The 72,089-nt window shown below is 46.2% G+C and overlaps 1 protein-coding gene across 2 annotated transcripts; it reads right to left on the reverse strand.

Annotated features, from left to right (window-relative positions):
* Nucleotides 1-11,605: 11,605 nt before the first annotated feature.
* LOC147239312 (uncharacterized) lies at nucleotides 11,606-49,685 on the reverse strand. Of its 2 annotated transcripts, none has more exons than XM_086195073.1 (22): nucleotides 49,314-49,685; nucleotides 47,759-47,915; nucleotides 47,069-47,176; nucleotides 46,929-46,977; nucleotides 46,175-46,415; nucleotides 45,445-45,601; nucleotides 45,146-45,253; nucleotides 44,932-44,980; nucleotides 40,543-40,783; nucleotides 35,060-35,216; nucleotides 34,763-34,870; nucleotides 34,615-34,663; nucleotides 32,876-32,932; nucleotides 32,369-32,779; nucleotides 29,161-29,398; nucleotides 28,257-28,413; nucleotides 20,080-20,187; nucleotides 17,223-17,268; nucleotides 14,134-14,374; nucleotides 13,403-13,559; nucleotides 13,086-13,201; nucleotides 11,606-11,698 (listed from the first exon to the last, which is right to left on the reverse strand). In XM_086195073.1, exons 1-21 carry the CDS (start codon nucleotides 49,610-49,612, stop codon nucleotides 13,112-13,114), a joined length of 3,228 nt encoding a protein of 1,075 aa, XP_086051199.1. In that variant the 5' UTR covers nucleotides 49,613-49,685; the 3' UTR covers nucleotides 11,606-11,698; nucleotides 13,086-13,111. The 2 variants fall into 2 exon arrangements, with proteins under 2 accessions (XP_086051199.1, XP_086051198.1); XM_086195072.1 differs by having other exon boundaries at nucleotides 29,161-29,401; nucleotides 49,314-49,684.
* Between the last annotated feature and the right edge of the window lie 22,404 nt (nucleotides 49,686-72,089).

The following is a 72,089-nucleotide window of genomic DNA, read 5'->3' on the forward strand; positions in this document are numbered from 1 at the left end:
GTGTGTGTAGTGGAGAGAGAGAGAGCGTGAATGTGTGTGTGTGTGTGTGTGTGTGAGAGAGAGAGAGAGAGAGAGAGAGAGAGAGAGAGAGAGAGAGAGAGAGAGAGTTGATGCTTGGATCCATTCGTTACGTTTGGATTTTGGTTCCATTTGTGTTCACACGACAAACAGACTGAACCAAACTAACTAGCTGCATGCAAAGTTGCAATAAACTCAAAGAAATCTGAGAGTTGCACTGCTGCAACACAGCAAGATGTAATCAAGTCAAGTCAGGTTTATTAGTGTGTCTCCAAACCCCAACCAAAGTTCTGTCCTGACTCTGTCCAAGTAGAGCAGGTCCAGCACCTCCCTCCTTCAATGAACCTCCACCCAACAATTCTCCATCAGCAAGCACATCCTGCAACAGCAGCCACCAGAACCTTCCTTTACCAGCAGGAAGGTGGAGCAGATCCAGGATCAGTGGGGACGGAGAGAGAGCAGGAGAGCAGGACAGAGACAAAGACAGAAAATGGAGGAAGACAGAGAGACAGAAGGAAAGAGAGGGACAGAGAGACAGAAGGAGAGAGAGAAAGGAGGAGAGACTGATGGACAGAGACAAAGACAGAGAATGGAGGAAGACAGAGAGACAGAAGGAAAGAGAGGGACAGAGATGAAGAGAGAGAGAAAGGAGGAGAGACTGATGGACAGAGACAAAGACAGAGAATGGAGGAAGACAGAGAGACAGAAGGAAAGAGAGGGACAGAGATGAAGAGAGAGAGAAAGGAGGAGAGACTGATGGACAGAGATGAAGAGAGAGAGAAAGGAGGAGAGACTGATGGACAGAGACAAAGACAGAGAATGGAGGAAGACAGAGAGACAGAAGGAAAGAGAGGGACAGAGATAAAGAGAGAGAGAAAGGAGGAGAGACTGATGGACAGAGACAAAGACAGAGAATGGAGGAAGACAGAGAGACAGAAGGAAAGAGAGGGACAGAGATGAAGGGAGAGAGAAAGGGAAGAGACTGATGGACAGAGACAAAGACAGAATGGAGTAAGACAGAGAGACAGAAGGAAAGAGAGGGACAGAGATAAAGAGGGAGAGAAAGGAGGAGAGACTGATGGATAGAGACCAAGAGAGAATGGAGGAAGACAGAGAGACAGAAGGAGAGAGAGGGACAGACATAAAGAGAGAGAAAGGAGGAGAGACTGATGGACAGACGGGGACGTGAGCAGGTGGAGCTACAGGTGGCAGCTGGAGCCTCTTCAGGTCTGGAGCCTCCTCCAGCAGCACCAGGATCTGGGATGAGGGGAGAAGAAGAGGAGTTAGTAACACGTATGAGGACAGGAGGAGGAGAGAGAAGCCCAGTGCATCATGGGAGGTCCCCAGCAGTCTGAGCCTATAGCAGCAGATCTAAGGGCCAGCCTAAGCAGTCCTGACTATAAGCCTGATCAACAAGGAAGGTCTTAAGTCTGCGCTTAAACCTAGAGAGGGGGTCTGGGTCCTGGACTGAAACTGGGAGACGGTTCCACAGGAGGGGAGCCTGATAGCTGAAGGCTCTGGCTCCATTCTACTGGTAGAACTCTAGGAACCAACAGGAACCCTGCATCCTGGGAGTGAAGGGCTCTAGCTGGATCATAGGGGACTAGGAGCTCTATCAGGGATGAAGGAGCCTGATTGTTGAGGACTTTGATGGTAGAAGAAGAATTTTAAATTATGTTCTGAATCTGACAGGGAGCCATGCAGAGAAGCAGTCCAGGAGAGACCTGGTCTCTGCTACCAGTTCTAGTCAACACGCGGCAGCAGCGTTCTGGACCAGCTGGAGAGTCTTCAGGGATTTATTAGTCCAGCCTAGTAGGAGGGAGGTGCAGTAATCCAGCCTGGAAGTGACAAAAGCAGGGACTAGTTTTTCTGCATCTTCTTGAGCCAGAATGTGTCTGATCTTAGCGATGTTACGTAGATGGAAGAAGGCGTCCTGGAGATTTTTTCTCAAAAATCATCAGTCAGGCAGCTGGACTCTCCTCTTGTAAGTGAAGACCCTTCTCTTCTCATCCAAGAAGCTTCTTCAGTTCTAAATTTCTGGTGGGAGGTGTCAGGTATACATCCACCCAGGGGGTTAGTGGCAAAAACAAGTGGTTGTAAGGACAGAACAGTGGGCTCGTTAAGTGGTCATGTGAGTCGTTGGCCTCAGTTTTGGGTTGTTACCCCTCCCAGCCCTCTGGGGGGGGGGGGGGGGGGGTCATTCGGGTCACCTGAGTGAAGGCGTGAATGCTGGCTGCACCTCCTGGGAGGATCTAAGGACGGCCCTGTAGATGGGTGATATGTCCACTTCATTTTTGAGAATGACGATGACCTCGATGACTGACAATATACACAAATACGTCCTGGAGATTTGTTTAATGTGGGAATTAAAGGATCCTGGTCAAAGAGAACTCCCAGGTTCCTAATGGCAGTGCTGGGGGCCAAGGGTCAGCTGAGTAACCATAAGCGTGGTGACGAGGTTTGATACCTCCTGGAGATTTGGACCAACAACCACATTTGTCAGCGGCTGGAGAATCCACACAGAAGGCTGAGGGAACTGGGCTGAACAACGCTGCTCAGGTCCTTCAGTGACATTTTAGGGCCCAAACCCGTAGTGCTGAGTACAGACGCGTCGTTGTAGATTCAAGGGTCACATCTCCTGCAGACTGGTGACTAGTGATCACATGACCAACGGCCCCTCATCCCTCTCCTGTATTAATCCACACTGATCCAGGACTGAGACTTTCTTTGTTTTCCTCTGCAACTACTGCTTAACAGTGCAAAATTATATGTTGTGTAATAATAATAATAATAACAACAATAACAACAATAATACTACTAGTACTACTGCTGCTACGACTACTACTACTACGAGTAATGATTATTATTCTTTGTTCTGAAGTTATGATTTCATGTCCAGATGAGGAAATATTCCAGGGCATCATCATCCTGGTGATAAACGAAGAGTTTTTCTTCCAAGTGAAGAACCTAATAGATATGAGAGTGAAGGGAGCAATAAGATCATAAATATAAAATCAGTTCAGTGAGACGCTCAGTGAAACCAGCTCCATGCTTGACAACAACTTCTTTCACTAAAATTTGTTTTTCTCAGCTTTGTCTGAAATGAGTTTCTGATGAACTTTCTTATGACATGAAACTCGCGACTTCAATCATTGTAAAAAATATTCTGGAAGCCTCAAAGAGTGAAAATGTTGAAAAATGTTGGTGGTGAAAGAATTAAAACAGTAATTAATCTTTCATCAATTATTAACATAAGAGGACACATCCAGGTGTCTGTCTTTCTTTGGCAGGCGCCATATAAGAAATATGACGAGGAATGAAACCCAGAGACAGAAACACCAGGTTCCATTTCATGGTCTACTGGAGCAGACTCCTACTTGTTATTGAGGACCGTCCTCCTGGTCCTGACTCTGGATTCTGATCTGAATCCTCAGAGTTTCTATCAGTTTAGTTCTAAATCAGATCAAGTTATGATTGTAGGTGACTTCAGTATTCATGAGGCTGTTGAGAACCACAGTCTGGTGCTGCATTTCTCTCTCTTCTAGACTCAACTGGTGTCCATCAGTCTGTCCATGAACCCCCTCACTGTCACAACCACACCTCCACCTCCTCCTAACACGTGGAACTGAAGCTGAACATCTGGTTGTGTTTCCACAGAACGCTTTTATCAGACCACCAATCAATCACTTTGGAATTTGGACTGATCAACGACACTCCACTCAGGAAAACTGTGGTTTCCAGATGTTTGTCTGATCAGGCCACACCTGGATTTAAGGAAGTGGTTCCATTGGTGCTAAATTCAGTGTCATGTCCCACTGTAACAGAGGACGCTGTTGTCTACTTTAGTCCCAGTGGTGTGAAAAATGCAACCCGCGTCGTCTCAGGTTTCCTGCGACCTTCCTGTCGCATCCTGATTTTGTCACTGTGCTGCCTGTCAGGCTGTCTTTGGGCTGTGAGAGCTGCTGAGTCTTGTCTCAATAAAGTTTGGGCCTCTGCCTTGAGGTCAGTCTCCTGTTGATGTCCCCAGACGCCACTCCACTCCTTTTGTTCTCACAGTTCCATGTGGATGATCTCAGGTGAGTTAATCTCTGCTTGGGAACTCCCACCAACCGGGAACCCTGACGTGAAGTGAGCAGGCGCCACCGTGTAATAAACAACTTGTACCGCCATCTTGACATCTTTTCATCGATCTTAGGGTGTGTTTCCACTGGATCGCTTTGGCTCGGTGCGGCTCAGTACGGGTGCGTTCCCACCAGCACTGGTACCACGTCAGCATGGGTGGACTCACCAGCCGAGAGACACACACACACATGCACGCACATGCAAACATACACACACGGACCTACACACACACACACACACACACACACACACACACACACACACACACGAACACGCAAACACACACACACGAACCTACACACACACGCAAACATACACACACAAACCTACACACACACACGAACCTACACACAGACATGCACACACAAACATACACACATGAACCTACACACACATACGCAAACATACACACATGAACCTACACACAGACACACACAGAGACACAAAAACACATAGATGCACAAACACACACAAACATACACAGAAACACAAACACACAAACATACACAGAAACACACACACACACACACAGACACTTGTCCACTCTCATCTAGTAAATGAGGTTTGTTGGTGGGACGGCGTATGGGTTAGGGTTGCCCCCCATCAAGAAGGTTGTGGGTGGAGCCCCGGCTGCAGCACGGGGTCTTTCTGGGTGAGTCTCCATGTTCTCCCTGTTCCTGCTGGGTTCTCTCTGGTACTCCAGCTTCCTCCACAGTCCAAAGACATCAAGAGGGGACGAGGCTGATTGATACTCTAAATTGACCGTAGGCGTGGCTGGGAGAGCCAATGGTTGTCTGTCTCTATGTGTTGGCCCTGCCATGGACTGGTGACCTGTCCAGGGGGAAGGCTGCTGGGATAGGCTCAACCTCCACCACCCTCAACAGGAGAATAGGGAGAAGATGGAGGGATGGATGATGGAGGGAGGGAGAGAGGGATGATGGATGGTGAAACGGCAGGTAGACCCCCCCACAGGACCCCTTTCTTTCTGCTCTGCTGAGCAGAGACCATGAGCTCATCTCACCATAGATGAATGAATACCTCACATCACTCACTCACTCACTCACTCATTCACTCATTTGTGGTATATGGATGTTTCCATACAGGTGCTGGCCTTCTGTAGTCCTCTGACTGCCTGGAGCTCTGTTGGAACGTGTGTGTGTGTTTGTGTGTGTGTGTGTGGGGGGGTCAATAAGGTTGTGTGGGGGTGTACTCACATGTCAACTCTGGGACCTGCTCCTTCCAGTTGCCAGCGACTTTGAATCCATGGCCCTGACAAAGGTATGATTCCTGCTGCAAGTGATGTGGATCTGTGGCCTGTCCCATTTTGCTTTCATAGCAACATTCAGTTGGATGGGATCAGTTATGTATGGGTTAGGGTTGGGGTGAAGTGTTGGGGTTGGGGTTCATAGAATTTTAATGACCTTATGGTGCACTGGCCTACTGAGCTGCAATGGGAGTGGGTGGGGGAAAAAAGATTTGGGGAGCATGGAGAGCGTGCCTGGGGAACTGAACCCTGGTCTATGGGTTGGCAGACCCGGATTCTAACCTCTAGACTGTGTAGTCTGACAACTAGTGAAGGAAGGAAGGGTGTGAAAATCATTGAAAAGACAAAATAAAAAACCAAAGAAAAAATAAAAATAAAAACCAGGAAAAAGGGAGGGAGGGAGGAAAAATTAAAAAAAACAGTTGGGTGGAACATTGCACTGTGGCAATGTCCAAGGGAGGGGGTTAGGGTTAGGAATGGGGGTTAGGAGGAGGAAAGAAATGAGGCTCTGCATCATAGGTGAGTGAGCCAGTGATGCAGAATCCGGGTTACTGTGGGTGATGTCCAATGGAGGTGGTCCTTATGGGTTTTAAACAGTTCCTGTGGTTAGGGTTTAGGGTTAGGGTTAGGGTTGGGTGTTTGGGTTAGGGTTAGGGTTGAAGGGTTGATGCCCTCTCCCACCTAAGTGGGAAGGGTTAGCACACCTGTGGTAGCTGCATTTCCCTAAGTGCATAAATCATGACGCTGTTTTGAAAGAGGACCCATTTGTCTGATGACAGCGGTCGGATGTTGTTGGAAAAGTCTGACCAGGTGCGTCTTCTCCCCGCTGGATTTTCTGGCGTGGGGTCAAACAGGCACCCCCTCCGTTGGTGTATTCTCCTTGTGGGTAAAACGGCTTTAAAAGCCCACTCTATCACCACGATAAGACACATTGCAATCTGTTAGCGTGCATATTAAGACACTTCTTCCCTGCCTTAACGCTGGAAGTTACAACAGGTGCGTTTATGGTGGAGTTAGTGCATGGAGACTGGAGTACTAGTATTTGCGCACACACACACACACACATAAACACACACACACACACACACACCGTCTACACTTAGAGGGCAGCGGTGCAGGTAACTGGCTGTGGTGGGTTGTTGCATCACAGCTAGGAGGTGTTGTTTGTTCAGCCCAGTGCACCAACAGCAGTTGCTAGGTGATTTATTTTATTTCTTTTTTCATACAACATGTTTACATTATTACCAGGACTCAAGTACTGTTCTGGTACCAGGGACATGGTCAGTCTAGTTCTGTGTTCCTCCCTCCTTCATCAGATTCATGTTTCCATTTTGTGACTAGTTAGTTCAGTAACTAGCTCTCAACAGGTAAATGATGCATTGCTAGCATACCTTTTATTTTGGTGAATCTGCATTTTGTTACATTGTTTTTGTTGCTTGCTAGCCTGGGCTTTAGTCAGAACACTAACTTTGAGTCACAAATGGTAACATCCCCAACCTCAGGACATGGATACACCTACCCCAGCGATGTTGTTTCTCATGACAAAGCCAACACTATCAATAGGAAAGCAGGAACTGACAGCTTCTGGGAAGACACCATAAACCAGGTTAGACTTCCCATGGGTGCGGTGAAGAGAAGCAGGTACCAAACTCATCCCCAACCCTCCTCAATCTGGTAGTGTCTACTCTCAGCCCAGTGATACCCGAACACTGCCATACTCACTGAAATGGTAGATACTACCAGAGTTGAAGGTAAGGATCCAGTTAACCCAGTCAAAAAGAAGATGAGTCGTCTATACTAAAATGTCAACTTCCTTATGCCAAGTAAATTCATAAGTCAAGTCAGGTCAGGTTTATTAGTGTGTCACCAAACCCCAACCAAAGTTCTCTCCTGACTCTGTCCAAGTAGAGCAGGTCCAGCACCTCCCTCCTTCAATGAACCTCCACCCAACAATTCTCCATCAGCAAGCACATCCTGCAACAGCAGCCACCAGAACCTTCCTTTACCAGCAGGAAGGTGGAGCAGATCCAGGATCAGTGGGGACGGAGAGAGAGCAGGAGAGCAGGACAGAGACAAAGACAGAGAATGGAGGAAGACAGCGAGACAGAAGGAGAGAGAGGGACAGTGATAAAGAGGGAGAGAAAGGAGGAGAGACTGATGGACAGAGACAAAGACAGAATGGAGGAAGACAGAGAGACAGAAGGAAAGAGAGGGACAGAGATAAAGAGGGAGAGAAAGGAGGAGAGACTGATGGACAGAGACAAAGACAGAGAATGGAGGAAGACAGAGAGACAGAAGGAGAGAGAGACAGAGATAAAGAGAGAGAGAAAGGAGGAGAGACTGATGGATAGAGACAAAGACAGAGAATGGAGGAAGACAGAGAGACAGAAGGAAAGAGAGGGACAGAGATAAAGAGGGAGAGAAAGGAGGAGAAACTGATGGACAGACGGGGACGTGAGCAGGTGGAGCTACGGGTGGCAGCTGGAGCCTCTTCAGGTCTGCAGCCTCCTCCAGCAGCACCAGGATCTGGGATGAGGGGAGCCTGAAGACTCTGGAGAAGAAGACGAAAAGCAGCAGAGCAGCAGTGCACCAGCAGGGGGAGCTGCTCACAACAGCGTTTACATTACAGACATAAAAAAAATCTTTCCTGTGTGTGTAGCTGCTGAGGGGTGTTGCTGTTCCAGCATCCTCCGGAGGAAGCACAGGCATCGAGGCTTCAGTTTCTACTCTAAGACTAAGAAATTAGGCTTGAATGCATCGTTGAGCCTCATAGATTTTCCTCATTGGCTCCCCTGCAGCTTGTGGAGAGGAAGACGCACCAGGCAGCTCCCTCTCCTCCTCCCTCTTTACAGTATCTCTTTTCTTCTTTCACTCCTGTGAGCTTCCGATTGATTAGGAAGGAGATGTAAACCCGTGCCATCTGGGATCACCTCGGGATGGACGGAGTTGTGGAGAAGCAGATGAAAAGGGAAGGAAGGCAGTGGAGGACAACATCTTTGCTGCCTCCTTAATCTATCATCAGAAACTTTTGTTTCATGTGTTTGGTATTTTAACAAATCTACGCCTGAAAAGTGACTGGTCCTCAACATTTGTTGAGTTATGGTTTCAGGATTAGAACATGGAGGCTTTGCCCTGTCTCGTGGATCTACTTTTAAAACATCTGTGGTACTACAGGTAATATGTAACTGCTTATGATCTTAGTCTTATCAACCGCAGCAATGTTGGAATTAGCATTGAAGAAGTCTAGTCCCAAGGATCTGGTTTAATCTCAGCATTACGTCGACAGCCATGATGACAGCAGCACTTTGAAGACTGCAGAGGTCAAATCAGAGGTCGTAATGAAACTGTCCAGCAGAGTTCACGTACCCACTGACTCTGGAAAGAAAACATTGTCGGCCTCTCTAACTCATTTCTCCACTGACAGGATGACCTCACCTGTGGCCCCAGGAGAAGAAGCCCTCACTCCGATGATCCCAATCATCCCAAGGTCACGGCCCTTTTTCACATCATTATCCCCCCTCTGTCATCCGGCGCTCTCCCCATCTCCCACAGGAAGTCCCAGCAGCTGCCAGTGAGTGATGGAGGCGGAGGGCCTGTCATTACGCTGCCACAGTAAACTTTGGTGAGGGTGTGACAGGCTCCAACACACTGAGGTTACCGCCGTGATCTGACTTGTCTAAGTGGAGAAAAGCTGGAGGTCCTCAGGGAACTGAGGGCAGCTGAAAGCTCAAAGTTTTTTCCAGTTGGCTGTCCAAGTTGAAGTGAATGTGTAAGGCAGCCCTGATGAAGGCGGTGCTGTAGTTAAAACAACTCACCTGTCAAAAATACATTACCTGATCCTTCTGGGGTCTGATGCAATGAGTCATTTTGATTTTTCTCGACAATTCTATAATTTCTGCGTCCAGAGACACGTCAGCATGGCAGCAGTGTGGCGAGCAAGACAGCCGCAAACAGGTGAGGGCTTATAAAGCAGGAGTGATCAAGCCAGAGACCTGCCGAAGAGCTGGGAACTCCAGGGTTCCAGTTCAGTCTCCTCAGTGGTCCACATCCCACCTGGCTCATCCATTCTCAGCCTTCAAAATTACAGTAATTCATAAGAAACCATCTGAGTCTCCCAGCCTGCTTCCACCATCACGAGGGCTGTGGTTCTCCATCTCCATCTCCATCTCTAGTTCCCATCAGCCTCCGGACTCACAACTGGCAGCCCGTCTCAGTATCACCATTCTTCAGCGAGGTCCACCGATAACCATCCTCCTCATACCTCCAGTTGGACTACGCACAAACTTCAAAACTGACTCAAAGAAAACGAGAGTTGCTTCTGCAGGCCAGTGTTACCGCTGCACTACAGGGTCACAAACCCTGCAGAGCAAGACTGGACTTCAACCTCTTCCCAGCAGCATCAGACGTGTCCTACATCCAGAGCATCTGGTCATTCAACTACAGCTTTAGGTGCGGCTTCTCCACCACTTGCTCTCATCCCAGTGGCCAAGCAGCACATTCACCCAGTCAACCACAAATGCTCCCACTTGCCATCCTAAAACTTCCATCCCTTGTCCTTCATCAGTTCTCACCAGTCTGTGCATCAAGTTTGCAATGAGAACTACAGTACATACCTCCGCAGCTCATCTTGCTCTCTGTTCAAGAACCGCCTGACTGGAGGGATTCTGGCTCTCAGGAATCAGAGTTCCTTTATGCTTTTTCCCTCCTGCTGCCAAGTATTAGATACTTGCCAGATTCCTCAGTCTGACCTGCAACAGTTTCTACCAATTCCACACCCATTTTGCCTCTGGAACTGCCATCCATCTTTGACAGTTTCAAGATAATAATGACTCAGCAGATATTGGCCTGTACTTCCCCATCCTAGCACTACTAGCACCAGGTTGCCGGTTTATTTTCTCATCTGTCCCGGCAGCCTTGCCTGCTTGTCACTGCCACCATGTTGGCACACGCATCCAGCAGCTGGTCACCCACCAGCCACCCAGACCGGTCCTACTGGGTGAGGCCTCACTGGTGACTCTGATGTGATTCGGGATGTTGACTCTACCACACGGCCAACCAAGTACCAATACGCTTCTCATTATCAAACCTGGTATAGCTGGGAAATGTTTGTGGTTGGTTTCCCAGTTCAGACAGAAACCTGCCCGAATCAATTCTCTCACCTCTCCCCCTGCACAATAGTGGCCTCAACACTTGAGGGGTCGCAGATCCCGACTACAACCATGAGTCGTTATGCTTCTCAAGCCTGCCTGGGACCAAAACTTAGAATACGTAGATGATGATGGCTCCAAGTCATTGTATGCACCAGCACCAGCTCATCTGTGTTGTAATCAGGAGCTCAATGCTCAGTTCTGAGTCTCTCATGATAAACGAGGGCCAATGCCTCTGGTCTACTGCTGTTCCTGTTTTGAACAGCAGTCCATTCTTTAGAGGAGTAAACCATCAAAAGCCTCCAGCTAACAAGGACCATCACAGCAACATGTGAACCATGGTTGTATACAATTTAAACACACACACAACTTGGTTTCCCATCCAGATGTTATGGGTGGATACACCGTCAGGTCTGGGCCCTTGGACTAGTTGCACTGTGGCCATGTGGAAGGAGGATCAGAGCATCAGTGCCGGATCTGCCAGACTGTGTGATGATACTTTCACCATTTGATGATACAAGTGCGTTTAAATGCATCAGCACTTTGAATAAATCACCACTATCTGTCTTTTATAGCAGCCCTTTCCTTTACTGCTGCTCTTCCTCTGTGTCTAAGTGTGTTTTAGTCTGAAACTGTGTCTGTTTCTGAATGTGGTCTACACCCGGATCTGTGGACAGTATTTGGCTTCCATGGAAGCTGGGCGTGTGCGGAACTGATGCTGATCATGATGATGATCTCATGATGCTCGTTACGATTCTACACAGCTACCTTCTATTGTATCTTGTATTTTATTTAAATGTGAGGCTGCCTAACACCATGATCTGACGGTCTGTGGTTTCTGTGTATGCAAGTGTCTATAATGGAAGGGACACCACAAGGTTCTGATCTCAACAGTGCCTGGAGGACTTCTGAATCTGAATGAAGAGACAAAATAATTGTTTGTTTTCAAGATTTATTACAATTTTCCCACCGTTAAATCAGTGGGGCAACACGGCGAGTAAAAAGATTTTCAGCATCATACAGATTTTCTTTCAGTTGCACGTTCAGTCAGATCTGGTGAAATCATTCATGTGGGGAGACAAGTGCATATTTCACCGTGATGGCAAACCATACACACACATGCGCTTTGCCTGTCGGCTGCTTGGAGCTGCAACACAAACAACACAAACAGATCAGTTGGCTACTCACCAAGACGCTACCCTTTAATCTCATAAGCAACATTTTATATGAATATTAATTACATCACTATTCATTTGACAACTGCTTACTTTTCTTGGTTTTTGTTCCTCAGTGTTTTTGACCAACCTAACCTTGTCAACATTTAACGTTTTGACAACAACTTTGTGTTGAGCAATTATGTGCGATATAAATACTGAATGTAACAAAGTTTCATTTGAAATGATTGCTGGTAAAGTCACCGAATTCTAACAATCACGTTGAAACCTTGTTGAAACGATGGTCACACATCTGTGTATGTGCATCCTCTCCGTCTCAGCTTGTGACTGTGGACACGAAGCTTTACGGAGGTGGATGTGAACTGGGGGCCAATTAAGCTCAGAGTGAGCACACACAGTTGGATATGATGTTTCTTGAACCCTCATCATTCAGTTATGAAGAGAATATTTTGATTATTAGGATACTTCATCTAGACAGCATGCCTGTTCTTTATTTTCACCAAGGCTGATCTCTGTAAGAGCCAAACTGCTGTTTGGAGATGTTCTATTTTCCACTGACAGCAAAAGTTTACTGAAGGAAAGATTTCAAAACTGCTTCAAAAATTAGATCCGGATATCAAATTTGGAGATTTTCTCCATGAAAAATACCATAAAATGAAAATGTCCTATTTTTTATAAACACATGAGAATTGACAGCAGCCGTTCACACTGACATTCCCTGCTCAGTTGCTGCTGGATGAAGACCCAGCTGGGTCAGAAGTGGAGGCCAGTCTGAAGATGCAGTCCAGCCAGTTTGGTGTTGGAGGAGAAAGTTTCATATGGACTCAAAAGAGTGATGGACCTCAACCCTGCTGCCAGCTGATGGAACTGACGTACAGCTGATTTGTTCAGGTTTGTTAAAATGACTACTGACCTACAAAAGTAAGAGGAAGTATCACTTATGACCAGACCTCTGTGACAAGTCTAGTTAATGTTCATGTGTGGGAACATGGCTTTCCTCAGAAAAAGAGGAAAAGACAATAAAGGTAGGACAGCCAGCAAGAGTACCCGGCAGTGCTGAACAGGCCCAGGCTTCTGGCGCGCGTCAGAGGAAGCAGCAGCTCTGACCTCACATTGGAGGTTCTGAATTAACAGAACTGTTGAATCCAGCTTGTGTGGGCCAGTACTTGGTGCTGGATGTTGTTTTTGTCTTACATGGGCCTCATGTCTTGATATTCAAGTTAATGCATATGGAAGTCAGAATATTTAATAGTTCTAGGATGAATTTATAATAAAAATAATATTATAAACAATTTTAGTTTAGAAAGCACACCTGTGGGCAAACCTTGCAATAATTGTCGTGTGAATGAAATGTTGTACCTGTCAAATTTGGTTGTTCCAGTTGTTCAAGCAAACAAAGTTTCAATCTGCGTGAAAAGTTGGAAGTCAGCTAGCTGGTAATACTTGGCCTTCTCCGCCTGTGTCAGGGATTTCCACTGTGGACACATGAACAACAGTGTTAGCTGACACACACAGCTGGTTTGTCCACATGGAAAGGTATGAAAACAACACATTTTCTGATGCATACACACAGATACACAGTGAGTAGATTGTCTACCAGTGCAGGAAACAGAAAATCCTGGAATAAAGCAATGTTTTACCAGGCTACGTAACAGAGAGAGAGTCCACACACTTACCCTCTGTCCCAGCACTGCGTTCACCTCAGCATTATTTCTGATGTTCAACTCAGCCATGACCTTTTGCCTGTGCTCCTTCACATACAGCATGAAGGCGTTAGGTGGTCTCTTAATGTAGGGCCGGTCTTCATCCTGCTGGTCTTCAGCCTTCCTCTCTCTACAGAGATACAGAGGGAACACGGGAGGGCTCATTACCACTGGAGGGGAGAGGTGTTTAGAAAGCAACAGAATCTGTAACAAGCTACGAGTATATTATACATCACCGTTGATACACTTCACCGTCTGCTGAGTTTTTGTTTGTTGCGCCCCAAAAAAGCTTGGTTACAACAACTTTTCTCAGGAATTGCAACTACCTTTGTGGGACTTTTCAGAGTTTTTCTGCAGTAAAATTGTAGTCGCTGGCAAAATTTGCAACTTAGTGCAAAAAAAATGCAATTTACATTCATCTGAAAATGATGATTGATGCAATGGCAGAACTGAAATTCACCGGAGGGACTGAGTTTGTATGAGTTGTACGTTAAAACAAGGCAAAGACAGCAATTCTGACTGGATTCTTCCAGAGCAGATAAATACACTAGAACCCCGAGTGAGACCGCTGCTGCAGGCTCAACAGACGCTGAGCATGATGACATTGTGAGCGTATTTGGGTTCGTCCATGTTTTGGACCACTGCTGCCGATCAAGCGTCAGCCACAAATGAAAGTACTTTTTGTCTGATGAAACCAATCTTACTTTGACGTGGAGGTGTTCGGCGGCAGAATAGCAGACGTGGACGGAGCTGCGACTTTATACACCACCTCTCCAGCTCCTTGGTGTTTTAACACTAAAGAAATGTCTGTGCCGACTTGAGCCCCCCGTGGCAGGTGATGGTGGTCACCCACAGACTGCTGTGACCTCACTGCTGTGTGATGCCTTTCACGCTCCATAAGCACACACATCCTCTTTGCCTGTTGGGGTGCTTCAGGTGTAGCTGCTGCAATACAACAACAAACACAGATCAGGGGGCGACTCACACTAACATGCTGCTGTAAACCTGCAAGTAACATCTCCTATCCCTCCATCAGCTCAAAAACTGTTCCTCCAATTGTTGTCAAACTTGGGTTGTGCATTGCTTGTGCCCAAAACAAGAGCAGTGTTATAATAACGTAATTCAGATGAGCAGTTCCCAGATTCTGGTGCCAGCTTTCTGAGTTTTTTCTGTCAGCACACACTGGCATTTGTTGGATTGGTGATAGAATCAGAATTCTGCAATGGTAGGGTGACTTAACTGACAATCGAGACACTGCACAAACTTTAATGCCGCCTGCCCTTATATGGTGATCAAAGCAGATTAGTCAGAGAGGTAGTCTGATGTTGCAAAACCCACTAACCCTAAAACAATGGGCACTGCACAAGATTTTATCCAAATTATGACTCTCATCATTATATGAATACTTAAAGAAGTGACTTCAGGGTCCACTGGTCAAGAGCATGTTAAAAGCCAGCCTGGAAGAACTGGAGGTTGCACTATCTGCCCAACCCTCCTTACCACAACCTAAGAGTATACAGAACCTTTTCAGGAAGGCTTACCATTATGAAGCCTCTAAAATTGGCAAACACCGTCTAAGTCACTCATTTTCAAACAAGGGAACCACACCAGCCCGATCTGTCCACTCCTTCTGTACTACCCCTGACTTTTGGGCATTGCTGGGGAGGTGTGTTATCCCTGAGATCTCCTCAACACACAGACGCTTCTGGCCTGGCAGTGTAACTGCAGAATTGTGTGACTACGTCAGTGAATTGCTACAGGTTGAGGTCAATGCCCTGTCCTCCTCCAGGCCTTGTCTCTCCTGGCACGAGGGGTAGATTATTCAGGTTCAGAAATTACTTGAAGTACTCCCTCCACCACCACCATTTACTTCCTCAGTTGAGGTAAACATTGCCATATTCTTGGTATACACAGCTTAGATGGTTCTCCTCTGAAATGTTACACTGTTTCAACGAATTACTGGTCCTGGCCCAAAGTCTTTCTCCAACACTTCTCAGAACTCTTCCCACACCCCTGCTTGGTCTCAGTCACAACTGAGGATGTCATCTTCTGGGATTGTCTATCCCTTGCAACTGCCTCCAGGGTCCCCCATGATAAGATATCCTAGAGGGCTTGCTTCTTCAGTTGGAATGCTTTCCTGACTACCAGTGTCCCCCAAAAGGTTTGAGGGTTACCACCCTTTAGGCGACAGCTGTGCTTCAGCAACAGACACTTCGAACAGTGACCTCTCTGGCTTTATGCAGGGATGCCAGAAAAGCTATGCAACCGTAAGGAATTTAAGGCCATCTAAAGAGCAGCTTCCACCAGATGTTCCCTGATTCCGAGCACTATACCCTTGAGGGCTTGATAGGTTTTGGGTTACTCCAGAGAAGAATACAGTCCAACCCTTATTCAGGAGTTTGGTTTCAGAGTGGAGGGTATGTGTGTGCATAACCCTCATTAGACATACACAGTAGTACTTTACCTCCCAGAGTGTGTTGAGTGTCTAACATAAACCTGAACTGAAGAAATGTGCCAGAAAGTCAAGTTGGCAAACCATATCCACCAGGACAGCACACCAAGGGACCAGTGGGTCCCATCTCCACCAGAACATCAGAGCACCCAGATGGAGTGATGTGACCATGTATTGCAGGGTGCCCCATGTTTTTGAGATTACCTTTTTCATTTTTCAACATCACAAGATTTGCCAGTCAAGAAATCCTCAGCCCTGTCTAGTGATGAGTTGCATTTAAAATGCTGTTACACAGCACAAATATTTTACATCTAAGAAAAGGGAGTGATTACCTGTTTAATCACATCTTTTGCACTGGGCGGAGGATGCTAATTTCTCATTATAAGGGGTGTAGACGCTGGTGGCAAAGCTCAGGCAGGTGGAGAGGTGCTCATCTGTCAAGGTGCTTCTAACCTTTGCCTTAATGGTTTTCATTTGGGATAAGGCAGATTCATCGGGGTAAGTGGAACCAAACAGGGTGACAGGCAAAAGGCACATCTCCTTAAGTTAGGATACTTCTCCTCTGAGAGCAGGCACCAGAATTCACCCTTAATGTCTGCAGATTTCCTGGATTTCATCTGAGCATCATTCTGAAGGGTGACAATTTCATTCTCAATGGCAGTAGTATCCAGGTGGAAAAGGACTCCCACTTCTGAGGCAAGGTCATTTACACCAGTGTCTGTGCCAAATGGCAAACACTTGTGTGTGGCAACTGGCTCCACTGATGCCAAATCTGCGAGATGTTTTTAAAAGTCAGATGCAATGCTCAATGTAATGGGCACTGTCAGGCTGAGCTGCATCTTTGCCCTGACCCTGAAGTTCTGCATGCATGCCTGCAAAGTAGCCCAGGTTCTGATGCTGCAGCTCGGTTGAAAGCAGCTGTGGCTGACAGTGTTGACACAGCTCTCAACACGCTCCAGCACTCAAGCCTAGACCTAAGTGGGCCAGAGGGTGTTCATGGTGGTTTGTGGTTCTGACTTCAGTGCAACCTTTGTTTTGTGTGTCTGGGGCATCACATTGGATGTAATAAGGCACTGGGAAACAGAATTGACAAACTGTATGGTGGAGGGCTTTGGCACTGAGGACGGGTTGAGTTAGCATTCAGTCCTAGATCGAAAGACCCAGGACTGACTGCTAACTCAACCCGTCCCCAGTGCCAAAGCCTATTGTTATTAGTTTTTTTAGCAAGTGGAAAAAGAGCTTACGTAAAACTACTGCATAACGAGATATAATGTTGGATATGATCCCTCGTGGTGACAAGTCATCCTCTTACATCACATTTGAATAAAAATGTTGTCTTACCTATCATAGACGCCCTGGTGGCAGCTGTTCTCTTCTTCTTTCTTCCCTGCTCAAAAACACATTCCATCTAATATTAGACTTGAGTCGGTATGAAAATTTCCAAACAAGTTTTATCGTAAGCCAAACCAGACCAGTATACCAGGATGTGACCACTAGATGTTGCACTCCAGTCTGCCAAAATGGCTCCTGACAGTAAGAGCTGACGCATGAGCTTCAAGAGCAGCACTACAAAAGGGAGGATGACTTAACTGATTGGCACAAAGTGTATTTATTTCGCACGACAACTTTTTAAATTAACTTTACTTCTTCTCAACAGTCCAAAAAAAATTTAAATGAATAAAACCTGCAGAACTCTTGTTTCCTCCTCAAAATATAAATTTAAAATAAATAGGATACAGAATACAACACCGTTAATTTTAGAAAATGTCAAAAAGGCTTCAGTTCATATGCAATGGCAGTATAAAAATAAATTTTGATGTCGTGCAACGACTTAAACAGCAAAATATCAAACAAAAAAAAATAGGCCTACAACGGTTTAAGAGCTTGAAAACGTAGCCTATGAGACCATCAAAACAGCTGCAGCAACCGACAATCATTGGTGCAACACAAGACATTACATCTAAAAAAAACCTGTAAATAGAAATAGAAAAAAACATAGTAGGGTCTTCGCCCATTGCGAGCTGAGTGCATGCAAAGATAAAAAGTAAATAAATGAATGCCATCATGCCTGCATGGCATGAAGGCTCGGAGTCAGTTTGTTAGGCTACAAATTTTTTGCCAGAAAAACCAGCTTGTTCACTTTTGCTGGCATCATAAGTGACTCAGATGTTGCCTGCGGTCCTTAACAGACCCCCTGAGGGAGTGCTAGTTGCGTAAGTACACATGTACTTGTGTACTGCATTTGCTAGCAATGGGAAGAAACACTCTTCTGTCCTCCTATATCTTAACAGGTTGGATTTTTTTTCAGTCTTTCCCTCCTGCGCGTTAATTACAAGTTCTGCTGCAATTTTCTCCTCTATCGTTTTGCAAATGACAGCTGTAGATTTAACATTGAGAAGGCTTCCCACAGTTTTCTTTTTTGCAGGTGGCTTTGGGGCCGCTTTACCCCCCCGCATTTTGATGCAGACTTCTGGGAAATGACTCTCACGACACCTTGGATCAATAAAAGTGGCCATGTGCATCAAACTTTTGACAGAGTTACTGCCATGTTTGTCCTCAGGTCCTGACACAATTCCAGCTTTTAAAAACTTGGTGAGGTCAGTAGCCTAAAGAACAGGGGTCTTGACCTTGCACCGTGTGTGTGTAAATCTCCTTGCGCACATCACCCCCACCCACTTCTGATCTTCTCTGCACTCTTTTCTGCAGTAGCAGCCCTGACCAGAGACTACAGCCTAAGCTTTAGACGAAATAATGCACAGGGTCCGGCTGTCATTCGTTTTCTTTCGTAGTCTAATCAAAATTATAAAGTGCTGATCATGCTACACATACTTCTTCTACCATCAAAGTCCTCAACAACCAGGCTCCTTCATCCCTGACAGAGCTCCTAGTCCCCTATGATCCAGCTAGAACCCTTCACTCCCAGGATGCAGGGTTCCTGCTGGTTCCTAGAGTTCTAACAGTAGAATGGAGCCAGAGCCTTCAGCTATCAGGTTCCCCTCCTGTGGAACCGTCTCCCAGTTTCAGTCCAGGACCCAGACCCCCTCTCTAGGTTTAAGAGCAGACTTAAGACCTTCCTTGTTGATCAGGCTTATAGTCAGGACTGCTTAGGCTGGCCCTTAGATCTGCTGCTATAGGCTCAGACTGCTGGGGACCTCCCATGATGCACTGGGCTTCTCTCTCCTCCTCCTGTCCTCATACGTGTTACTAACTCCTCTTCTTCTCCCCTCATCCCAGATCCTGGTGCTGCTGGAGGAGGCTCCAGACCTGAAGAGGCTCCAGCTGCCACCCGTAGCTCCACCTGCTCACGTCCCCATCTGTCCATCAGTCTCTCCTCCTTTCTCTCTCTTTATCTCTGTCCCTCTCTCTCCTTCTGTCTCTCTGTCTTCCTCCATTCTCTGTCTTTGTCTCTATCCATCAGTCTCTCCTCCTTTCTCTCTCTCTTTATCTCCGTCCCTCCCTGTCTACCTCCATTCTCTGTATTGTCTCTGTCCATCAGTCTCTCCTCCTTTCTCTCTTTATCTCTGTCCCTCTCTTTCCTTCTGTCTTCCTCCATTCTCTGTCTTTGTCTCTGTCCATCAGTCCCTCCTCCTTTCTCTCTCTCTTTATCTCTGTCCCTCTCTTTCCTTCTGTCTCTCTGTCTTCCTCCATTCTCTGTCTTTGTCTCTGTCCTGCTCTCCTGCTCTCTCTCCGTCCCCACTGATCCTGGATCTGCTCCACCTTCCTGCCTGGTAAAGGAAGGTTCTGGTGGCTGCTGTTGCAGGATGTGCTTGCTGATGGAGAATTGTTGGGTGGAGGTTCATTGAAGGAGGGAGGTGCTGGACCTGCTCTACTCGGACAGAGTCAGGAGAGAACTTTGGTTGGGGTTTGGAGACACACTAATAAACCTGACCTGACTTCACTTTTCTTATTGTTAATATAATAAGAGTAAGACTTTTGTGTGTTGATGGGGTGTTTAGTGTCAGTGCATGAGGCATGTTTTCAATTCACCAGGATCTTTCATAATTCGAAGAATGCCGGTTTACCTGTTTTGCATACAATTAAGCTGGTTGAAGCCCTCACACTGGATTGCACCAGTACAACCGAAGAGCGATCCAGATCTATCTGATATCAGCTGATTAAAGTGAAACTTGACTTTGTTTCACCAGCTGGAGTGTCATATCATGAAAGTGTGTGTAGAAAGTGAGCCTGTTGGACTCACATAATTGTCCCTGCCAGACCAGTCAGGGTGCTGCTGGCCATGGAGTCGACTCTCTGCATCAGCTAGGTTGTAGTACTTGGTCTTCTCTGCCTGCGTCAAGGACTTCCACTGTGGACACATGACAATATTGTTAGCGCACACGCACGCACACACACACACACACACACACACACACACACACACACACACACACGTCATGGTGTGAACTAGAGGACTGTTTTTCAAACAGGTAAATGCTTTTGAATATCATAATTGTTGGACTATTGGTGGAGTAAACACTGTGGGGAATAAACATGCTTAACTTGCAACAGTGGATAAAGGATTGCTTTGGCAAAAGGTACAAGAATGTCCTTGGAATGAAATAATGTTGAGACAAGGGTGTTTGCATGTGTAAAACCTGTGCCCAGTATAAAGGGCATACGGTCCCATATACCTGAAGAAGCCCATGCAGCCCGTTACGTCCATTTTTTTTTAGAACCAGGAAACAACACACGAACACAGTTATAGTACCAACCAACAACTCCCAGTTTATTTTGTTCCCTCCAACTCTCCCAGACCAGGCTCAATTAGTCCACTCCTGAACTCCTAGCTAGGCATCACACAATGAAAGCTGCACAACAGAACAGTGCTGACTTAGATGAACTAGTGCTATGCCTGCAGCATAATAGAACCATGCACCATACAAAAGTGAAGCAGTGTTAAACAGTGTCCAAAGACAACACGGTCCAGCATCGTAACAACTGGGCAGCAATACTCCCAAAGACAGGAATGTTCGGAGGCCATTATGACCTCATCTGCAAGCTGCAGCACAAGCAATGGTGAACACCCCAGCAACTCCAAATTGCACCCAAAGACATTCAAACACAAGGAGTCCTAAAGGTTAGCCCAAAGAAATGCTGAAATTGCCAAGGAAGGCCAGAATAGATGGCATTGAGATCATAAACAAAGGTGAGGAAAGGGCTCTTGGCACAGGGCTGCATCATGCTAAGCTAGAGCTAACGCTGACACTGCATTGCCTAACTTTACCCAGCATTTTCCTTGCTAATGTCTGGTCTCTGGTGAATAAAATGGACAAACTCTGACACTGCATCACTAACAAAAAATGGATTATGGACTCTAACATCATGATTTTTGTGCAGGCGTGGCTAAACAGCCACTTTCTGGACAGTACCAGAGTCCACACTTCGTGCTGACAGCACTGCATATGAATCTGGGAAGACCAAGGGTGGAGGTCTGTGCATTTATATAACCTAAGCTTGGTGAACAAACTGTTATCACCAAGGGAAACTGCTCACCTAATGTGGGGTTCCTAAAGTTAAATGTTGACCTTTTATCTCCTAAGAGAGCTCACATTAATCGTAGTTACTGCTGTACTTCTTGCAGCCATTAGCAAACTGTAGACATTACATCTAGCGGCTGCTTTTATTGTTGTGGGTGACTTTAATCACTCCAACTTGAAGACGGACCTCCCCAGATTTCATCAGCATCTTCCTTGTCACACCAGAAGAAACATGGTTCTGGACCTGGTGTATGCTAGCACAGCTGGGGCTTACAAAGCTACACCCTTCCCCCACATAGGACAGTCAGACCACCTGTCTTTGTTTCTCTCTTCTAAGAACCATCTATCCAAAGTGTGAAACCCACCATGGGGACAATAAAAGTGTGGCCAGGGGGGACAGACTCTGTGCTGAAGGACTAATTCTAACACATAGACTGGAATATGTTTGCCATTCAGGCAACCTGCCACTCCCAGGCACACACTGAAAGCTACGCTTCCTCTGTAATGGACTCCATCTCAACCACCATATACAGCAAACAAGTGCACAGCACATATGTAATTATTAAGTTTTCAGATGACACCACTGTGTAGTGAGACTGTTACCAAATGGGGATGAGTCCTACAGAGCTGAGCTCCCTGTACTCACTGACAGAATGGTAGTCAATCTACACCTCCAAAAGAAAAGAACTGATAATTTCAGGAAACAGAGGAAAACCTGTTGCTTTATCCATCAAACTTGTTGTGGTAGAGAGGGTTACTGACTTTAAATTCTCAGGCATGTACATCACCCAGGACTGTTACCATAACCTCTGGTGAAGAAGGCACTTCGGAAGTCCAACTGTTCTCCGCTGTCCTATCACTGTTCTGTTGAAAGCATACTTCCCTGTGGTATCTTTGTGGCTCAAACTTGCTGTACTGCAGCTAACAAAAAAATCTCTCCAGATGTTGTGTATCATTTTTATTATCAATGTACATATCACTGAGGCGTTGCACTGAAATTTCCTTTGCATCATGTGCAATTACAGTAAAGGGGGTGATGGGCTTGTAGTCAGTGCTGACCTGAATGCCTTGCCACATACATCAGGAGTCTGAGTTGGAGAAGTGCTCCTCAACCTTCAGCTTGATGCCTCACATAAGGTCAAGCCAGGGTGGACTGTAGGTTTGTGCATCTCTGGATCGGAAGGCACAGTTGTGGGCCTTCAGTAGCAGGAAATGGACATCCCTGTTCTTAGAGGGTTTCTGATTTGGGGTACCTGGTTTCTGGGGGGGGGGGGGGGGTGCTGCTGTCTTGAACTGAGCAAGATTTTTGACAATTGGTCAGCAGACCCACACAACCAGAATTCACAGTCATCAGTAAATAACAGTAAACACGTTCATATGAATATCCTACATTAAACACTGAATACTGAAAGTTAGATTTACTACTACTACTACTACTTACTAGTTAGAGTGACACTGCTAACATTGTATCACTATTCTCACAAGTGGCGTTAGTGTACATTTACAGTTAAATGCTACATTAGCGCTTACTTAGCACTGTTTTAGCAACAACAGAGTAGGTAACAACTGACACTACAGTCACACCATGCCGTCTAGAAAATGTATCCCCAAAGGTTACAGTTTACACTGAAGATGTGTTTCAACACAAAGCCAACATTCCTTGTTACTTAGCAATCCAAAAGAAATATAGTGAGTTCATCATCGACTTCATGTTCCACTCCACTAAGAACTGTCTCCAATTTGTAGAAGACACACTGATGTTTACCCTGGTCTTGCTTCATTTGAAATCATTCCTCTTCTGGACCTTGGTTTCTTTCAAGAGGGTTTGGTTTCCAAACCTGATAAAGACTGGCTTCCACAAGCTTCATCCATTGTGTTTACATTAGCAACCATAACTAACTAGCTAATGGACAAAGTAACTGGGTAACTTGGAGCAGCGGCTACATCCACCAGACTCGACTTCTTCGTCCTGCCAGCTGCGACATGCCAGAGGTTAAAGTGAGTCAGTATCATCCTCTAGTGGTGGAAGCTGTATTATAAGGAAGTGCTTGACTATTTAACAGTCTGTGCTTCTGCAATGCCATATACAGGCAACTTGGCATGCCACTGAAGCGGTTCCTTTGGAACACTGTTGATTGGGATGTTTCTTTTTTCAAAATAGAATTTTTGAAATCCTTTACAAATTGCACTTTTAAGAGACAGAGGGGTTTGATATGGAGCAGATCAACCCCATTTGGATTTGAGTGTGCCAAATCCATTCTTGGACACGGGATCATGCAGAGAAAAGATGCCAAGGAAGAGGAAGGATGAGAGCTATATGGCTTCCAGTGGTCAGGAACCAATTAAATCTACAACCATCTTAAGGTCCTCTGGCAATGGCACTGCTGGTGACCATGAGTTTACAAGTGGGAATTTGCTGACCAAGCTCATTGTCATCAATCCCTGGAGAGTGGACTCAAGCCTGACTGCAATCTTGTTCTGGATGAGCCTGGTATCAACTGTTGTGATTGGTGCCTGGCTCATGCTCGATGTAGCCTTGCCCTCTTCGAATGGACCAGCAAGACCCACCAGCCCAGGGACAACTCCACCACTGAGGCTGGATTCACCATTGCTGGCTGGCTGGCCTGGTACGGTCACATGCTGAAAGGGTCTCAAGCTGAAAAAAAAAAGACCCTGACAAATGTCCGCTTATGCTTTATTTGCAAAAAGTGAGTGATCTTTCTCTGTTTGTTACAGAGGGGCTTGCATTGGCTGTGGAGCTTCCCGGGAGCAGGCAGCCTATTTATGGGATCTGTGACTTGTGTTATACTGGGACACATGCTCTAAAAGGGGCTTCAGCCTCGTAGCAGCTCCAGGCATTTTCTGGAATAATATCACTCCTGTTCCTCTGCCACATCTTACATTTCCTGAGGAACCTGCCAAAACCCCATTGCTTTAGTGTCTTGTTACACTGCAGACAAAGACCTGTTTATGAAAATGTGATGATTTAGACAATAATAATAATAAAAAAGGGGCAGCGTGGTCTCGGAGGTATAGTGGCCATCTAACAACTGAAGCGTTGCTGGTTTGATCCTCACTTCCCCCAGTGACCATGTCCACGTATGCTTGAGCAAGATACCAATGTCAGCTGGGATAAGCTCTGGTGGAGGAGTTTGTGTGCCCTAGTGACACTAGGAGCAATGCTGTTGGGGGCATTTTGCCAATGGTAGGGTCACCCAAGGCAGACTGGTCCTAGGCGAAGGGCCAGACAAAGAACAGTTCAACATACCCCTCATGGAGAATCCATCAAGTGTTTTGTGTACCCAGCCCGGAGGGGCACTGGGGCCCCGCCCTAAAGCCAGGCCTGAGGTAGGGGCTCGATGGTGAGCGCCTGGTGGCCAGGCCTTGGTTTGTGGGGCCTGGCCGGGCCTAGCCCGAAAAGGTGACACGAACACGTCCTCCCTTGGACCCACCACCCATAGGAAGAACTGTAGGGGTCCGGTGCAATGTGGCCTGGGTGGCAGTCCCAGGCGGGGGCCTCAGCTGTCTGAACCCCAGGCATGGAAGCTGGCTTTTGTGACATGGAATGTTACCTCTCTGGGGGGGAAGGAGCTGGACCTGGTGGAAGAGGTTGAGCGTTACCGGCTAGATATAGTCGGCCTCACCTCGAAACATAACTCTGGGTCCAGAACCCAAGTCCTTGAGAGGGGTTGGACTCTCTCTTTCGCTGAAGTTGCTCCAGGTGAGAGGCGGAGGGCGGGGGTGGGCTTTTTGGTTGCCCCTAGACTCTCCGCCTGTAAGTTGCTTCCCTGCGCCTCCGGGTCGGGGAATACGTCCTGACTTTGGTCTGCACTTATGCGCCGAACACCAGTTCAGAGTATCCACCCTTTTTGGAGTCCTTGGGAAGGGTACTGGATAGTGCCCTGGCTGGGGACTCCATTGTCCTACTGGGAGACTTCAACGCTCACGTGGGCAATGACAGCATGACCTGGAAGGTCGTGATTGGGTGGAACGGAAGGCCCAACCTGAACTCGAGTAGTGTGCAGTTATTGGACTTCTGTGCAAGCCGCAGTTTGTCCATAAGTAAACACCATGTTCGAACATAAGGATGCCCACCGGTGCACGTGGCACCAGGATATCCTAGGTCATAGGTCGATGATCGATTTTATAGTCGTTTCATCTGACCTGCGACCGCATGTTCTGGACACTCGGGTGAAGAGAGGAGCTGAGCTGTCAACTGATCACCATCTGGTGGTGAGTTGGATCAGGTGGCAGGGGAAGATGCTGCGCAGACCCGGCAGGCCCAAACGAGTTGTGAGGGTTTGTTGGGAACGCCTGCTGGAAGAACCTGTTTGAATGATCTTCAACTCCCACCTTTGACCACATCCCGGGGGCAGTGGGGGACATTGAGTCCGAATGGGCCATGTTCCGCTCGGCCATTGTTGAGGCGGCTGTTGTGAGCTGTGGCCGTAAGGCTGCTGGGGCCAGTCGCGGCGGTAATCCTCAAACCCGCTGGTGGACACCAGAGGTGAGGGGAGCCGTCAGGCTGAAGAAGGAGGCTTACAGGACATGGTTGGCCTGTGGGTCTCCAGAGGCGGCCGACCAGTACCGGCAGGCCAAGCGGTGTGCAGCCATGGCAGTTGCCAAGACAAAAACTCGGGCGTGAGAGGAGTTCCGTGAGGTCATGGAGAATGACTGTCAGTCGGCTCCGAAAAGTTTCTGGCAAACCATCCGTCGCCTCGGGGGGGAAGGCGGCAACTTGCCCACACTGTTAACACTGGGGACGGGAGACTGCTGACGTCAACTGGGGAGATAATTGGGCAGTGGAAGGAGTACTTTGAAGAACTCCTCAATCCCACCAACATGTACTCCATGGAGGAGACAGAGTTTGCGGAGTGCTTGGGGGGGGGGGGGGGGGGGGGTTGTCCAATCTCCAGGGCAGAAGTCGCCGAGGCAATTAAGCAACTCCGCGGTGGCAGAGCTCTGGGGTTGGATGAGATCCGCCCTGGGTATCTCAAGGCTCTGGATGTTGTGGGGCTGTCCTGGTTGACACGGTTGGCATGGGAGTTTGCCCAACCAGTCCACATGTGTTTCGTGGATCTGGAGAAGGCTTACGACCGTGTTCCCAGGAGCACCCTGTGGGGGGTACTCCGGGAGTATGGGGTGGATTGCCCCTTACAAAGGGCCGTTCGGTCTTTCGACCGGAGGAGCGAGTGTCTGGTCCGCGTTGCCGGCAGTAAGTCTGACTTGTTACCGGTGAGGGTTGGACTCCGCCGAGGCTGCCCTTTGTCACCGGTTCTGTTCATAACCTTTATGGACAGAATTTCTAGGTGCAGCCAGGTGGTGGCCCTCCATGATGTGGTCCTCTTAGCTCCATCAGGCCACGACCTCCAGTTCGCAGCCGAATGTGAAGCGGCTGGGATGAGAATCAGTACCTCCAAGTCTAAGGCCATGGTCCTCAGCCGGAAAAGGGTGGTTTGCCCACTCCAGTTCGGGGAGGAGGTCCTGCCTCAGGTGGAGGAGTTTAAGTATCTCGGGGTATTGTTCATGAGTGAGGGTAGGATGGAGCGGGAGATTGACAGGCGGATTGGGACGGCGTCCTCAGTGATGCAGGCACTAAACCAGTCCGTTGTGGTGAGCTTAGCCAGAAGGCGAGGCTCTCGATTTACCAGTCAATCTACGTTCCAACCCTCACCTGTGGTCATGAGCTCTGGGTAATGACTGAAAGAACAAGATCCTGAATACAAGCGGCTGAAATGAGTTTCCTCCTCAGGGAGGCTGGGCTCTCCCTTAGAGACAGGGTGAGAAGCTCAGTCATTCGGGAAGGGCTCAGTGTAGAGCCGCTGCTCCTCCATGTCGAGAGGAGTCAGTGGAGGTGGTTCAGGCATCTGGTGAGAACGCCTCCTTGACGCCTCCCTCGGGAGGTGTTCCAGGCATGCCCAACCTGGAGGAGGCCTCGAGGCCAAAACAGGACACGCTAGAGGGATTATATCTCTGGGCTGGCCTGGGAATGCCTCAGCATTCCCCTGGAAGAGCTGGTGGAAGTAGCTGGGGAGAGGACAGTCTGGACTTCCTTGCTGAGGCTGCTGCCCCCGCGACTCGGACCCACCGGATAAAGTGGAGGACGACGACAACGACAACGACAACGACGAGAGATGAATCTGTTTTTACTGATTTTGTGATTGTTTTATGATTACAGTGGAAGATCAACACTACTAAATACATTTTAATGCATTTTCACTTCATTTAAAGGGAAGTTCCGGAAATTCACCTTTTTTATATACTTTTAGATGACAAATGTAAAAGGACAAATTTGTACACAACAACTACGCAGTTCTTGAAGGTGATGAATCTTCTCTACATCAGCTTAACCTCCGAGAGTCTTTGCATCTATGATATACTTGCTATCTTCCCTGGTTTGGTTTGGTCTCTTCTACTTGTTCACATGACATTTAGTATACACAAAATCACCACATTCTATAACACCCTTTTCTTGAACTTAATTCAAACTCATTACCACAGGTTTCAAATTAATTTTGGAATTTAGTGTCAAAAGACCTCATATACATTAGACAACACCTCACTGGAAAAAGACAACTTTTTGAAATGGGGTCAAATTTGACAGAGAAGGAAAATACACAGGGTAAACTGACAAAAAATTATCATGAGGACAAAGTCCCTTTGAGACTGGGGTTTGTTCCCTTTAAATGGAAAGCTGGTCCAGTACTCCCATACTGGGGTGACCAGGATCTAACACAACACTTATGAAAAGTTGCATAAATGGGTTAGGGTCCCTAACATACTGAGATCTACCCAAAGTATTTTCTCTATTTGAGTGTATTTGATCATAAAATATTGTAGAAAACAGTTTTAAAAAGACGTGAAGGCTACGTAACAGAGAGAGAGTCCACACACTTACCCTCTGTCCCAGCACTGCGTTCACCTCAGCATTATTTCTGATGTTCAACTCGGCAACTACATTTTTCCTGTGCTCCTTCACATACAGCATGAAGGCGTTAGGTGGTCTCTTAATGTAGGGCCGGTCTTCATCCTGCTGGTCTTCAGCCTTCCTCTCTCTACAGAGATACAGAGGGAACACGGGAGGGCTCATTACCACTGGAGGGGAGAGGCGTTTAGAAAGCAACAGAATCTGGAACAAGCTACGAGTATATTATGCATCACTGTTGATACACTTAAGTCAAGTCAAGTCAATTTTATTTGTATAGCGCCAAATCACAACAAAAGTTATGTCATGACACTTTACAGGTAGAGCAGGTCTAGAACCACGCTCCTTCAATGAACCTCCACCCAACAATTCTCCATTCTTTCTCCATTGAGCCTCTTCAGGTCTGCAGCCTCCTCCACCTTTACCGTCTGCTGAGTTTTTGTTTGTTGCGCCCCAAAAAAGCTTGGTTACAACGACTTTTCTCAGGAATTGCAACTACCTTTATGGGACTTTTCAGAGTTTTTCTGCAGTAAAATTGTAGTCGCTGGCAAAATTTGCAACTTAGTGCAAAAAAAATGCAATTTACATTCATCTGAAAATGATGATTGATGCAATGGCAGAACTGAAATTCACCGGAGGGACTGAGTTTGTATGAGTTGTACGTTAAAACAAGGCAAAGACAGCAATTCTGACTGGATTCTTCCAGAGCAGATAAATACACTAGAACCCCGAGTGAGACCGCTGCTGCAGGCTCAACAGACGCTGAGCATGATGACATTGTGAGCGTATTTGGGTTCGTCCATGTTTTGGACCACTGCTGCCGATCAAGCGTCAGCCACAAATGAAAGTACTTTTTGTCTGATGAAACCAATCTTACTTTGACGTGGAGGTGTTCGGCGGCAGAATAGCAGACGTGGACGGAGCTGCGACTTTATACACCACCTCTCCAGCTCCTTGGTGTTTTAACACTAAAGAAATGTCTGTGCCGACTTGAGCCCCCCGTGGCAGGTGATGGTGGTCACCCACAGACTGCTGTGACCTCACTGCTGTGTGATGCCTTTCACGCTCCATAAGCACACACATCCTCTTTGCCTGTTGGGGTGCTTCAGGTGTAGCTGCTGCAATACAACAACAAACACAGATCAGGGGGCGACTCACACTAACATGCTGCTGTAAACCTGCAAGTAACATCTCCTATCCCTCCGTCAGCTCAAAGGTTCCTCATCCAATCATCGACACACTGTCTATGGTGATCAAAGCAGACAGATAAAGGAGGTTGTATGATGTCACAACCTACTGCCTCACAAGAATGGCACTGCTTTAGATTCAGGGACAGGGCTAGTCGTAGAAATGACACACCAATGTGACTGGATGATTTCATTATTTTGATTCACACAACCCATATTCCTGCCGCTTCAATATGCATTAGTTTTATATGAATATTTTATCAAATCATCATGTGAACTACAAATGTTGCATGCTTCAGGCTGTCCATTTCTGGTTTTACTCACTGCTGCCCAACATTTCAGTGCCCTTTCAATCATGGTTGCCATTGTGTGTCTGGTTCCATTCCTGTAGCTGCAACAGAGGTTGGCCTGGCTGTGCCTATGAAGAGGGACAGAACCAACCTCCCTAGGCAACAGCTTGTTTTCAAGAAATCTGGAATAATTCGTGAAATTCAGGAGGAATGGAATTCTTCTGGTTGTAGTCCAGGAGCATATTCACAAAGAGGTTCTCTCATCACCTCGCAGAAGCTAGTGACACACAGCTCATTGACCTTCTCTTTCTTTTCTGAGTGTAGATTGTCTAGCCATCAGGTTATCTGGAATGGTGCAGGCAGAGACCAGGTTGGGAAAGCCCTTTTCACCAGCAGGGGGAAAAACATGACTCGGAACCTGTACTACAGAAGCAGGATCTATGTCTGGGATATCATTTATGATTTATGTGGGTGACAAAGCAGAACCACAATCAGGGATAAACCATGATGGTGGTGATTAACTCACCGAATCAAGCTTGCAATTCCCCACCTGTTTTTGAGCACATTCATGAGTGTCAGCGTAAGAGTTTGATGAGTAGTGGCTATCATAGAGAAGTGGAGAGCTGCATGTTTCACTTGACTGGAAAAAACTACGATACTTTACTAATGAGAATTATAAATCCATAAACAGGAAAGCTGGAACAAATATCAGAGTGCATGAATGTGTAATCTTACAGACTTCTAAAATCTCTTTGAATCATGAAGACACAATGGCTTTGAGTGCCATGATGAACGGGTGGCTCAGATTCTGCCATAGTTGAAGTGGCTAAAGACGACTGTTTTACATCACTGTGCAACCACCTTGAGATCACTTCTCCACAATCCAAGCTTTCACCATGACATTCTGTTTCTTCACTGGGTACAATTCAGCTTATGGCAAGTGCAGTAGGGTTAGGGTGAGGTTATGAGTTTTGTTGTTTATTTATCTAAATACCTCCAACCCTCCACCCATAACTGCAAACCTTACATATTTTGGTGTCTTGTACAAATGTAACTGTATATAATGTTCTTCTTCTCTTTTTTGATATATTTTAATCGCTGTTTCTTTCTTATAATTGAGCTGTAGTAACACAAATTTCCCATTGTGGGGTTAATAAAGTTCAGTCCATCTATCTATCTATCATCCATCCATCTATCATCTATCTATCCATCTATCATCTATCCATCCATCTATCATCTATCTATCTATCTATCATCTATCTATCATCCATCTATCATCTATCTATCATCCATCTATCCATCTATCTATCTATCTATCTATCTATCTATCATCCATCCATCTATCTATCCATCTATCTATCTATCATCCATCCATCTATCTATCCATCTATCTATCCATCTATCATCCATCTATCATCTATCATCCATCTATCTATCTATCTGTCTATCTATCTATCTATCTATCTATCATCCATCTATGTTTTTTACATATCAAAAAGTTGATATTTGACAATTCTTGACTTCTTGTTTTTAGTTTTGATTTGGGACTGGAAGGGACAACATGCCAGTTGGGCTGTTTGTTGAACAGCGAGATGTTGTGTTCCATAGTGGGGGTTAGAGTTAGATGTGACGGAATTTGTCTCAAAAACAAAATAACTTTCTAGCTAAATTTTTAACTCCGCAAGGCAACAACATTTAGGATATAAAGCCAACAGTGGTGTGAGCTGAAAAACACAGATAAAGTTATGCATTAATTTCATTTTTTCAGTTGCAGTGGCATTCATAAATGTGCCTGATGTTAACAGGCGGACTGAAGGTCCACTCAGTGTTATCCTCGAGGAGCCCAATCTTCTGGTAGACCGAGCGTTACTTTTGCACTCCAGCAAGCCCTTGGAGAAGGTTACTCCTCTCCTGTGCCTGAGAAGCATCCTGAGGTAAACCGCTGCCCAGGTCTGGATACACATTAATGATCCTGACAATCATTTTGGAACAATTGTGGGACATGAGGAGGCAAAGTCAGTGCATTTCAGCCCCTACTTGTACATAGAATATCACCAAATTAAAACTTTATATCTTCAGAGTCATTAATCAAATTTATAAGCCTCAACATCAAAGCCACCATTCGGATGTAAAAGACAGAACTCTGAGACCGAACTCTGAGATTAGTCAGAGATGTTTTGTGACATCAAATTAAAAAAAACATGGAATAAACACCCCCATCCGACAGATAGTCTGTTTCCATGGCATTGGAAATCCTGTTGTGCCCACAGAAATAAAGTGAACATGCTATCACAGTGAACAACTACCCATCCACCCATCCATCTATCCCTCCATGTTCTCCCTTTTCTCCTGTTCAGGGTGGTGGGGGTGGAGCCTATCCCAGCAAACTTCCCCTTGGACAGTTCACTAGTCCATGGCAGGGCCAATTCAACAACACATTTCCTTTCTCACAGAACTCTGGTCTCACAATGACACATTGCTACTGTTTAGTTTTGATACCGCAAAACTTTGAGCCAATGTGTGGAAACAGGCTGGTTTTCTGTCGGAATCTGACTTTCACCAGGACTCAAATCCAAAATGTTATCTTTGCTATTACAATTTTCCTCACCAGAAGGAATCAATGGAAAGTCCTCTGTTTCCTGCTTCAATCCCAACTGGTCTCCCTCGGGAACAGGGCGGAGTTCCTCTTCCAGCTGTAAAGGTTCTGGGTCTTCTTTTAGCTGTACCAGTTCTGGGTCAACTTTCACCTGTACCAGTTCTGGGTCAACCTTCACTTGTACCAGTTCTGTGTCCTCTTTCAGCTGTAATGCCTCTGGGTCCTCTTTCAGCTGTAAAGATTCTGGGTCAACCTTCACCTGTACTAGTTCTGAGTCCTCTTTCAGTTGTATAGGTTCTGGGCCCTTTTTCAGTTGTAAAGGTTCTGGACCCTCTTGATCCAGACTGGAGTTCCTCTCCTGCTTGAAGTGCTGCAGGTCAGCAAGAACTTCATCGTCCACGTGGACCTGTTGCTGATGGAGATCTGGACGAACAAAATAAAAGCATGTTACCTTGATCAGAGAAATACACATCCAAGCAAATACACAAGTCTGGAGAACAGAGTTCCTCTCCTGCTTACAGAGCTGTTGGTCATTGTAAAACTCTTCCTCCAGGTGGACACGCTGTTGTTGGTTATCTGAAGAAATACATTTAAGCACATTACCAATGTGCTGATAAGAAAAAAACATGTCAAAACAATTATGGTTTACGTCATTCATTTTGAATTTTAATGACTGCCTCTTCACACTCCACTATTCTGTTCAAGTGCAGTATGGTCATGTTCCTGAGGTCGCAGAGAGGGTTCCTAAGCATCAAGACAAGACAGCCTTCCTTGAGCGACACTTTGTGTTTGTGGAGTCCCTCAGAGCTCAAAGGGTTGAGAAATTCAAGAGGAATGGGGTCCTTCTGATTGTCTTCCTGGATCATGTCTGCAGAGAGGTTTTATTACATCAACCCAGGGAAGATGTTGATGAACAGCTTGATCTTCAAAATGTCATTGTTAAGCAGCGAGCAGATTGCCCCAGCTATCAGGTTATCTGGAGTGCTGCTGAAGCCTGGCTGAGAAAGAGCTCTTTAATAAGCTCAATCAAAAGTACAACTACATTTGCAGTAGGATTCTTAACTTTATTTTGCCTAACATCTTTGTGTTCCTGCTCATGGTCCTCACCAATACTCAGCAGATATTCAGAGAATATTCCCCTCACTTGGGTCAGTTCTCAAGTTTCGGCCCAACTTGTACATGTTCATCTTCTGGCTAAATGGCAACATCTGTAAACAGACAGGGATGATTTGAGCATGCCTTTTTCCACTACAGGAGTCTGGCAAGGGTTGTCACACTGACACACAACCTTCCTTCTCTAGGGTTATGCAGTACTCTTCAAGACTTGAACCATCCACTTCTGCAAAGAGAAAAACACATTTCCCAAATGATGATGGGACTTGCTGCACAAATGGCCAATGGGATTTTGAACCTGGATTGCGCTATCTTTGTCTAGATTATATGTGACTTGGACGGTGCCACACACAGCACAATTCCTCCCTCATACTCGCTGAGGCTATATGAATCCCTGGGATCTTGGTGCTGATTGAATTTTTTTCCCAACCTGATCTCTGCTTGCATCACTTAAGACAACCTGATGGCTGGACAATCTACATGCCACAGAACAAAGATGATGCGGAGGTCAATGAGCTGTGCATCAACATCTTTTATGGAGTGATGAGAGAGTACCTTTCTGCAGACAACCAGGCCTCCACTCCTAAATTTCTTGACTCCTTGATTCTTTCTAGACTTTCCAAAAGCAAGCCATTGCTAAGGACGTCTGTCCTGGCGTGATGCTGAAGAGCCTCCAGGCTGGCTCTGATTATAGCTTCTGGAATGGCACAAGACTGACACTGATGAACACGATAAACAGGATGAAGTGTCAGGTCGTGGATCTTCAAACTGAAAATGAAGCATGACAAGTGAAAACCTTTAATTGCCTCCATGGCATTTACTGTTAATAGTTGTTCCCCAGCTGCTTGTCATAAGTGGGTCGCAGAGCCGAGTCGCAAATGGCTGCATTCACCCAGGATTCGGGTTTACATCAATGCCAATCTGAGCCTGCAGTCAATAAATCCCGGTGTCTAATGCAGGATGATTTGCGAATTAAAGACGTTCCCAGTGCCAAAGTCAGATGTTATCAGTTTTTTGGGAAAATGGGAAAGGAGCTTGCGTAAAATCCCTATACCATGATGCAATCTGGTTGGATATGATCCCGAGTGGTGACACGTCATCTGTTTACATCTGTCCACATTTGAAACAAAGACATGTTGTCTTACCTACAGTAGACGTCCTGGTGGCAGCTGTTCTCTTCTTCTTCATTCTTCCCTGCACAAAACACAGACTTTCCATCTGATATCAACTTGTACAACTGAGACTCTGTGTATTTGTGCGTGCGTGTTTAGTAATTGAGCTTGTTGGACTCACATAATTGTCCCTGCCGGACCAGTCAGGGTGCTGCTGAGCATGGAGCTGACTCTCTGCATCAGCTAGCTGGTAATACTTGGCCTTCTCTGCCTGTGTCAGGGATTTCCACTGTGGACACATGAACAACTGTCAGTATACACATGTACCAGATACATAGACACACACAGATCCACACTGATGAGTGCATTTTCTGCAATCTTCTGAACTTCCTTGATTCATGAACTCCTCCCATGATACTGTGTTTTACCAGGCTGTGATGAAGGCTACGTAACAGAGAGAGAGAGTCCACACACTTACCCTCTGTCCCAGCACTGCGTTCACCTCAGCATTATTTCTGATGTTCAACTCAGCCATGACCTTTTGCCTGTGCTCCTTCACATACAGCATGAAGGCGTTAGGTGGCTTCTTAATGTAGGGCCGGTCTTCATCCTGCTGGTCTTCAGCCTTCCTCTCTCTACAGAGATACAGAGGGAACACGGGAGGGCTCATTACCACTGGAGGGGAGAGGCGTTTAGAAAGCAAAATGAATTGGGTGCTGTGCATCCCTGTGGAGGTTGTGGGCATCAAACCAATGGTCAATGCTCAAAGCCTCCATTGCTGGAGCTGTGGCCTGAGGGTAATCAATGCCTCAAGATGCAATATCCCTCAAACCTTCTGGTGGACACTGGGGTCAGTAAATCCATCCAACTGAAGATCTTCTTCTATTATCCCCCAAGGACTCCGGAGGCAGTTGCAAGATAATGACAAGACACCTCATGGTGGAGGCAAAGTAGTGGTTATGGGAGGCATTAAGAGAAGTCATGGACTTGCAGTCAGCATCAAAGCACTTCTGGGAAACAGTCAAACAAATCAGGAGGGGAAAAAAGAGAATCATCCAAGCTGTCCATAGCAAGAATGGGACACTGTTGACCTCATATGAAGAAGTAATAAGGCAGTGGAAGGAGTGCTTTGAAAAAAACCTGAATCGACTAACCCAGAAGAGGCTGGGCTATGAGGGTCAATCTCTCTAGCAGAGAGAGTCACTTGGGTAGCCAATCAACTCCACAGTGGCAAGACCCCAAGATCTGGCAAGAAATACGGAAGGCTCTCGGTTTTAAGGGCTGTCATGGATGATACAGCTCTTCAACATGTGTGAAAGTCTGGGATAGTACCAAATGGGTGGCAGACCAGGGTAGTAGTACCCTCTTTAAACTGGGGAACCAGAATTGTATCACCTTGAAGGAGAAATGTGTGGAATCCATTCTGGCTGTGGAACAACCAACCAGCTTTTCACTTTTGCTGGTGGGATTTGCTATGGGAAAAAGGCGAGTCCTTACCCCAAGTGAAGGGGTTAAAGTATGTTGAGATCCTGCTCTTGAGCCAGAAAGGACCATGCGGCCAGGAAACTGGAGTAGCAGGGGAGGTTTCACATTTATTTTACCACATTTGTTTTTGTGACGAAAAAAGAGCTGAGCAAGAAGGCAAAGCTCTCAATCTAAGAGTCAGTCTTTTTACTACTCTCATATGTGGTCCTGAAATATGAGTCCAGACAAAAAGAATGAGCAATCATGCTGCTATGTGACTTTCAACTAAATTAACTTAATTTCAAACATGATGCTAAATGGCAGACTATATAAATGTAACACAATGAAAAGTAAAGTCACATAGCAACCCTACGAGTTTTATAAAAGGAACATTTCATCCACCAGTGTCTATAATAAAAAGGTCCTGGGAACCTGGACCAATTATTGACTTGGACTGTTTTCGTTGTGGCTGTTTTATTTGTATCTAGTCTTTTCTACTGGCATCAGGGTGTTTTTCTTTCCCACCAACTTTACTTTTCTGTCTACCATATTTGCTGCCCGTCAGTAACACAAGTCCTCTCACCCATTATGTGACTGGATCCGCAATCAAAGCTTAAAACCAAAAGGAAAGCCCTTCACAAAACTACATCAGCCTATTACTCAACATTAATAAAGGGAAACAAAAAAAATATCTAGGTTTCTTTTCAGCACTGTAACCAAACTGACAGACAGCCACAGCTCTATGAGAAAAGTATTCCTGTTTTCCTGAGTCAGGATCATCAGCTGACCCCATATCCTCTTTAAACGCAGAAACCTTAGCGGCAGCTCTTGGCCCAGACATATACCTGGGTAGGCTTTCCCCCAGTGATTTTCATGAACTTAGTATGACAATTTCTTCTTCTAAACCTCCACCTGTCTCCTAGACCCATCCCAACGAAGCAGCTTCAACACTTTACCCCTAGTTAGCCCCTCTCTGTTAGTGTGATTAATCGATCACTGTCATCTGGTTATGTCCCACAGTCCTTTATTAAAGTAGCAGTAATTAAACCTCTTCTTTAAAAAATGACTTTAAATCAAGAAGTTTTGACAAACTATTGACGAATATCTGATCTTGCCTTTCTTTCCAAAATTCTTGGGAAAGCAGCTGCTAAACAGGACCAGTCCTCTTCACCCTGTACCTGCTTCCTCTAGGTCACATGATCAGGAAACACTCCATTAATGTTCACTGCTATGCAGACGACACACAGCTGAACTCATCAATGATCCACATGGAACAAACCAGCTGACTAAACTGGAGGCCTGTCTGAAGGACAGGAAAACATGGAGGACCCATCATTTCCTTTATTAAACTCTGACAAACTGAAGTTCTTGTGCTGGGCCCAAACACCTGAGGACCACCTGATCTGATGAGACAGGTACCCTGGATGGCACCACCCTGGCCCCCAGCACCACCGTAGGAACCTAGGAGTTCTCTTTGACCAGGATCCTTTAACTCCCACATTCAACAAATCTCCAGGACGCCTTCTTCCATCTACGTAACATCACTAAGATCAGACACATCCTGGCTCAAGAAGATGCAGACAAACTAGTCCCTGCTTTTGTCACTTCCAGGCTGGATTACTGGGATTCCTCCTTTCTGTGATCCGGGCAGGGTTTAGCGATCTGCTCTACTGTCACAACGTCCAATCTTGTTTTATGGAGATTGCTGGTTAAGAATCCAATTGCATGAGAGCTGGGAGGAGTGAAGTTACTGGTGGGCAGTGAGCATGGCTGACATATAAATTGAATTTGTGGTGAAGAAAATGGCGTGTCTTATTTGGGATTAATTTGTGTAAATAAAGCTATGGTTTATTTATATACTTAATTCAAATACAGTTAATTTATAGTTATTTACATTTCATATTCATAATTGATTCTATGATTGGTATATATATTGTTTATCCATTAATAATTGAATGATACATGACTTCACTTATTGTGATAATTCCCATGATTCGACTCTGGAGGCTGTTCTCAGACGTAATTTCAGTCTCTTTCGGGTTGGGTGATGTCGTCTTCTCCCGGACACTGTCATGAATGGCCTGTTGAACGGCCCCGTCATTTTTCACGTTCATGGACATAACTTTATTATTTTGGTTGTTAATGTGCTCGTTGAGCAATTATTTTGTGTGAATTGTATTATTTGTACAGTTTTCACGGTGTTGATGGAGATTTGGAAGCTTCATTAAACCCAGTTGAGAGGAAACTACTTGTGCTTGTCATGCCTGGAGGAGTTACACTTTGGGTTTTAAACAGAAGCCGAAGTGAACCTATGGACAGCACACAGCCTATCTGCAAGCTGTGCAAAAGACGTGTGCCAGTGAAAGACGTACAGACTACTTATCTGCACAAGTGCGGATTCACCATCCCGCCAAGGCTGCTAAACTGCATCAAGCTAGCACTGCTTATGCACCTTGCCAGTCCTTGTTGATGGCAGCAACACAGCTGTTGCAAGATTTTATCAAAAAGTTGCATATGAAAAAAGGAGAAACAGGGTGTCAGTGATGGAAAACAAACACGGAAGATGTTATGTTAACTGGGTCACATTTACACATTAACTTAATTAATTTGTCAAATTGCGCTTTGAACAGGGGGGACATGTTGCTCCCCAAGAAACAACATCACTAAATGCATGCAGTGGGGTTAATTAAAAAAAAAATCTTATGATAGTATGACAGGTACATTCACTTAACGATCTGAGCACCAACTGGAGCAAGCATAGTTTCAGCATGTACAGCTGGGGGAGGATGTAGGGTAGACCCAGGACCAAGTGGAGGTGCAGTATCTGCTTGCCAGTCTGGGACTGGAACCTAGGATTCCCCTGCCAGAGCTGGTTGATCTGGCTGGCAAAAGAGAAGTTTGAGCTTCCCTGTTAGAATCGTTACCTCCACAACCAGCCTATGGATAAGTGGTTGAAGATGGATTAATGATATTCATCTAGGGCAGGGAAATAAAAGACGCTTAACTGTAAACAGCAAAATATCCACTGAAAATGCAATAGATGCTGAGCATGAGAACATTTTGAGTGTATTTGAGGTCGTCCACGTTTGGTACCACTGCTGCTGATGAAGGATCGGCCGATACATTAGCCCAATTTTTGCGTTTTTCACTTGTACGCGGGTGGGTTCGCCAATATAATTTTCCCAGCATGATTTATAGACAGGCATCCACGGGCAGCTCTGTGTTGCGAGGAGACACTACAGTCCATGTGCAGACGATGCCTTGCTCCTCCTCTGTTTGCAGAGCGCAGAGTGAAGCAACTTCAAATCAACAGTCACTTTTAAACTTTAGAAGCATCTTTTAACTGTTAAAGTTGGCTGAAATATTGCCATCCACATTGAAATTAGAAACATGAATGCCAAATGCATGCAAATCTGATCTTTAAGTTTGTGGGTCAGAATGGACAACGGGAACCCCGCCTGCCTCGTCTATAAAACTGTTAGCCGCTCTATTTAGGGAGCCGTTTACGCAGTCGTAGGCCGTATAAACAGCTGTTACCAACATCAGTCACAGGATTAAGTAATCTCGACGTTGTCAGTTCCAAGTTGTCTGTAGGAGTAGCAAACAACGGGCTTTGGATACGTGTTGTGTGTCTCTCACTCCCTCTCCTCTAGAGCGGGGCGGAGCAGCCATATCAGCGACAACTTTTATGATGAGGGAAATGTTTTAGTCGTAGTACGAACTGAATATGAACTGCGTTCATGTTTTGTGATGACAGCAAACGGCTCTGAAAATGGTACCAATCCAGTTCTGTGGTGGTTGAGTTCTATGGAGTGGCGTGTTTTTTGTTGTTTTTTTTGCAGGGAAGCCAAGAGAGAGAAGAGAACCAACTTGGTTTTTTTATATTGTTTTTTTGTTGTTTTGTGTTCTTGATGCGCGAGGCACAAAGCTGCAACACAGCTTTCACACTGACACTTGTGAGTGAGTGCGTTTTCATGGTACAACTGGATCAGATTAACACCGGATAATCCCTTATAGCGATTTTGCCACTCGCAAATTGTCCAATTATACATGCCCCTCAGATCAGCAAATCAAACATCCTAAATGGCCGGAACGACGTAAAAATGCTTCATGTAGATTAATGTTACAAATGTGGCTTTTGCATTTCTCATGCCTATTGATGGCCCCAGACAGGTTACTGAGATCAGTGAGCCCAGTACTCGCCCCGGGGTTGGTTACCCTCCTAGTGATGAGGATGCCAATTCAGGCTGGCTGCCCCTTGGACATGACTTGAGTAATTACTGTGGTTCAGTAGGGAGGGAGCAAAAGCAGTTTCGGCCCCATATACCAGCCCGGGAAAATTGGCAGCCTGGATTGGTCATCGGCTAAGAGTGTAGGAAAAAAAATCAGTATTGGCTTAAACTCTAAAAAAATCCATATACCGGTAGTCAATCTCTACTGCCGATCAAGCATCAGCCACAAATGAAAGTACTTTTTGTCTGATGAAACCAATCTTACTTTGACGTGGAGGTGTTCGGCGGCAGAATAGCAGACGTGGACGGAGCTGCTACTTTATACACCACTTCTCCAGCTCCTTGGTGTTTTAACGCTAAAGAAATGTCTGTGCCGACTTGAGCCCCCCGTGGCAGGTGATGGTGGTCACCCACAGACTGCTGTGACCTCACTGCTGTGTGATGCCTTTCACGCTCCATAAGCACACACATCCTCTTTGCCTGTTGGAGTGGTTCAGGTGTAGCTGCTGCAATACAACAAAAAACACAGATCAGGGGGCGACTCACACCAACATGCTGCTTTTCTTCCGTCCCTCAATTTCTTCAAATACTCTTCGACATTGAACTTAATGTGTGCGTTTCTGCTGCCTCAGAGAAGGCCAGTGCTCAGTACGAAGTTGTCTTGATGGGTTGGTTCCCATATTTGATTGCCAAAAGTTGTTTATTCTGTTTGTTTTGTGATATCACAAAATTCATGGCCTTCATGACAATGGCTTTTATATGACTATTGATTGTGGTCATTTTGTGAATTCGTTACACTGTATTCCCATAACTCAGATTCTAAACTTTATTTTTTGTCCATTTTTTGACGATTGTTAATGCTTTCATACTTTAAAACACAGAAACCATGACAATATCAAACTTTCTGCTCTTTAACAGCATAGTCCAGGGGCACTCGAATACAAATCTTAAAAGGGCCATAAAGAATTTTTTCAATGACTCAAAGGTCCATTTATTGAGGTCGTTAGGCAACATGTGATAATGCTGTAATATTCAAAACAAAATGCCCTTTTCATTCAAAACAACAACAAAAATACAAACTAAAATGCAATGTCATTTCCATTTTGACATACATTAAAATAAGTAGTGGAATAAAACCAAACATGAGCACTCTCATGAATCCAAAAAACCCCCCCAAAAAAACATAAACGTGTCAGGAGGGGTTAAGAACACTTTTCTTTTTAAATTCAAGCACAAAGAACCACAAGGAAGAAGGACAAATGTATTTCTGTCCTGTGGTGAATCAATCATCTCAGGAATTCCACACTAGCATCGATGCTGCAATCAAACCAAATGTCCCTTTCAGTTTAACAAACTAATCAAAACTTTAAAAACTTCTCCAAAAACAAAAGTGAAGGTTAAAAAAATGGCGCTGGCAGCAGCGAAGTCTGACTGACCCAGCACCAGGCTGTCTGTGCATTGCTGGCATGGAGACGAGTCCCGGCCAGCATATCGCATCCAAGGGGTGGAGATATGAGTGACGTGCAAGTGCGGTCGCTTGTGGATTATCGGTGTACCTGTCTGTGTGTGCTGCGGCCGTGAGGGCAGGGGGGAAAATAAACCTGGCGTTTGGGGTTACAGAAAAAGATAACACCAAAGCTCTGGCTTTTTGGGAAACCTCCCGATGGCCGCCCCACCTGGACACGCTGACCAACCAAACCACACAGTGCAGGAACAACAGTTCTGGGGCCACAAATAGACGGTGGGCGAGCAGGATATGGCCGGGGGCCGCCTATTGAGGATCACTGGCATAGTCTCTCATAACTTTCGATTTCTACTGATTATGCTGTTCAAATTAATCAGCTTTTTTAAAAATTTTATTTTCACTTAAATGGATGTTACTGGAGAAATCGTTTAGAGTTTTTGCGGTGATCACTCCAATGCTCGGAAACAGCCCACTGATTATAGCCTTTTTCCACTACACATACTTTTTCAAACCTGAGTAAATGCTGAATAAAGCTGCTTGACTCCTGCGTGTATTTGAGGTGCATGGAGGTAAGGAACTTTGTTTCTGTGGCTACCACTTTTGGCAATTTCCTTCAGTCCATTTTTCAAGTGGTAACAAAATGAAATACAGAGGTTACTGGTGGATTGGGATCTGGAGAAGGCTTACGACCATGTTCCCAGGAGCACCCTGTGGGGGGTACTCCAGGAGTATGGGGTGGATGGCCCCTTACAAAGGGCCGTTCAGTCTTTCTACCAGAGGAGTGAGAGTCTGGTTCGCGTTGCCAGCAGTAAGTCGGACTTGTTCTCGGTGAGGGTTGGATTCCGCCAAGGCTGCCCTTTGTCACCGGTTCTGTTCATAACCTTTATGGACAGAATTTCTAGGTTCAGCCAGGTGGTGGCCCTCCATGATGTGGTCCTCTTAGCTCCATCAGGCCATGACCTCCAACTCTTGCTGGGACAGTTCACAGCCGAATGTGAAGTGGCTGGGATGAGAGGCGGTGCCCTCAGTGATGGTGCTAAAGCAGTCCGTTGTGGTGAAGAGGGAGCTTAGCCAAAAGGAGAGGCTCTCAGTTTACCTGTCAATCTACGTTCCAACCCTCACCTGTGGTCATGAGCTCTGGGTAATGACTGAAAGAACAAGATCCTGAATAAAGCGGCTGAAATGAGTTTCCTCCTCAGGGAGGCTGGGCTCTCCCTGAGAGACAGGGTGAGAAGCTCAGTCCTTCAGGAGGGACTCAGAGTAGAGCTGCTGCTCCTCCATGTAGAGGAGTCAGTGGAGGTGGTTCAGGCATCTGGTGAGGACGCCTCCTGGACGCCCCCTTCGGGAGGTGTTCCAGGCATGTCTGACCGGGAGGAGGCCTCGGGCCGACCCAGGACACACTGGAGGGATTATATCTCTGGGCTGGCCTGGGAACGCCTCAGGATTCCAGCAAATAAATGTGGTTTCCCCTCCACAGCCTTCCTTGGGCCCAGTGATTCCGATTTCTATGATGAGAAAATTTTGATGTTTTGATGTCATCAGCGAATATTTTGGCCTGTCTGCTAGAGAGGCGAATAACTATATGTGACTAGTTCTGGATTTGTTTAATGCCGATTAAGAAAGAGGGACGGGACCTCACTCCCAAGAATGAACACAGAATGTCAGCCAGCTTTCTCCATTGCTGCGCAGAGAAACTCAGACAGCTATTGTTTAACCTCATTACGTCCATGGCAGAGGGTAATATGCAAGCTCATATGCAAGAACAGGGTTTTTAAAGTCCACACTGGAACTGGATGTACATGGCTCCCTATATGAACCAGAATTCAGTGAGGAAAAGCAGAGAAAAAAGCCCTGCCCATAGATAGGATGAGGAGCCTGAGACACTGGGACACCAGGGCTCCAGCTGGAGTGAACTGGTGGTGCTGATGCTTGCATTGTTCGCATCTGGAAACTGAATTTAGCCCCTGTGCTGAAGTGATGCCAGTTACTTTTTGAAGTAATCACTTAATCTGCTGAGGAGGGGGCAATATGTGTAACACCAGCTAAAGCCTACTGGGAACAAAGTAAGTTTCGTAATGTACAACTGAATTTTTATACAACACACGGTTTGAGTCCCATGTTGGGGTGTCTATATTTGTTATTTGGCCAGCAGAGTGAATGTAATGTAACCTAACCTAATTCATTTTCATGTAATATGCTGTACAGGCTAAAGCAGGAATAGATAAGCTCGCCTTGCTAATGTTCATTTCTGTTGTGGATGACATCACCCACCATCCCTGGACCACTGGACCCCTGGCAGGGATCCTGTGAGCCCTGTTATCACCAGTCTGTGTAGTCCAGGTCATCAGCATCCAGTAGCAGCACCTGACGGGCAGCACCAGGAGACTGTGGACGTTAAAGACGAACTGGGACCAACAACTGAAATGAACTGGGACCTGAGCCAACAAGCTCCACATTTCATTTTTGTGAATTTTTGTTCATATTTGCTCAGATGAAAACTTTAAATGCATGTTGGTTGTGGTTCGTTTACTGGCAGAGTTTTTTCCCACTGGAATAGTGTGTTTGAGAAATACTAATTCCTTAGAGGACAAACACTTGAGATGCTGAGCTACTGTCTTTGCCAGATTAGCAAATATTTGTCCATGCTAGCATACTAGCAATATGGAGATGTAGCTGAAGTAGGAATCTACTTCTGGAACCTTTGGTTGTTAAACTGAGAGCCAAATTATGTCTAAGGATCTGTTACAGTCACGCTGGAGGAAAGAGTGTCCCGTGGTCTGTTAGGCTGCTTTGCACATGATGATGATGATGATGATGATGATGGTGCAGGTCCGTGGTGGTGAACCTGGCTGCAGACACAAGTCCACCATGAGGTTTAAACTGTAGCAGATCTTTTATTCTTCACAAAGGAAAATCTTCTGCCATCAAGTTCAATGCCAAAGAAATGAGGAGACACACGAGGACATTGGTGAACGGTAGACTGTCCAACATGAGCGTGAAGGTGGCCTTGGAGGGAGTTGAGGTTTTCTTCCAATTTTAGCCAAAAAGACCCTTTCAGCCTGTTCTGCTGATTAAACCCATTCCCACTGCAGACCAGACTCAGATGTTGTTTTTTTTGGAAATTGGGAAAAGGCTTTGGTAGACTCACTGAATTAACATCACATTTCAAATGAAGACATGTTGTCTTACCTACAGTAGGCGTCCTGGTGGCAGCTGTTCTCCTCTTCTTCTTCTTGCCCTGCACAAAACAAAGATTCTCCATCTGGTATCAGCTTGTAAGAGTGAGACTCAAGTGGGTTTCACCAGCTGGAGCGTTGGGATGTAAATGTGTATGTGTGTGTGTGTGTGTGTGTGTGTGTGTGTGTGTGTGCGCGTGTTTAGTAATTGAGCTTGTTGGACTCACATAATTGTCCCTGCCGGACCAGTCAGGGTGCTGCTGAGCATGGAGCTGACTCTCTGCATCAGCTAGCTGGTAATACTTGGCCTTCTCTGCCTGTGTCAGGGATTTCCACTGTGGACACATGAACAACTGTCAGTATACACATGTACCAGATACATAGACACACACAGATCCACACTGATGAGTGCATTTTTTTTCTGCAATCTTCTGAACTTCCTTGATTCATGAACTCCTCCCATGATACTGTGTTTTACCAGGCTGTGATGAAGGCTACGTAACAGAGAGAGAGTCCACACACTTACCCTCTGTCCCAGCACTGCGTTCACCTCAGCATTATTTCTGATGTTCAACTCAGCCATGACCTTTTGCCTGTGCTCCTTCACATACAGCATGAAGGCGTTAGGTGGTCTCTTAATGTAGGGCCGGTCTTCATCCTGCTGGTCTTCAGCCTTCCTCTCTCTACAGAGATACAGAGGGAACACGGGAGGGCTCATTACCACTGGAGGGGAGAGGTGTTTAGAAAGCAACAGAATCTGTAACAAGCTACGAGTATATTATACATCACCGTTGATACACTTCACCGTCTGCTGAGTTTTTGTTTGTTGCGCCCCAAAAAAGCTTGGTTACAACGACTTTTCTCAGGAATTGCAACTACATTTGTGGACTTTTCAGAGTTTTTCTGCAGTAAAATTGTAGTCGCTGGCAAAATTTGCAACTTAGTGCAAAAAAAATGCAATTTACATTCATCTGAAAATGATGATTGATGCAATGGCAGAACTGAAATTCACCGGAGGGACTGAGTTTGTATGAGTTGTACGTTAAAACAAGGCAAAGACAGCAATTCTGACTGGATTCTTCCAGAGCAGATAAATACACTAGAACCCCGAGTGAGACCGCTGCTGCAGGCTCAACAGACGCTGAGCATGATGACATTGTGAGCGTATTTGGGTTCGTCCATGTTTTGGACCACTGCTGCCGATCAAGCGTCAGCCACAAATGAAAGTACTTTTTGTCTGATGAAACCAATCTTACTTTGACGTGGAGGTGTTCGGCGGCAGAATAGCAGACGTGGACGGAGCTGCGACTTTATACACCACCTCTCCAGCTCCTTGGTGTTTTAACACTAAAGAAATGTCTGTGCCGACTTGAGCCCCCCGTGGCAGGTGATGGTGGTCACCCACAGACTGCTGTGACCTCACTGCTGTGTGATGCCTTTCACGCTCCATAAGCACACACATCCTCTTTGCCTGTTGGGGTGCTTCAGGTGTAGCTGCTGCAATACAACAACAAACACAGATCAGGGGGCGACTCACACTAACATGCTGCTGTAAACCTGCAAGTGTTTTTCCATAAATACTGAATCCAATCATTTATTTTGACAACTTCTGATTTCGACTGTGTTGTTTAATTGACAATTAGTTGTTTTAGACTAATTTGATGACATCTCTCACTGTTTAATTTTTAACTTTATACCAGAAGTCTGTGTGATAAAACTGCAGCAATTTATGTAATAAAATGCAAAGTAAGCATTAGATGTAAAGAAACACCTGAGCCAGCCTTGTTACGCTGGACCTGGACACACAGAGCCAGGGATCCGACTCTGAGCGACTTGACAAAGAAGGGTCAGTCACTAACTGCCCCTTCCTTCGCCTTGACCTGGTGTGGCAAATACCTGTCCTTAAAGACAGGTTGTGCTGATAATCCTGAATTTAAATGGTCATGACGGAATCTTGTTGGATGTGTCCTCTGTTAACATCACCTTTCAAACGAAGACATGTTGTCTTACCTACAGTAGACGTCCTGGTGGCAGCTGTTCTCCTCTTCTTCATTCTTCCCTGCACAACACACAGACTTTCCATCTGATATCAGCTGATAACTCTGTTTGCGCACGTGTGCGTGTTTAGTAATTGGGCCTGTTGGACTCACATAATTGTCCCTGCCGGACCAGTCAGGGTGCTGCTGGGCGTGGAGTCGACTCTCTGCATCAGCCAAGTCATAATACTTGGCCTTCTCTGCCTGTGTCAGGGATTTCCACTGTGGACACATGAACAACTCTGTCAGTACACACACAGACACAAATGAACAATAATGACAGAATGATAAATAACCACGTGGCGGCGTGGCTCAGAGGTCACGTGGCCATCCAGTAACAGAAGGGTCGCTGGTTTGATCCCCACTTCCCCTGGTGACCATGTCCAAGTGTCCTTGAGCAAGATACTGAACCCCTGACTGCTCCTGATGGCCCTGAGACGGACTGGTGACCCGTCCAGGGGGAACCCCGCCTCCCACCCAATGACAGCTGGTATAGGCTCCACCCCCCACGACCCTTTACAGATAAGCAGTATAGAAAATGGATGGATGATGATGAATGACCTGTTATCACCTGTGAGTTCTCAAGACAACAGGTAAGCTGATAAAGCCCACACCAGCGCTGCAGCCTTGACCTAGAGTGAGCCTGCAGGCGCGCTCAGGGGTCTGTGGTTGTGACAGTGGGAATACGACACACAGACCTACACGGAGCAGATGTCCGTCTTAGTGCACCAGCTTCAAGAACTGTTCTTGTCTTCACAGGCTGTGATGAAGGCTACGTAACAGAGAGAGAGTCCACACACTTACCCTCTGTCCCAGCACTGCGTTCACCTCAGCATTATTTCTGATGTTCAACTCAGCCATGACCTTTTGCCTGTGCTCCTTCACATACAGCATGAAGGCGTTAGGTGGTCTCTTAATGTAGGGCCGGTCTTCATCCTGCTGGTCTTCAGCCTTCCTCTCTCTACAGAGATACAGAGGGAACACGGGAGGGCTCATTACCACTGGAGGGGAGAGGCGTTTAGAAAGCAACAGTAACGTGATCCGGACACAGAAACCTTTTTTATGTACATGAAAACCCGGGAAGGAGACTGAATCTCGTATTCATCCAGATCAGACAGTGCAGCGGCTGCACCATACGCAGACGGCCAGAGCGCCATCTGTGACCGATTCTGATCTGCAAACAACCAAGACTAGTCGTGCTGCTAATCCATCTTGACAAAGCAGCAAGGAAAACTAAGTCCAAGTCACGTTGCAGCTCCACCAGGCCTCTTGATGGTGGCATGTCTGTTGTGGGTATCCTCGTCCTCCAGAGGGCTGGCTGCACCTGGAGCAACCGCCTATCACTCAGGTAGGTTATTACACTCACCCACAACTGACACTTCACCTCTACTTCCGATTCTCAGTTTCTCATCATGCTCTCTCGCTGTAGTTCCCTTGACGCCTGTGTAATCGACGTCAGTGTCAGCTGAACGTCTTCAGCGTGCGCGGTTTCGAACTTTCCTCATTCAGCTCAAACTGCTGAGGATTGGAAAAGAAGCAGGCTTCTGCCATCGTGCTTGTGTGTCTGACTTTCTCTCCTCTGATCCACTTGTTTACATCCTTTGGATCGGTGCACAATCTCAGATCGCTGTTCTTTCTTCTCAAAAGCAGCAGGGAGCCCTGTGAGTCGGCTCTTCCACATTTACCATCCATGTGTCTTCATTCACTCTTTCAGGGCTGCCAGGTTAAGTGCTCACCTGTGTTCAGGCTATAGCGTAGATTCCAGGTGGACCCACCACACAACCAAATGGAGCTGTAGACCTGGAATGGTGTGCTGCCCCCCCAAGCTGATCACTATTAGTTACTCTTCACAGTGAACAATTGCAGAAACCACATGGCATTGAGAACAAACCCACACAGACCAATTCAAGTGTTGGATCAGGTTTTCTCAGTCTTGAAGGACAACCATGGCGCTGGCTGGCAGGAGAGAGTTAAACACTCGGTGCTGGGGAGCTTCATGCACCTGTGCTGGGTTGGATTCATCCTTCTGAAGCCACTGCCCCACAGGTCTCCATCATCATCACTTCCACATCCCTACACCACTGTGGGCTTTGTGAGGCTGCACATGTCCGAGTATTGGCGTCAGCGGGACGGTCTTCAGAAGGAGATTTACAGTCGTGTGTGCTGAGGTCAGGACCAGAACCAGCACCAGAACCAGGCTGTGACTGCTACCAAGTCCGTATCTGTTCCAGCCTTGAGGCGTACTTACTTCCATGGTCATACACCTCCTATCCTGCTACCTGCTACCTGCTCACGGGCTGGTCGGAGTCACACTCCTGAGACCAGCACCGCTCTCCGGACTCCCTCTCTGAAGACGTACCGTTCACACCTTCCGTTCCTCCCGGGCGTGAAGTAGTCCTCAAACTTGCTCATCACCGCCGGGAACTGCTCCTTTTCACCGTCCTTGAAGAGGAGTTGGTTGTAGACCTGGAGCGCCGGGGCTCCGGCTACTGTTAGCAGCAGCGCTAGCTTCCGGCGGTCATCCTCTCCGTCCAGACCCGCGGAGCACAGATACTGCTCGAACTCTCTCCGGAACACTCTCCAGTTCTCCCTGACATCACCCGATACCTTTAACTCCTCGGGTGGGTGAATATTACTCTCTTCTTTTACTTTATTCATGGTACCACTGTGTTCACAACAGAGCACTGGGAGAGCCCAGATAACTACGTCACTTCCGCACTTATAAGTAGTGCAGTGAAAATTCAACAGCGCCCCTTGTAGCTAATTCTGTTAGCCGCTGCAGACGAGGATACGATTGGATGGATCCCTCCTCGGAGTCCCACCTGCTCCAGAGTGAGTGACAAATAGAATAACAAAAAAAATCCAATATGGAATATATTTCAACAGACTGTCCACAAGTATTTTGTATGATATATGTACACATAGCCACTTACTTGGATATGTTGTAAGGCCTTGTTGTCTTTTAAGGACCTGCAATTTAACAGGATGATTACAATTGTAATCAGATTATTGCAGTATAAATGAAACAGAATATCACCAAGGAAGATCAAGACATTACTGGGAAATCTGCCACGCAGTCACGTGACTCAACTCGGTACAGTCCGACAGCTGTAGGTATCAACAGACCTGCGGCTACAAGTCAGTTCAGGTGTAACCAATGCTGCCACCAACCATGAATCAGTCTCAAATGAGAAAATGCTTTTTGTACAATATTATAATAATAATAATGATAATAATAAGAAAATCAGTTCACAACCCACAACTGATCCAGGATCAGTGGGGACGGACGTCTGTTTTGACCAGTAATCTTGAGTTTTTTTCTGTGGTGGCAGCAGATAGAAGATGGAGGGACAGTCAGTGGGTCCTGGTCTGAAGACCTGTGGGTCCTACTTGTGGTGAATAACTGGAGTGGGTCAGAGCTGTAATCTGGTTCTCTTTGGGGCTTGGTACCAGGCCTAACACTTAATCCTTTAACTAATGGCAAGCCAACACAAAGAATTTATTGAAGTTATTCCAGAACTGATTAAGCTAATGAAATAATCAGATTTGTCCAGTTGAGGCATCAGACGTTCATTTTTTATGAGATGATTTATTTGTGCTGGCGTGCTGCAACCCTGCTGCCTTTCCCCAGGAACCTGACAGGAACATTGCAAGTGAGGTTGGTGATTTCTAAACACAAGGAATGTGACCTCGTCACTTGGGAAGAGAAAGATCTGATTCATGAAAGAAGTCCAATTTGAAGCACTTGATGGTGCAGCGAGTAGAAACAGACCTGAAAGAGGAGCCAGATGAGTTCTAGGCAGCGCTGGACCAAAGTGACTCGGCTGCACCAGATCAATAAAGATCCCAATCTGCAGCTCAACACACTGATGACGAGAGTGATAAGTCCCCCTTTGAAGCAAAGCCTCCCTCTTCACAGACCCACAACATAAAACCTGATAAGGCCCACAGGCTTTTCACCGTAAAAAACTCTACTTAATAAAAAAGACAATGTCTTAAAGGATTTATTGCAGACTTCTTTCTTCACAATAACACATTTGGAGTGAAATGAGCATTTATTTCCCTTTGGCCTCTGAGCAAGTGGGAGAGTCGTTTCTGCATGAAGCAGCTCTGTTTCCCGTGTCTGTCACCATGGTGACACCTCTCTGCTACTGATGATTAGACTGCAACATCGTTCCCAAAACAACCTCCCACTCCCGCAAATATCCCTGAAGACACAGGCCGGCCCTCCCCAGCCTGACCCCCCAGTCTGGACCCCAGCCTGACCCCCCAACCTGATATTCCATCCTCACCTGGTCAAGTGCTGCGACGATTGAAAGAAGTCAGCAGATACAAGCAAGTCAGTTCTGCGTCACACGTCCGTCTGGACGGTTTGACTTTTACTTTTGGACTTTTTTTTGCACACTGTTAACTAACTAAGTAAGTAACTAAGTAACTAACTAAGTAACTAACTAACAAACGAACTAATGAAATAAATAAATAAATAACAAAAAAACATTAAAAATTCCACATGGATCAAAATTATTCATCAGATACATTAAAAGCAAATATTCATGAATCTTGAGAAACACAGGATCTACAGGCCTACTGGGTTCCATGTATCAACTGAACATGGCTACACCATGAAGGGTGATTCATGAAAATTCAGAACTAATATTTCTCTTCAACATCCTCTTCTGCAAGTCCATGAGTTCACACACAAAGTTCAGGGTCCTACAGTCGAGGAGTTGAGTGAGTCAGTAAAACAGCAGACCTCTGATCATTTAGCCCAACAGTTGTCACCTGAAGGATCAATGTGTTTGACGTCATTTATGTTTTGTTCTTTGACATCACAAGACCACAAACAGAAGATTGAGGAACAGCTCAACAGCCCCCAGCAGGTGTGGCAGAGCATACAGTCCATCAGCAACTACAGGGGCTGTACTGTGTCAGCTGGGGACTCAGACGGAGCACTGGCAGAAGAGCTGAACAGCTTCTTTGCTCGCTTTGAGTCCCAGGCACAGCACTCAGCCACACCACCCCAACCCCCACTCCAACCCACTACAACTTCTGATAGCCCCCCATTCACTGTGGGGGTGGAGGACGTTAGACGGGTACTTCGCGCCGTCAACCCCAGGAAGGCCACGGGCCCGGATGGAGTACCAGGGAAAGTGCTGAAGGTATGTTCAGACCAGCTAGCACCAGTATTCACTGACATTTTCAACATGTCATTGATGCAAGCCAACATCCCAGCCTGCCTGAAATCGGCCACCATCATCCCAGTCCCTAAAAAGTCACCCACAACCACCCTCAATGACTATCGCCCAGTAGCGCTCACACCAATCATCACAAAATGCTTTGAGAAATTGGTGCTGAGACACATCAGCCAACAGATCCACGGAGGAGTAGAGACCTTCAAATCCTTGGGGTCCACATCTCTGCCGACCTCTCCTGGACAGCCAATACGTCAGCACTGGTTAAGAAGGCCCAGCAGCGACTCCACTTCCTGAGGGTGCTCAGGAAAGAACAGCTTGACACCAACCTGCAGGTGACCTTCTACCGCTCAACCATTGAGAGCCTGCTGACGTACGCTGTGTCAGTGTGGCACTCCAGCTGCACTGAAGCTGACAGGAAGAGTCTGCAGAGAGTGACCAACACAGCACAAAAGATCCTGGGATGCCCCCTGCCTGACCTAACCACCATCTACACCTCACGCAGCCTTAACAAAGCCAAGAACATCATCAAGGACAGCACTCATCCCGCATTCCACCTATTCAACCTGTTGCCCTCTGGCAGGCGCTACAGGTCCATCCCAGCAAAGACAAACAGACTCAGGGACAGCTTCTTTCCCAAAGCTGTCACCATGCTCAACGCAAGCTTGCACTAAGAAACTGAAGTGCCTCCACACAATCACCGGCACTCTCTTTTCTTTTCCACCACCAAATCTGCCAGCCTCCTACACAAAACCAGCTCAGGATGAGGACTGAACTGTATCAGTACCTCTGTATGTTTTGCACTATCACCAGGACTGTTCTGCCATGTTTGCACTGCAAATGCTATGTCACCTCAATCTGTTGATGACACAGCCACCTTGATCTGGTACTATAATGTGCCTGTGCACCTGGATGCACCACAGCACCACCTAAAGCTGCTCTCCACTCCCACATGTACCCGCAGTGGGACTTGCACAAGCCTGTTTACAGTTGTACAGTCTATGTATATGTCTTATATGTATAAGTACATGTCCTCATGTCTTTGCAAAGTCTTTGTACAGTTGTGTCAGTGTTAGTCCTACAGTAGGTATAGTAGTGTAAATATGTGTCTATGTATATTTTTCTATTTATATGTGCACATCCCGAGGAGCAGCGTTGCATCTCATTGTACCTGGTATAATGACAATAAAGGCATTCTATTCTATTCTATTCTATTCTATCAAATATATCAGTAAATAACTGCGCTCATGAATTAGCCAGCATTTACTGTGGAACAGTTGCTAACAAGCAGATAAAAGAGAAAACAGAGGTTGAGCTGTTTGTCACGGTGCATTCGTCCACGGTGTTCTAAGCATCATTTTTGTACTGCTAACCACTGCGTTTACGCTTCAACACAGATACACTGGCGTTCTTGAGCTGATGGTACTGATTCAGTCCATCCCTGACATGTTCGCTTCCCTTTCAACCACAAACACACCTCATTCCTGAGATGCTATATTCCTGATGGACTACAAACACACCTCATCTCTGACATGCTATATTCCTGATGGACTACAAACATACCTCATTCCTGACATGCTATATTCCTGATGGACTACAAACATACCTCATTCCTGACATGCTATATTCCTGATGGACTACAAACATACCTCATTCCTGACATGCTATATTCCTGATGGACTACAAACATACCTCATTCCTGACATGCTATATTCCTGATGGACTACAAGCATACCTCATCCATGACATGCTAAGTTCCTGATGGACTACAAACATACCTCATCCATGACATGCTAAGTTCCTTATGGACTACAAACATACCTCATCCATGACATGCTAAGTTCCTGATGGACTACAAACATACCTCATCCATGACATGCTATATTCCTGATGGACTACAAACATACCTCATCCATGACATGCTAAGTTCCTGATGGACTGCAAACATACCTCATCCATGACATGCTAAGTTCCAGATGGACTACAAACATACCTCATTCCTGACATGCTAAGTTCCTGATGGACTACAAACATACCTCATCCCTGACATGCTAAGTTCCTGATGGACTACAAACATACCTCATCCATGACATGCTAAGTTCCTGATGGACTACAAACATACCTCATCCATGACATGCTAAGTTCCTGATGGACTACAAACATACCTCATCCCTGACATGCTAAGCTCCCCAGCTTTGCTGCACTCTATCATGATGACATGAACTGCCTGCACTGGGGTAGCAGCATGTTGGCGTGTAACTGAGCCCTGCTGTGGCAGCTGTGTGTTTTCGTATTTGTGTGCCGGTGACATCCATCACATTGTGTCAGTAGAGGGGGAAATGCAGCGTGTCCACCTGAGTGTCAAGTTTTCCTCCTGAAGATAAAAGAAAGAAGTTAGTGGGTGTTTGTCCAGTGAGACGAGAGTAGAAATACTCCAGAAAGACATCTGTATGCACCGCATGTCTTCAAAGCTAAATTCCTCTCATTATCGTCTTCAGGAAAAGTTTTTTCTTTGTTTACAATAAATATGACTGAATATTTTAAGACAAGAAGGTTAGAATTATGTCATGACAAGACAATATAAGCTCTGAGTATGTGAGAGCCATTTGTGTCTTTTCTTTTGTCAACCGCAAATTAGTTGCTCCTCTAATTTCAGAACGTGTCTGTAAAAGCATTGATAGTGGTGCGGTGTTGGCGCCTCAGGTGAGGATGTGCTGAAAACACCACCGGATAAATTAACTTCATCACCTGGAAATTTGCTAACTGACTTTAACCTCTGCTTCTCATCCAAGTCAAATAAAACCAGCTACGGTGGTGGAGGTGGTTCAGGGTTAATAAGAGAACAAAAGAGTGTAAATCTTTCTGAATGCCTCAGAGTAACAAGACTGCTGGAACATCACCTAATAGGTTAAAAAAAAAAAAACGTCTGCACCATGAGGTTCACAAGAAGGACAGAATCAGATTAATACAAAATGACAAATAAAAACCTCTCGATCAAACAAAAGTGAGAGTAAAAAGGGTGTGCAGAGTGATAAAGAGGAAGTAGAGAACATGGAGAAGGTGAAAAGAAGGGGACGGCAAGTCTGAGGCAAAGTGTGCATGATCGAAGGAGGAGGAGAGCTGTAGCTGGTGCAGCATGGCAGGAGATGACGGGAGGAATTAAGTGTGGAGAGCGAGTAGCGAGAGGTCACATCTCAAACCTGCGACACATGGCCGTGTCCACCTGCCTCAGCTTCTCACATTAATTGCCCAGTCTGCAGCTGTTTGGCACACACAAAAACAAAGTTTATGGAAGCCATAAAACCAGCATTGCTGATTAAACCGATGATTAGATTCAAGGGGAACATTTGTAGAGGCTCTTTATTTTCTGTATGTTTTACTCTTCCTGAGGGTCAGTAACGCTCGTATATCCACATCCTTTCTCCATGCCCTCAAATAATGATAAACTTTATACAGCCCTTCTCTTAACAAGGTCACAAAGAGATTCGCTGAGAAGTAAAGAAACTAAACAGTGCATGCGGCAGCAAAGACAACCAGATAAAAGGAGCCGGAGAAAACACACGGATCTTAAAACTTCAGGAGACAAAATAAAGTTATTTATTGGCAGGAGGTGAGTGATGAAATCCACTTTTTCATATGAAAATTTCTTTGAAGAGAAAGTTTTCAGAGGATTGAGAAGATGCAGAGTGTTTACACACCTGATGATCTCTGGTTCTGGAGTAAGGACATATGTTCAAGTTTTCTCGTCAGAAAGCGGAACACTGGCAACATTGTACTTCATACTTTAACTTCATTTCATATCACCATTTATGCTCCACAGAAGAAATATAAGTGCATGAATACGTAGTGCCCTCTGAGCCCAGGAGAGCCGCCATCGCCCTGCTCAGCCAGCGTGCCGTTCGCTGGTTACATGGCTGGATGACACGCTGCTGCTGGCACCCAGACAGGGAGGCGATGCTGCTCACGGGCACAGAGCTGGCACACATGGTTGATTTTGGCCTGGTTGTGAACAGGAGAATTGTGTTGACTCTGCAACAGCAGCTGGATTTTCTTTGCACCCTTTCAACCCTCTTGTCGTTTGAGGGAGTGAACCCATTCAGGTCTGTTCTGTTGTAGAAAACTGGGTCAGGTACTACCTGATTTTAGTGCTGTGAGCAGAACATGCTCATGAAGAAGAACGACACGATAGTACATCATTTAGCTTTTATCAGAAGCCACTTCCAGCAGCATTTTTGTTGTCATCTTATTTTATAAATTGTCTGAAGACGACAGAAGCAGGACTGGACCTGGTTCTTAAACCGAGCCTCTAATTGGCAGCTTGCTGGATCATTCTGGGATCCACCGGAGCTGTGAATCACCTGCACAACAGTGGTGTGAGACGCCGTGTTGCTGAGCGATCTAGACCAGCAGAACCAGCACCAGCACCAGCAGTTCTGCCACAGAGGTTTGAATGTAGCAGGGCAGTTCTCCGAAGACCCTGAATTTCGACCATGTAAGAGGATTAGTGTCAAACCTGACAGTCACCTCTGTCAAGACTGAGACGTAGATTAGCGACCCTCACGAGGACGGTGCAAACTCTAAAACCAGACTGAAGACTGTCTCCACACAACATAAAGAGACACAACAGAATACAGCTGCTGAAAATAAGACCAAGAATTGTTGTGCTTGAACGTGAGCTGTGGTGGGGTTTGGTTCTCTTGAGTGGGAGTGTGTGCTTGGATTCATGTGTGTCATACAGTTATTACACTGACAAACAGATGAACCGGAACAACGGCAGTGGTTGTTTGTGCTTTTACCTTCTCCCTCTCTAGTTGTTCCTCGGTGGACGCACTTACAGATCTGCCAAGCTGTACTGCTGAGAGCTTATTTTTAGTTCAGGTGCCCGGTGTGTGTGTGTGTGTGTGTGTGTGTGTGTGTGTGTGTGTGTGTGTGTGTGTGTGTGTGTGTGTGTGCATGTGAAAGTGAGAGAGAGAGAGTGAGCGAGCACAAATAACTTTGACAGAACATGAGTTTTTGCAGTTGACTGCACACGGATTGGGGTGAAATCTGCGGTTTTGTATTCAGCCACATGAACACGGGGCAGACCGGTAGAGGTCCATGCACATGGCATCCATCCTACTGGCCCCCACACATTAACACTCATCAGTGTGTTGTCATTAAGCTAACAAACTTTGACTTCAATTTGGTAGATTGGCGTGTGGGGTGGTGAGGGACAGCAGCAGCAGAGGTGGGATTGTTGGTCTGTTGTTGAGCTTCATGTTGTTGACCTGGAATGCTTGTGGAAAGTGGGACCATCAACCAAATTCTCTCTAGAAACAAGAGCAAAGATGCACCCAGACGTCTGGTGAGTGCTGGACGAGTGTTTGAGCTGAGAAACTGCAGCAGGGACAGCGAGTGTGGGAAGTGCAATGCTGGGATATAAATCTTTCTATATATATACACATTACTGCTTTTCTGCTGAGGCAGAAATGCAGTCAAGCCTTATCTGCTGTTCCACCATCTCCCGGTTTTATCTGCGTGTTCCTGCAGCCACGGCTCTTTGTTCATGTCATCCACTGAAGCCGTGCAGAGCAAATCAACTCTCTGGCAAATCCATCATTGAGGCTTCTAAGTGCTTCATCAAACTCTCAGTCAAATTGTTCTTCCCTCTTTCTGTCTCTCCCTCCAGCAGTTCCATCTCAGTCTGGATCTCCCCTGGAATCTCTGGAGTCTCCTCTGGTGGGACTCAGGGACTCTGCACTTCCTCTCAGTTTGCTGACACAGATTGTATGTGGATAAAATTGATCACACCAAAGAATATCATAACACACCATATGAAACTCTGCGTCTTCATTTGTTGAGAATGTACTGAGATGTGAAAACCTTTGTCTCTGTTATGAATCTATCAAAAAGAAAACAGGATTTTGAAATAGTAAAGAAGGAGGATAATTGCAATGCAGTAAGATAAAGTAGCTACTGCGAACTCCAGCTAAAGGATTTTGAACCGAAAGAAATGGCCGACACGGCTCCCCGGGTCAAACTACGACAATCAGCCCATGAAACACTGACACCAATGTAAGTATAATAAACGCAGAGATTCAGGTCAGCAGCGAACTCTCCAGTCACTCGTTGAAGGTCAGCAAGTCCCTCTCTGTCCCTTAATACTCCGGCTCAGCTGCCACCCCCCCCCTGCTGTGACACTGGCAACTGTGTCCCTCAGCCTTTCCTGTACTTCCTGCTGGCGTGGGTCTGTGTGTCGTCTGGCCCTCAGCTCAGGTGGGCCACCAGCCGCTCTGCCATCAGCTGCTCTCTCTGTCCTCTGAATGTCTGTGGACGTACAGGTGTGATCATGTCTGGACCTGTTCACCTGGTGGCTGTAGCGTTGCTGTATGACACCACATATGGATGTGTAGTCACTGTGCCACAACGTCCAAATGTTATACAACTGACACTCTTGTTCAAAGTTTGCATTTCTTAATTATTTTTTTAAATATGATTTGGGACATTAGGTGAGGTGCACGGCTCTGTCATGGTCCCGTCTGGACCACATGGATTCTTAGTTTTGACGACTAAACCTCTGCTATTGCCTATAAATGAGGGAAGGGACAGAGACAGATGAAGGTGGGGACAGGGGACAGAACAGAGGCGGATGGGGGACGGGACAGGGACAGTTGGGGGGGGGGGCAGAAGGGGACAGGGGTTAGAAATAGAGAACATTGTCACCTCCAGGGACCCAGAGTGCCACAGGTTTTGGCTTGATTTTGACTCTGCCAGGACGTGTCCCACCATCAGTACTACAGACGTAACCCACAACCTCAAACCCGTAACCTCAGTGAGCCTGTTCAAAAGTAAAGACTTTTTCACTGGTTTTTTTCCTGTTGTTAGTGTTTTTCCCAGTCGTACTGCAGTACTACAGTACTACTGTACTACATACCACCAGCCAGTTGCAGCCTCATCCTTACTTAGCTGATGTCATCACTGCATGTTAATCAGAGATGGATCAAGGTAGACACTTCACTAGAGAGACAGGGTATGTAGTAAATTAGTACTACTGTACTGTAGTACTACTGTCCACTCCAGGTCCTGCCTCAGGTGGAGGAGTTTAAGTATCTTGGGTCTTGTTCACGAGTGAGGGTAGGATGGAGCGGGAGATTGACAGGTGGATTTGGGCGGTGCCCTCAGTGATGGTGCTAAACCAGTCCGTTGTGGTGAAGAGGGAGCTTAGCCAAATGGAGAGGCTCTTGATTTACCTGTCAATCTACGTTCCAACCCTCACCTGTGGTCATGAGCTCTGGGTAATGACTGAAAGAACAAGATCCTGAATAAAGCGGCTGAAATGAGTTTCCTCCTCAGGGAGGCTGGGCTCTCCCTTAGAGACAGGGTGAGAAGCTCAGTCCTTCAGGAGGGACTCAGAGTAGAGCTGCTGCTCCTCCATGTAGAGGAGTCAGTGGAGGTGGTTCAGGCATCTGGTGAGGACACCTCCTGGACGCCCCCTTCGGAAGGTGTTCCAGGCATGTCGGACCGGGAGGAGGCCTCGAGGCGACCCAGGACACACTGGAGGGATTATATCTCTGGGCTGGCCTGGGAACGCCTCAGGATTCCCCTGGAAGAGCTGGTGGAAGTGGCTGGGAGAGGATAGTCTGGGCTTCCTTTCTAAGGATGCGGCACCTGCAAACCTGACCCAACAATGACAGTTCCGCCAAAGAAGAAAAACTGGTAGCTCACATTTTTTCTTTTTCCCACACTCATTCTGAGACACACCCTACTCTGCTTCTGATTGGCAGGTATCTGCTGCCTTTCAGGCATCTTGTTATTGGATTTTCTGCCTGTGCTTGTTGCCCAGGTGACTGTCAAGAGTGTTGCTATGTGCTGCACCTCAGACAATCTTTGTTTCCAGGGGACTATAAAGTTAGTCTTGATCTGGACTCAAACATGGTGCATCTATGTGAGGAAACATAATCTTCAGCAGAAGAAGGTGGTGGTGATAGATAGAACATCCCAAGAGACAGCAGCACCAGAAGTAGGAACACCTGGAGCTGGAGGAGATGTGGGGGGTGAAGGCAGCAGTGGTGCTACTTGGGGCTGGGACCCCCAAACTAAGAGGGCGACTTCAGCAGGCTCCAGGTCCAACACCTGAGGCCTCAGTCCAAAAGAGCTCAATCCTGAGAGGCATGCGTCTGCTGACATGAAGGCTGCATTTGAAGACAGCGCCACCTGGTGTGTCAGATCATTGAGCTGCACTGTGCTGCGTAATGGGTCTACTTTGATGGCCTAAAATGTCACTACAAATATTCATCTGTTAGCTGATGATTCCAGTTTGCTGTTAGAGAATTTCTTAACCTGTTGAGGAAACTAAGTCAATACTGACAGATAATGTCAGCATGTGGAATTAAATACTCTTGACCAATGAGTGATATGGCTCGCAGTACCACATGGTGCTGTGAAACACAGTAAACATACAGCAATTTAACTTTATGCAAAAACTGTATCATACAGTTTGCAATAAAATCTGCTTCATCAAAATGTTATAACAGAAATGAAGTGGGCGAGGGTTCCAAGATCCAGCGGTAGGATCGTCTCTGAAATCAGCTCCCCTCAACGATAAAGGTACTTCATTTTTCTCCACACTTCATTCTTTCGTTCTGTTTGAACACAAAATACTAAATATAAAGTACAGACAGTACTGAGGATAAATCAGATGATGTTGCTGAAGACGATAATTGACATACATTTACAATAAATAACCAAACATGTTTCTTGGCCTTTGCAACAAACTCAGACAAGGTTTCTCTCTGTTCACAATCTGCGAGGAACTCAACATCAGCCAGATATTACCAGTTAAGACTGAACCGGCCTGAAGAACTGGGTGGCCCAAACACCCACATGTTGCTAATGACAGTGGCAGAACTGAACAATGGAACCATGTTCCTCCCACAGAAGCGATGACAGTACACTCCTCAGCCAGACAGGAGAACCCTGCTAGTGAGCTTCTGTCAGAGGAGTGCTCCGGTGAGCTGGTCTCAGACTCAGTGCTCCGGTGAGCTGGTCTCAATAATACTAAAATAACACAGATGCTGTCTGCAGGAGACCGAGCTGGAGCGGACAAGTGTCTGTGGATGGAAGACATCCAGCGAGGGCCTTCACAACTTTGCCTGAGTGAGTGCCACTCATGAGCTTACGCTTCTCTGACATCTGCACAGTTCAGAAGTTGTGAAACATGGAATGCTGAATATCATAAATTATCTTCAGCTTCAGTTTCTTGTCTTTTGTTAACTCAAGAAATGCAAGTATACATCCCTCGGAGGGCTGACGAAGGTCACTGAGGCCGTAATGCTGCTCTCCAAGGAGATAAAGTCAGACCATCATGACCAGAGACACAGCAGGAGCATGAAACTGCGGATGCTAATATCACTGCTTCATGGGTGTCATGCTAAGTCTTTTCAACTGTGTTCCCTCTCATTCCTGGATGTTCTGTGTTCTTGTGTTCTCTGTATTGGTTCAGTAATATTAGTCTCGCTGGAAGCAGCAGAAAACAGACCATGGTTCAGCTACAGATGGGTTACATGTAGTTGGAAGAACAAACTTGTCTCTCATATATTTTGGACGTCTTATTTTTGTATTAAATGTTGTGTTCCAGGTTTTCGTTTTGTTAGTGTTATGTTTATTGATCTAGTGTTTTTGTTTTCTTGCAGTCCTGAGGCTGGTAGGAGGCGGGGCCAGGTGACACAGAGTTCACACCTGATTTGCATTTGGCTCATTCGGCCTGCCTATATCTATTGGCGCTGCCTGTGGTTCAGTGCCGGATGATTCCTTCTCTTGACTACACGTATTGCCTTGTGCTTTCGGCTCCAGTCCTCCTACCAGTGCCTACCACTTGCTGTGTGCTTGCCGGTAGTTGTTTTGGATTTAGTTCTTTGCTTCATCTTATCCCTCAGAGGAATTTTCGGTTTTGTCTTTTTCCCTCACCTTTTTGTGAGGCGCTTTGTGTTAACCTTTTTTCCAGGCGAAGTCCTCCGCTCTTATTTTGATACTTGTCCCACGTGACTATTTTGTTTTGCACTTTCTGAATAAACTTTGTTACTCCTGTCTCTACCTACCGGGTTCTGGCCTTTGTCTCCAAAGCAGAATGTAACATTAAAGTTGGGTTCTAAAAATGTTCCTTCGAAGCAGCGAGCCTGTAAAAGACCCTGTTGACTGTAGGAGGCTGAGAGAGGACACGCACACCACTGGACCAGAACATAAGCTCCCCCTGATTTGATCACTGACAATATTAATGTAGAACCACCTCAGGATCAGGTGAGTGACAACAGAGCAGTACATGCTGTGAAATGCCGGGACGACAACCCCCAGCCACCGGGTTGGTTGAGGTGGTCTGAACTGGGAAGCGGTGGCTTGCTCACTTCTCACTAATTCCCCACCTCACTATCTACAGGAGACCTCAGGTCTCTCCTCCTCAGACTAGAAACAGCTTCCCTACCTTTCAGTCTGCACTGTCAGTGACAGTAACAGTCTGAAGAGTCCAGCAGATGTAAAAGAAAACTCTTTCTCACAATTTGGAGCCACTTTAGTGAGAAGAAACTGTGATTGAAAAAAACCTCCTCTTCTGGTGTGCTGTATCGTCCCCTGTGTATGTGGGAGACTCGAGTCTGGATTCTTTGCAGGCTAACTTGTCCACACACTCAGTCAGTCAGTCAGTCAGGAACCACAGTCGTAGGGCCTCAAGCCCCTCAAGCTAAATGGCCAGTTACACTGATTCTATTGTGACCTCCCGCGAAAGCCTCTTGTTCACTGTAATATACACAGATAACGTTAGCTAACATTTGGTTGGCTGCTGAATAAAACTGAATAAAAATGCTGGCAGCTAGCAAATTGGGTTAAAAAAAGTGTGGTATACAAATGGGAAGAAATACTGGAATATTTGGTTGATATTTCACTGTATCACTGTGCTATGACTTTGAGTGAAAGAGAGCGTGCATGATTGTGGCTAAGCTATTGTTGTGCAAATGTTCCCCTTCACCTGGATGGTAAAAATGCCATACGTCCTTGACATATCACAACATGAAGTGGAACAATTGACTTAGAAAGGCTGCAGCTATTGTTTTGTTTTTAACCTGGATTGTGACTCAATAATCCAACTGTGATAACCTTGGCATCGAAATGTAGGTTTCTGAGTAGTCAAAGTTCAATTCTGCATTAAAAAAGTAAACGTTTAAATTGTAAAGACAGAAACCAACAATTGGCCGCACGGTGGTGCAGTGGTTAGCACTGTGGCCTCACAGCAAGAAGGTTCTGGGTTCGAGTCCCGGCTCAGGCGCGGGATCTTTCTGGGTGAGTCTCCATGTTCTCCCTGTGCCTGCATAGGTTCTCTCTGGTACTCCAGCTTCCTCCCACAGTCCAAAGACATCAATTTGGGGACTAGGCTGATTGGATTCTCTAAATTTGACTGTAGGTATGAATGTGAGTGTGAATGGTTGTTCGTCTCTGTATGTTGGCCCTGTGATGGACTGGCGACCTGTCCAGGGTGAACCCCACCTCTTGCCTGTAGATGCTGGGATAGGCTCCAGCCCCCCCGCGACCCTTACTAGGAAGGAATAAGCGGAAGACGACGATGGATGGATGGATGGAAACCAATAATTGCAAAAACTGTGTCTTTTTTATCAAATGGATCAAGTCTCCATCAGCGCTGGTACCGACTTCTGAGACACTCTGTTAGATCTGCACACCTTGCTGGTGTAGTATTTGCTCTTTCCCCTAGATGGCGCCAACCTCAGGGGATGCCAGCCTGTGCCTCCACACCTGCTTCTCATCACCGCTGTCACACCTGCTCTCCATCACGATCAACAACCTTTAAAAAGATGGCATCGTACCTCCCCTGGCTGTCAGATTGTTGGCCTTCATACCCAGATTTTGGATCCTTGCGTGCTCATCATTTCTCGTATAGTGGTGTTTTGCCTGTTCGGTTTTTTGGACTTTGTCAGGACGGTTATTTAAATACTAACCTTCATTTCTGTTTTTCCCCCGAGGCTTCCCGTCCGTCATTCGTTGATGCGCCCACTGTTCGCCAGCCAGCCATGGAGTTTTCCGGCCTTATAGTCTTTGTTCTTGGTTCCTCCCAGTGGAGAGTTTTTTGTTGTTTTATCCTTTTCATGAGCGCTTTTTGTTATTCCTGTTTTGCCTAATAAATCCTGCGTGACACTTTCCATTGTCTGTCCGCGTTTGGGTTCTCCAACACATTACATAACACATGAGGGGGCCGTGAATGTGATGACAAATGCTCACCATGCCACTCAGGCCATTGCCCTGGCAACTGTTTGATTGGCTGGTTTGCAGTTATGACAGACACCTGATCTGGATTCAGGTGTGCAACAACATCTCTTACATCGTCCATGATTTTTTTTTTTCTCTATGGCACCTGTATGGCCATCAACGCAAGAACGAGGCAAAAGTGAGATACTGACTTTAAATTCTAACAGTCTGTTTTCCACACAACTTTTGATTGATTAGAAATTTCCTCTTTGTCTTTGTCGTCCTCTGCTTATCCGGGTTTGGGTAGGCAGCCTCGACAAGGAAACCCTCCTTTCCTCAGCCATTTCCAACAGCTCTGGGGAAATCCCGAGGCGTTCCCAGGCCAGCCAAGAGATATAATCCCTCCAGCGTGCCCTGGGTCAGCCCGAAGGCCTCCTCCTGGTTGGACGTGCCTGGAAAACCTCCCGAGGGAGGCGTCCTCACCAAATGCCCCAACGTAGATCAACCGGTAGATCAGAAGCTTTGCCTTCTGGCAAAGCTCCCTCTTCACCACAACGGACCGGTTTAGTGCCCACATCACTGCAGATGCCGCCTCACTCTCCCTGTCAATTTCCCGCCCCATCCTACCTTCACTTGTGAACAAGATCCCAAGATACTTAAACTCCTGGAGTGAGCAGACCACCCTTCTCCGGCTGAGGACCATGGCCTCAGACTTGGAGGTGCCGATTCTCATCCCAGCCACTTCACATTCAGCTGCGAACTGTCCCAGCTGGAGGTCGTGGCCTGATGGAGCTAAGAGGACCACATCATCCACTAAAAGCAGAGACGACATCCTCCCGCCACCAAACTCGACCCCCTCCACCACCTGGCTGCACCTAGAAATTCTGTCCACAAAAGTATTGAACAGAACCGGTGACAAAGGGCAGCCTTGGTGGAGTCCAGTGAAAACTATATCTTACAATTTAGAGCCACTTTGAAATTTCATCTCTGAACAAATAATGTCTGAAATCGATGAATTTCAGTCAAACAGCGGCTCCTATACCAGTCAAGCCAATTTTATTTGTATTTTGCCAAACCACAACAAAAGTCCGCTCATGACACTTTACTAGTAGAGCAGGCATAGAATCACATTTTTAAATTGATTTACACTTAGCAAGTCTCCGTTCAATTGAGTTTTTCACATCAATCGACATACGTTTTAATACTGAGCTAATTTAAGAATGTCCAGGCATTCAAGTTCCACACTGAAAAATTTTTTTGGCACCATCTTGGATATTCAGGTGGCTACTTGGCTATTCTGATAAAGTAGTTCTTAGACACTATTAATGGCAAATTTACACGACCGTAACCTGGCTTGGTCCTTGCCTGGAATGAGATCCTGCGCAATGGTGTAGGCCCGGTTCACTCCTAGTATTGAGGTCCATCCAGGTGTGATCTGATTGTTACCAGACAGCGCTGCTGAGTGACTTCACACTATACCATATATCTTCTGGTGTGTCTCCAGGTGTCTTCTGGTGTTTCTCCAGATGTCTTCTGGTGTGTCTCCAGGTGTCTTCTTGTGTGTCTCCAGGTGTCTTCTGGTGTATCTCCAGGTGTCTCCAGGTGTCTTCTGGTGTGTTTCCAGATGTCTTCTGGTGTACCTCCAGGTGTTTCCATGTGTCCCCTGGTGTATCTCCAGGTGTTTCCATGTGTCTTCTGGTGTGTCTCCAGGTGTCTTCTGGTGTGTCTCCAGGTGTCTTCTGGTGTACGTCCAGGTGTTTCCATGTGTCCCCTGGTGTTTCTCCAGGTGTTTCCATGTGTCTTCTGGTGTGTCTCCAGGTTCTTCTGGTGTATCTCCAGGTGTCTTCTGGTGTGTCTCCTGGTGTCTTCTGGTGTATCTCCAGGTGTCTTCTGGTGTGTATCCAGGTGTCTCCACGTATCTTCTGGTGTGTCTCCAGGTTTCTTCTGGTGTATCTCCAGGTGTCTCCACGTGTCTTCTGGTGTGTCTCCACGTGTCTTCTGGTGTATCTCCAGGTGTCTCCACATGTCTTCTGGTGTGTCTCCACGTGTCTTCCGGTGTGTCTCCAGGTTTCTTCTGGTGTGTCTCCAGGTGTCTTCTAGTGTGTCTCCAGGTGTCTTCTAGTGTATCTCCAGGTGTCTCCAGGTGTCTTCTGGTGTGTCTCCAGGTGTCTTCTGGTGTGTCTCCAGGTGCATCTCATGGGATCAGATCTTACCTCCTTATCTGCGGTGTGTAGATAAACACCCACATTATTTCTGTTTGCAGTGATTCCAAACAGCGGCTCTACCTGCAGTAGTTTATGTTTAATACAAACGTCACAGAACCTGAGGAGATTAAACGAGGATGAGCGAGTTCACCATCATCCGCATCTGTGCTCAGGCAGGGTGGGGGTTACCCTGGAATCGGGTTGGGTTGAAACAGAAAGTATAGCTCAACGGGGAAGTGTGTGTGTCATTTATTGAATTGGGATCAAGAAATCAATTGGGATTGATGAGAAGTTGTTACATTCATTTTTATTTGAAAATTAGTTTAAAAGCCTCAGATTCAGATTAAGATGTTAAGATGATCAGCTGACTAAATCAACTCTCACCAGACTGAGTTTCTGCTGCGTCCTGGCATTTCACAAATCTTGGCGGCTGGTTCAGTGTCACTGGCTCGATATCACTGATTGTCCTGAGTATAGCTCTCAAGTATCAGTTATCAGCCTACTTGACTTCATAATCATGGGTGTTGGTCGATCCTTGGTATCTAGAAGGTCTTTCCTCCTTCAACTGATAGCAGCTGCAGGTTATTGCAGTGAATATGACAACACAAAGCAGAACACGTATGGAAAGGTGATGCTGCTCGTTTCCTGTGATGGCAGGTAGAGGAACTGGAGCAGGCCGCATCCTGTCTGTGTTTACAAGTTTAGCTGTAGAAATATAAAGGTATCCGTTCTGCAGCCCAGTTCTTTCACAGGTCCTACTCTTTATGTGCTGTAGACTATTTCAACATAGACTTCCCCTCCTGTCTTGCTGCTCATATCAGCTTCAGAACACAGCATGGTTCTAGCTGTCCTGATATTCTGTCACTGGAGGTTACAGTGATACTGATCACCAGTGTGCTTCCCCTTTGACTCTTCCATTCCCGTCAGACGGACCTCTGACATTTCTTTGATGCTTTCTAGGATTCTGCTGTGCAGCTCCTCTTCCTCTCAGCGCAACCAGAGAGAGAATGATGGCGAAGCATCACATGACAAACTGACCAGTTCACTTCCGTACAGCACTCTCCAACTGTTGGAGCCATAGAAATTATTATCATTCTTAAAATACAGTTTTTCAGAATGCTTCAATAGTAACAGAGATTCCTAAAGATGTGTATATCTATCTATCTATCTATCTATCTATCTATCTATCTATCTATCTATCTATCTATCTATCTATATATATTTAGATAGATAGATAGATGGATGGATGGATGGATGGATAGATAGATGATAGATAGATAGATAGATAGATAAAAGTATATCAAGCAAAGCATCACACAACACCAATGCACAATTGTTGTATTGTTGTATAGCAACTGGATAGTATACAGTGGTTAAGGCAACAGACTTGAACATGGAGGTCAGGGGTTCGGATCCTGGCCATGGCAAGGGGGGCATCAGTAAGGTTCCTTACGGGCGAAGTACATACACTAATCTACCTCAGAGCACATGAGAGATACTAATAGTAGAGTCATACCAGCTCTGACGCCTCCCGGGTCAACAAGGTGTGTGTCAGTTGCTAGGGAACCAGGGCAATCTGACAACAAATGGGATACTGAAACAAAACACACTTGGACGACTGAAATTAGGTACTGTAGGAATTAAATTAACAGATACTGTGGATGAGGAGTATTCGTCTCAGAAAGCATTTTGTCAATCACATGAGTTTCTGTGGCCATCTCCTGACCTCAAGGAACAAATGACAACGGTAGCAGACAGGATGAAGGGGGGAGGTGAGGAGCAGCTGATGAACAGGTGATACAGTTGTTGCTGTGATGGGGAAACCATCTGCCCTTTGTTGTTGAATGGTATAAAGGTTGAGTCATTGTACAGATCAGCAGAGAACACTCAGCAGTCTTCTCTCCATGCTGCATGCATTAAAGAGACTTGATTCATCACACCGAGTCTGTAATTCTTCAGAGAATTAGCAACTCTCAACGGTCTACAAGAAGAATTTCCCTTACAGTACCAGCCCCAAAAGATACGGACAGCCTCAGTACCAGAGCTGCTGACCTAAGAAGGAAGATTGTGAACCTGTGACGAATACCGAAGCTGAGTTGTTAAGTATGTGAATGCTGCGCTGAGTTCAACACCCACGGCAACCATCAGAGAGACCAACAAGCTGATACACAGTACTGTAGTGTACGAGCCCCCTTTTCCTTCCTCAGATTCCTCGGGATGTCTCGAGTAACCCTCCTCAGAACACTTAATTCTGAAAGAGGAGCAGAACAATACCCTCTTGACCTTTCCGATGATAATTCACCACTCAAATCAACAAGAACATTTGCTTCCCTGTTATCAGTTGTCGTCATAACTCTGAGCAACCTGATTCTCTAGGTGATGTGTCTGTGGAATGTATGAGTGCTGTCTGTTCAACCATATTAATATGCTGATATCTGAGAAGTATTGAGGACGGCAAAATGTGCTGATTGGCTAACAAACCCACACAGGTCATAGGTAACTCCTCTGAGGCGGACCAGTTTATTATAGTAGTTGCGACACCATCCGCTGATGGGACTTTCTTCAGCGTTTCTAGCCTCTTCCCTTTTTGCACGAGCTCCTAAAGCGGCTGGTCCGTCTCCCCCTCTTTTCTTTTCTATTCTACTAATTTTTGTTTCTTTGTTCTTTAAATTTCGACGGAACTTCTTGTCTTTCCTTGCAACAAATTTCCCTTTAGCAAAGTTTTTTTGGTACATGGAGTTGAATGTGCCTCTTGTTTTTGAGTTCATGAAGGCATCGTTCTGCATGGCATTTAAATTCTTGATTTCCTATTTTTTTAACTCGTCACCAATCACGGCTCACAGTTTCTATACTGTTAACCTCCCGTGAGCCTTGAATCTCCATTCTGCCAGCCAGCAGCCTGAGACCAGATGGTAGCAAATCAATGAGCTTCCCTTCTTCATTGAGTGAATCTCAGCGGGAGCTACAGTCGACGAGGCGGAGGCTTTGGAGGCGGAGGCTTTGGAGGCCGTCCTTCCACCAGTTCGTTGGAGAGGTATCTCACATATCCATGGGAGCAATTCAGCTGAGAACATTAAGCCAGTTATGTTGGTTTTTGCGCTGTGGCAGTAACAAAGATCAGTGCTGCATCTATTCAAGCCTCGACACCTCTCTCACTGCCAAACTCTGTCTGGCTTTACAGAGCTTGGTCAGCCTCCATTCAGCAATTTGTAGGTCACTATCGTTCATCCTGCACACCTTTTTACCTGCCCCTTTGCAGTCCACTTTGAAGCTCAGATAAATCTAGGTTAATTCATATCTGTTATCTATGTATGCAAGCCACTGATCTGCAAAGGACTCATTGATAAGCTACAACCTGAGACTGATCGTTTCTTGTAAGGCGAAACAAAATTGCAACAAGTGGTGTCCCGAGTAAGTTCGTAAATACATCAAAGATGCGATAATGGATTCTAATGGATAAAGCCTTGGCCTGGATGAGAGGTCGTCAGGTGGTCCCCAACCTTCTTCGAGTGTTTCGACACTTAACCACAACACTCTCCAGTTGGCGTGTCAGCAGTGATTGGCCAAATCACTGCCCCTCTCATCCAGGCTTCCAGCTTATTTCCTCTCGTTTATGCCAGAGCCAACAGGAGGCTCTCTCTGCTGCTTCTCCCAGCCTACGAATGGCTGTTTTCCTCAAGTGGCCTCTCAACCCGACCTCTGTCATCAGATTCCACACTGACTGAGCTGGGAATCCTCGACATCCCACTTCCACTGTCATCAGCCATGCTGTCCACCCTTTGTCCCGACAGTCCTGGACAAGTTGTTGGTACTTGGTTTTCTTCCTCTCAGCCACTTCCTCGCAGCCCTCCTCCCACGAGACCGTTAGTTCCACCAGGATGATTTTCTTTCCCTCTGGAGACCACATAAATTATGTCTGGTCTCAGAGTGGTGGCGAGTACCGCCTCTGGGAAGTGGAGCTTCCCCCCCAGGTCGACCTCCATCTCCCATCCCTGGGCTGACAGCAGGAGGTTTTGCTTGACTTGGCTTTGGACGACTGGTCTTTGACCCTCTTTTACAAAGGTGATGGTGCTCAGCGGTGGTCTTGTTTTGGCTGGATGTTTCTTTCTCCTCTCTTGCTCCAAGATGTCTGCAAGCAGTGCCAACACCTTGTCATGGCGCCACCTATATCTCCCCTGGGCCAATGCAATCTTGCACCCTGAAAGGATATGCGCCATAGTTCCTTTACCGCCACATAATCTGCACAGAGGGTCCTCCCTCATTCCCCACCTATGCAGGTTGACTAGGGTCAGTAGGGTGTCGTACACTGCTCGGAGCAGAAACGAGATACAGAAAGGCTCCAGCCTCCACAATTCACTCCATGTGATGTTCCTCTTGGGAAGGTTCCTCCTTGTCCAGGCACCTTGAATCGCTAGCTCGATGGATTTAGCTCTTCGATGTTCTTCCTCAAGGTTTCTTACTTTGTCCTGGATCATGGTCCTCTTCTCCCTTGGAGTGGATTTAGACCACTGCTGGAAATGTGATGTTCCTAGACCCTGTCTTCCAGTGCACGGGTTTCCGATGGTATCTTTGGTCCTGAGAGAAGCTTCTGCCTGGTTAACTGCAGTACTGGCAACCCACTTCCTGCCAGATCTTGTTCTTAGTCCTGCTTCCCTGACGAGTTGGTCTTGGGAGTCCCTATACACCAGGGAAAGTCTGCATTTAGCGACCTTAAACTCCTCCACAACTGAGGACAGGGGGAGCTGGAGCTGACCCACCCTTATGTAGATCCCCACTGATGAACAGCTTGGGGGTATTCCCAACCATCTTCGAAGGTGCTTGTTGAACTTCCTCTCCATCGCTTCAACTTCTGTCATAGGCACTTCGTTCATGGTGAGAAGCCACATAAGTCTTTGGAGCAGGCCGTGTTGGTAAATCCAGCACTTATATTTTTCAGGCAGGCCAGATATATAGCTGCATGGTGGTGCAGTGGTCAGCACTGTGGCCTCACAGCAAGAAGGTTCTGGGTTCGAGTCCCGGCTCAGGCGCGGGATCTTTCTGTGTGAGTCTCCATGTTCTCCCTGTCCCTGCGAGGGTTCTTTCTGGTACTCCGGCTTCTTCCCACCGTCCAAAGACATCATGACGACGAGGCTGATTGATACTCTAAACTGACCATCGGTATGAATGTGAGTGTGAATGGTTGTTCGTCTCTGTATGTTGGCCCTGCGATGGACTGGCGACCTGTCCAGGGTGAACCCCGCCTCTCGCCCGTACATGCTGGGATAGGCTCCACCCCCCGCGACCCTTATGAGTAAGGAATAAGCGGAAGACAATGATGGATGGATATATAGATAGAGAGATAGATAGATAGATTTATTTGATGTTACAGCGTGCAATATTTCACTCCTCAATCGTTCAGCCATGCCTACACTCAGGCACCACTGACTCACACCTCACTAAAGATTTCATCCTTAGTTTGATATTTGTGTTCAAGTAGATAATAAATAAGTTCATTTGTCTGCAGCGTTTGGATCA

Source organism: Aulostomus chinensis, chromosome 23, assembly GCF_037954235.1.
Source record: "Aulostomus chinensis isolate RoL2024-O1b breed Wild chromosome 23, RoL_Achi_v1.0, whole genome shotgun sequence".
Lineage (NCBI taxonomy): Eukaryota > Metazoa > Chordata > Actinopteri > Syngnathiformes > Aulostomidae > Aulostomus > Aulostomus chinensis.

Bases quoted from the DNA above. Each gene is read 5' to 3' on its own strand.
- LOC147239312 (XM_086195072.1), bottom strand. From the start codon at position 49,612: ATGAATAAAGTAAAAGAAGAGAGTAATATTCACCCACCCGAGGAGTTA. The intron at 20,188-28,256 runs GTAAGTGTGTGG...ATGTGTCCACAG, and splicing joins ACGCAGTGCTGGGACAGAGG to TGGAAGTCCTTGACGCAGGC. The intron at 14,375-17,222 runs GTAAGACAACAT...GTTGTATTGCAG, and splicing joins CACCAGGGCGTCTATGATAG to CAGCTACACCTGAAGCACCC.